This window comes from Molossus molossus, unplaced genomic scaffold, assembly GCF_014108415.1.
Source record: "Molossus molossus isolate mMolMol1 unplaced genomic scaffold, mMolMol1.p scaffold_m16_p_3, whole genome shotgun sequence".
Classification (NCBI taxonomy): Eukaryota; Metazoa; Chordata; class Mammalia; order Chiroptera; family Molossidae; genus Molossus; species Molossus molossus.
Window position 1 is genome coordinate 33,862,264 of NW_023425366.1, and position 71,784 is coordinate 33,934,047.

The 71,784-nt window shown below is 41.6% G+C and overlaps 2 protein-coding genes across 2 annotated transcripts; one reads left to right on the forward strand and one right to left on the reverse strand.

The window, feature by feature from the left end:
- Positions 1-8,127: 8,127 nt before the first annotated feature.
- On the reverse strand, positions 8,128-26,647 carry SRD5A1 (steroid 5 alpha-reductase 1). The gene is made up of 5 exons (XM_036280401.1): positions 26,367-26,647; positions 18,125-18,291; positions 14,858-14,959; positions 12,529-12,679; positions 8,128-8,246 (listed from the first exon to the last, which is right to left on the reverse strand). The coding sequence occupies exons 1-5, from the start codon at positions 26,645-26,647 to the stop codon at positions 8,180-8,182; spliced, it is 768 nt and encodes a 255-aa protein (XP_036136294.1). The 3' UTR covers positions 8,128-8,179.
- Positions 26,648-27,239: 592 nt separating this feature from the next.
- Positions 27,240-58,029, forward strand: NSUN2 (NOP2/Sun RNA methyltransferase 2). Its single transcript, XM_036280511.1, has 19 exons — positions 27,240-27,347; positions 27,455-27,612; positions 28,262-28,366; positions 31,056-31,161; positions 33,781-33,852; positions 34,640-34,724; positions 35,755-35,947; positions 37,747-37,821; positions 38,888-39,018; positions 45,951-46,024; positions 46,578-46,708; positions 47,099-47,195; positions 49,911-50,095; positions 50,420-50,512; positions 51,080-51,215; positions 51,989-52,069; positions 52,437-52,575; positions 54,348-54,387; positions 57,164-58,029. The coding sequence occupies exons 1-19, from the start codon at positions 27,240-27,242 to the stop codon at positions 57,447-57,449; spliced, it is 2,295 nt and encodes a 764-aa protein (XP_036136404.1). The 3' UTR covers positions 57,450-58,029.
- The last annotated feature ends 13,755 nt before the right edge of the window (positions 58,030-71,784 follow it).

A 71,784-nucleotide genomic window follows, 5' to 3' on the forward strand; every position in this document is an offset into this window, starting at 1 on the left:
GCCAAACCGCTCAGTTCTCCACTTATGTCTCAGGAGCCTTTCAAGCTGCCTCCTCTCCAAGCTTAGAGGGAGTAAGTCTGAGTAAGTCCATGCACAGGCCTTTTAAGAACTACCTGGGGCTCCAGCAGCCTCAGCCTCCCTCAGCTTCAGTTCCCACTGGTTTTTACAGTCTGAAGTGATGAGGACTTCTCTTCCTGGCACTGGAACCCTGAGCTGGGTGCCTGGTGTGGGACAGGGACCCCTCACTCCTCAGGGAGAACCTTCACAACCGAGGTGTCCCTCCTGATTTTTATCTGCCACACATGGGTGTGGGACCAGCCCATCTGCTCCTCCGCCCCTCCTACCAGTCTCGATGTGACTGCTTCTTTAATTTTGTAGTTGTAGGACTTCTATTCAGCTCGATTTCAGGTGGTTCTCAATAACGGGTGTGCTGTAGTTTAGTTGTAATTTTGATGTGGTTATGGGAGGAGGCTAGTACCACGTTTACCTATGCCGCCATCTTGACCAGAAGTCTTGGCATGGAAATTTAAAACAGGTTTTTTTGGGAAGCACAGCACAAATTAGTTATATATAGAGATGACAGTTTTCTCATCTTCAGTTGTCTCTGAGGCACCTTATACAAAATAATTATTGTTCTGTTAACTGAATATCACTCTGCAATTGTAAAAAAAAGTTGCTGCTGTTTCATTGACATTCTGAGTGCTTCTAAATAAATAAAATTATTTTAAAAAATAGATTTGATGAGCTAAGACCATGAGACAGAAGAGTATCTTTTTCATAAATTGGTGATTTTTGTACTATTCAGGTACAGAGTTGAATGCACTGTATCATTACTTCCCCCATCACACAGATATTTTGTAACAGTTGTTAAGTTCCATCATGAGCCAGATAGTGTCTGAAAATTTTTACTTACCACTCACCACCAGGTAGCCAGTGGTATTACAATCATGCATCGCTTAATGATGGGGATACACACTGAGAAATGTGTCATTGGGTGGATTCATTGTTGTGTGAATATCACAGAGTGCACTCACACAATCCTGGATGGAATAGCACACTATACACTGAGGCTCCGTGATACAGCCTATTGCTCCTGGGCTACCATCCTGTACCACATGGTGCTGTGCAGAACAACATGAGAATAGATGCAGCCCAAGAGAAATGATGCAATGAAGAGACTCAGTAAACACGAGATGTATGAGGCTGCTGCCGGTGTAACATGGCAGACTGTTTTTCCACAAACTTTTATTTTATAAATGGAAGGAGTACACTCTAAAACAACAATAAAAAGTATAGTGTAGCAAATATGTAAACCACTAGCATGATTGTTTACTATCAGTATCAATGATCATGTACCATACATGATTGTATGTGCTATGCTTTTATACGATTGGCATCACAGTAGGTCTGTTTACACCAGCATCACCACATACATGAGTAATTTGACTTACTATTACATCAGAATGGCTATGACGTCACTAGACAGTAGGAATTTTTCAGCTTCATTATAATCTTATGTGACCACCATGGTACATGGGGTCCTTCATTGGCCAAAACATTATTATTCGGTACATGGCTATATTATCTTTGTTTTGCAAATAAGGAAATGAAGACACAGAATTTAGGTGACTTGTCAAGGTCATGTGAGTAGGAAACAGTGGGGCCAGGATTCAGCCCAGTACTTTTAACTGCTCAGCCCATCCCACTGCTTTTCCCTAAATTGGGACTGGAGCCATCAGAGAGTAAAGGTGTCCTCTAAAGAATGTTAATTTATGCCTCTGAAACTCGGAATCGCTGGGCAGGTTGGGACACAATGGAAGATCAAGATAGTGATTTGGTGGAAAGAAAGGGATTGCATCAAGGCTGAGAAAGAGGCAGTTGAGCCCCAGGGAGAAACAAAATAAGGAAGTGTGACCAAGAAGCAGGGATGGCAGCCCTTGGACACCTGGAGATGGAATGGCTCAGTCAGTGCCATCCATGTGACAAAGGGCAGGTCATCAGAGTGGCTGGCCACAGCAGCTGCAGTTCTCAGAACAAAAGCTCCAGCAGGATGGCCAGGGTAGCATTACAAGGTGCCTTTCCTTGTGATGAATTTGGCTGAAGCCTCTGGGAGGTGTGACCTCAGAGGGCCAGCACACCTGAATCATTCCAAACAGCCCCCAAATGTCTCAAGAAAAGAGCAGGATGTGAGTTTATCCCTCAAAAATTCTCCTTTGTATTTATGTCATATCTGATGTCTTCTGGATTTCTAAACTATGGATATTTTTTTCTTTTATAATCCTCACTCGAGGATATTTTTCCATTTATCTGCAGATGGGGGGGGAGGGCATCGATGTGAGAGAGACACATTAATTGGTTGCCTCCTGCATGACCCTGACCTGGGCCAGGGATCAACCTGCAACCCAGGTATATGCCCTTGACCGGAATTGAAACTGTGACCCTTAGCTCTGCAGGCAGATGTTTTAACTGCTGAGCCAAACCGGCCAGGGCACAGACTAGCTTTTTTTTAAAATGAAAAAATAGGGTTTAAACTTTGTTAATACAGATTGCATTATTAGTTAATGTTTGCTTTTTCTGGTCAAACCAGTTGGCACAGTGCCTAGAGAAACTCTAATAGTGAGCAAACCTGTAGTTTTTAAATTGTTTGAAGTAAATGTAACATTATTTAATGGAGGGAAGTAAATAAGTTATGACTTATGAGTGTTAATGGGATAATGTTCATATTTGGGGGACTACCAATTTGTGAATTAATTTTTATGGATTTCAACATTTAACATCAGAGAGCTATGTGAAAAGTTGACTGATGAAGAACCTGGGAACTCTTGCATTATAAATTGAATCATGTCTTGACCAGCTGTAAGTCTATAGAAAAGTAGGACAACCATGCAGTAATAATTCTAGCATGCACATTCATTCTTTGCAGTGCCAAGCCTTTGAAGAATGAAATGATTTTTATTCATCCAAATTGAAAATTTTATTTTTAAATGCAGCACTTTAAGTCTGAATTATGTTTTGACTGCCAACTTGAACTGGAATCTATATTTAGTGTTGTGATAAACTGTTTCCAAATTTTCTAATACCACATTTGTAATGCAGTATGCCATGTGATAAACATTTCTGAGCTTTGACAAAAGAAAATTTTCATGTGCAGAAAATATGTCAGGAAATTTGCAATGGTGCATTTGTTAAATTCACACTGTGAATGGTCTTCAAAGAACAAACCAAACATGAAGAAAGTCAATCATTGTGTATAGTTAAAATTTCCCAAGTTTCAACAGAAATTCAGCTAAATTTTCAAACTCAGATTTAAGAGATTAAGAAAATGTTACGATGATCTTGTATATAAGTTGTAGACCAACAGTATTTGCTGTTTATGATTAAATAGTAGTAATAATGCGAGAGCGTGAATCATTTGGCCTTAATTAGCATTAGATATTTGGCAATTCAGAAAAAGGGAAGAGAGGATGAAAGAATAAAAGAAGGAAAGGAAGGAAGGTGGGAAGGAAGAGAAAAAAAGGGGGAGAGAGAAAAGAAGGGAAGGAAATGGCTAGTTTTCCAAAGTGGTCTTGTGTTTTAAGTTCTCGCCAGTGATACATGTGTGAGTGGTTCATTTGCTTCATGTCCTCACCAACACTTAGGCTTTTTCACTGGAATCATTTCATCATATGTGTAGTGATATGCTTATGGTTTTAATGTGCATTTTCCTAATGACAAACATCTTTTCATGTGCTTATTTGCCACAGGTACCTCTTTAGTGGGAGTGGCTGTTCAAATCTTTTGCTCATTTAAAAATATAACCTCCAACTTCCACTCCTAAATAATTTTCATATCTTCCTCCTTTCCCTGCCTCTCTCCAACACTTCTCCACTTTAGATCCTCATCTTCTCTGTCTCTCAGCCCCTTATCCTGCATCTTCCAAAGTGCTACCAAAGACACCTTTCAATGTCTAGATGTGCTGACATGGTTATTCTTCTGCTCAGAGTTCTGCAGTGGGCCCTGAATGACAGGATCTTTCCATCCTCCACCAGCTGCCACATGGGTGCCTTCTTTATGTGCTTCTCACCTGTACGTTTTATCCCAGTCCCTCCCATTCCCCCTTTTGTTTCATTTTTTCACCAACAGGTGACTAAATGCAGACCCAGGAAGCTTCCCTGTTCTTTCACTTCTGTGGTCTCTACCCCAGTTGTTATTTCCCAAGCAAACTTGAGGGCCCTCTGTCCTTTTCATTTTCTGTAACGTAAACACCAAATTGCATTTCCCTTGTTTGTACAGCTGTCTCCACACTAAACCACAGCTCTACTGAGGACAAGACTGTATTTGGTCTTTTATTTCTCTTGTCTGTTTCAGTGCCTCGCCACAGTGGACACTCGAGATGCATTGAGTAACCAAACCCAGCTTTCTCCCTTGGGATATGTCGACTTGGGATTTAGTGCCTATTCTCTGTTAAACCGCCCTATTCAGTGTGCAGAAACTGTCATCAGATCTCAGCAGGGTTCATGAACTCCTTGTGCAGCCTTCCATGCCCCAACAATAACGTTGACAAATAAATGTGGAAGACCCTCAGCAGGAAGAACACAGTGGTTGCCCTAGGTGTCTGCATGGAGCTCTCCATGGTCCTGCCAGCGTCCCTGCGCACAGCGCCGATCAGAGACAGGCCTACCCCATTGCCCACTTTTCTCCTGTTCTACTTAAAACGTTCTGGCTTCACTTTCCTCACAATCTACACTCCATGGCCCATCTCTGTGTCCTTTTCCTTGATTGAAATTCTACAAACACATAAAACTGTAAAGTATAACATAACCACCCAGCATAAATATATTTAAAAAATAGGTTTGATATATTTGCAGATATTAATAAGGAAATTATCATAATAAAAGTTAGAGTAAAACAATAAAACACAAACCTTTGAGAACATCTAATGAAAATAACCCACAAGATTAGGATGTCAATGTGGACATGTTCCTACAGTTTGCCATCTCTTCTATGTTGTTGGCAAACCCTCTCTCATTTTTGATCTGTATAAAGCACATTTGAAAATCTCAAAATAGAGACCTTTTATAAAAAATCAAAGACATAATCCCAATGGCTAAAGTCGAAAACAGACCAATAGTCATGTACAAAAATAAGAGAATGCTCAAAATAGTAATCTAAAAAAAAAAGGCAATCCGGTTTGGCTCAGCGGTTAGAGCATCGGCCTGCGGTCCCAAGAGACCCGGGTTCGATTCCTGCTAAGGGCATGTACCTTGGTTGCAGTTTGTCCCCGGCCCTGGTTGGGTCATGCGGGTGGCAGCCAGTCGATGTGTCCCTTTCACATCAATGTTTCTCTCTCTCCCTCCCACTCTATCTGAACTGAACAAAAAAATGAAAAAATGTCCTCGGGTGAGAATTAAAAAAAAAAAAAAAGGGCAATCCTGTTAAAAATCACACAAGAATCCTGATGATCACCTTTATTATCCAAATTGTTTTTGAATTTCTTGCTAATATAAGGAGCAAACAAAAGCAAAAGGAATAGCTTCAAATGTTGCAAAACAAGAACTTAAGATATTTGCAATGATATGACTGCAAAGCCAGAGAACCTAAGAATAACAACAAAAAAGTTGGAATTTATCAAGTAATTTCAGGAGCAAGGCTAGATATGACAAATATTTAAACCTCAATAGCTTTGCCCTGGCCGGGTTGGCCCAGCGGTTGGAGCGTCGGCCTGCGGTACAGAGAGACCCGGGTTCGGTTCCCGCTAAGGGCACGTACCTCGGTTGCAGTTTGTCCCCGGCCATGGTTGGTCGTGCGGGTGGCAGCCACTCGATGTGTCCCTTCACATCGATGTTTCTCTCTTTCTCTCTTCCTTTCTCTCCCTCCCGCTCTATCTGAACAAAAAATGGAAAAATGTCCTCGGTTGAGGATAAAAAAAATAAAAATAAAAAAATAAATAAAAAATAAACCTCAATAGCTTTGATTTACCTTAGTTATAAAAAGCATTTGGGGACACATTCTCATTCACAATACACAAAATATCAAATATCTAAAAATAATCTTAACAGAAATGCACAAGATCTATAGGAAGAATGTTGCACAGCTCCCTCAAGATAAGAATATTTGATGTTATAAAATGTTAATGTAGGTAGGAAGTTTTCAGGGCTAAAAATGTTACTGCCTGAACTTCTAGAGTGAAGAAGTGTCAATATAGTAAAGACTAACAAAAATTATGGGACTTTCGACAGCAATTTTATTAATTTCCTTAATTAGCATAATCAACACAATGACTGAAGACAATTTACTAAAGCTGTAAGGAAACCAAGGGCAGAGCAGTGACAAGATAGAACAGGATTCTTTCCATGTTAGTCATCCATCTGGTGTGTGCTGGGAAAGCAGAAACTCTGCACACACAGGCCATTCTAATCAAACAGCAGCACTTTTAGAAGTAGCACTAACAGGGAGCTTGTGTGGCTCTCAGAGACACATCCTTCTAGCTAAGTGCACCTTCCAAAATACAGGGGCCCAAATGCATCAAAACTGACTCAGCTGTTGAGTTTTCCTGAGATCCCAAGTATTTATTGCTTTATGGTTTCAAGCAATTATTTGGTCAGAAAAAGGGCCAAAGTTTATTTAATAAAATTTCCCCACAAAAACATTCAATTTTTAGTGAAAGTGAAGCACAACTGCATCAGAAAGATTTCTGTGTAGATTTTGAACCCCTAGGAGACTCTAAAAGTCCACAGAGAGCAGAGTTTCTACATGAAAACTCATGAGGGAGGAAGCCCCTGCTTGGAAGGTGAGCCAGCTTCCAGCCCACAGGCAGCAGTGAGTAAACCCACAGGACACCACTTCAGGTGTGGTCTGGAGGACTCCTGCAATCTAGCACTGTCAGTGGATCAGAAGAGAAGCCTCTTCTTTTCCACTTCTCTTGGTTTTCACCTCCTCAAATGTGGCAGAACTGTCCCAAGTGAGGAGGGGATCTCTACCATGAGTTCATTAGATTTTTGCAGAGCTGAGTCAACCACCTTCTAATTGGAAGTTTCTTTTAAATATCTGGCCATGAGCAGTGTTATTACTCCCATTTATTAGTGAACCTTTCATGGGCATCTAAAACAAGAATTTCGGCTTCAAGATATAATTTTGCAATGTTGAGGAGTATTTAAAATTTCTAATTCTAGCCCTGGCCAGTGTGGCTGTTAAATGAGCATCATCCCATGCACTGAAAGATGGCCAGTTCGATTCCCAGTTATGGCACATGCCTGGGTTGCCAGCTTGATCCCAGGTTGGGGGTGTGTGCAGGAGGCAGCCAATCGGTTTCTCTCTCCCCCTAAAAAAAATGGTCAATAAAAAATATTAAAAAAAGTTTCTACTTCTATAAAAGCATCTCAGATAAGGGCATAATGATGGCTTATGGCAAGTGACCTAAGACTGGGGGTGCAGAGACTAGTGGGAGGAGACTGCCTTGCTGCCCCTTCCTGCTAACCCTCAGGCCTCCACACAGTCCCCTTTGTGGGGGACATAGTAGCTTGCTTCTTATAAATGCCCCAGCATCCTGCCCTGCCAGTGCAGTCACCTGGTGGGTCAGGCTGAAGCAGCTGCAGGTGCCTTTTGTCCAGGCCTCAGCTGGGCCTCAGGCATCTCCTTTCTCCATCCCCAAGTTCTCTGCCTGCATAGTACCCAACAGGGAGAGCCCAAGCGTTTCCCCGAGTCCCTGACTACACTGTGGGTACCCCAGGCCTCCCCAACCCAGTAGGATGAAAGACCTAGAATATAGATCATGCCTCTATGGGGAGAAGGGACAACATTGCCTTTGACCTTGTAAGAACTGTTCTAGGGGGTTGTGCAAGGGGTAGTGGAAGGTTTTGGTCCATAGAGGCCTTCAAACATGGTGCATACATTCTTGTCTTGTGCACATTTAGCTGGACATAACCAAAAGAAGTAAGTCCAAAATCAGAGAAATGGCAGGTAGTCGTTACCGAGAGCTCCAGTGCCCTGCCTGGTATGCAGCACAATACTTCAACAAGCATTTCAGTTTGGTTAGTTTGTTGTTCGGGAGCTTACAAGTTTACTAGGAAAACAATTCCTAGGGCAAATCTTGGAAACATGAAACAGCAGGAAAATTACAGAGAAATAATTCATTTATTTAATCCCTAGAGAAACATCATAAAAAAGCATCAAGTCGATGATAATCCCATTGACAGTGGACTTAAAACAAAAATGGAATTATAGTTTTTCTGAATTTCGGATAATCTTCAAATTTCTCAAGGTACCACCTATAATAAGAAAAAAGGACATTAAAAAAGGAAATCATTTTGTCACTTAAACATGTAACAGATGCTAACAAAAGGAACAATATTTTTATTATAAAGGCATATGGTTTTTAAAAGTAGTTAATATAAACTTTGGCATTTCAGATCCATAGGCTGATTTTGTCTATATCATGAGTAATTAAATATGTGATTATAAATTGTGATTCACAAGTGACCCATATAACTCACCCATGTTTTGACAAGAAAAATAACTGACATGTGATAAAGATACTGATTAGCATTTGGAGGAGCCATCTTTCCAGACCCAGGAAGTATGCGGACTAGGGGAGAGGAGAAGAACCCAATAGGTGTATCTTAATTATTTCCTGGTGATGCTGATAGTTTTCTCCAGTCCCCAGGACAGAACCACTGCTTCAGACACAGGGTCTGTGGAAAGGGCACCCAACCAAGTGACTCAACACACCTGGGAGAATGCAACATCAGCTTGTTCATAATTGGTCCCTGCACTCAGAACAAACAGGTATTTCCTGTTTTGATATAAATTATATCAAGAAAGGTGCACTCATTTGTTTTGGGGTAACAGCTAGCAGGGAAGGGTGGAAACTAAGTGGATAGAGTAAAATTTTAAAATATTTGACAAGATGAAGAAACAGAAAAATGGAGTTTCCATAAGCACAAAAGAATGCTAAACAGACTAAAACTCATGGTGGGAAACGATAAGTTATTTGTTAACTTGGCAGGAAAACATGACAACAGCAAACAAAGTGAGTGGGCCAAGTCCTATCGATTTTAGATTTTGGAGAGGTGTAACACTGTCATCCATAAACAGAGTTACGGGAAAACACCATGTTTACTTTCAGATGCTGCTCTGTACACCTAAAAGGACAGGTAATGAGAACAGTCCCAAGGAGGGCAGTGGACTTGTGGATCAAGTACAACAATGGCTTTACCAGCTCAGTCATGTGCTGCAGACAAGAGTGCCCATTGCAGATATGGCCAAACAACAGCAGTGCAAAGTGTGTAAAAGTGCATAATACACATACTTACTTACTCATTAGTCACCAAAAATTTTTGTAGGCCTGTGCAACTGACTGAATGTGTACCCCCCAAAATTCATGTTAAAAAAAAAAAACTAACCCCCAAGGCGATGGTATTAGGTGAGGTGTTTGGTATGAAGTGATGGTATTTTGGGAGGTGATTAGGTCCTAAGGCTGGAGCCACATAAAGGGATTAATGCCCTGATAAAAGGGGCCCCGAGAGCTCCTTGCTCCTTCTCCCATATGAAGACACAGCGAGAAGGTACTGTCTGCAATCTGACCATGCTGGCAACCTGATCTCAGACTTATAGCCTCTAGACTTATGAGAAATAAATGTTTGTTATTTATAAGGCACCCAGTTTGTTTTTGTTATAGCAGCCTGAATGGACTAGACAGCCTGTTGGGGACCTAAAATATCAACATGAGCAACCTAAAACGTGGACCAAGAGCTTCCCCATGAGTCAGCAGTGCTGGACACTGTCAGGAGAGGCAGGAGGTGAGCTCCTCTCACCTAGAAACTGCCCACTGGAGAGGGACACACTCAAAAGGGAAAGAACAGAAACAGGATCAAACATCCACCTCAAAATATTGTATTTGAAGACTTATAAATATGAGTATATGCATAAATACCTTAAAAAGGGGAACAAACAGCATGATTTCTATTATTTTTCTCACTAATTTTTCTAACTCTATAATTAAAAAACTGTCACTTATGTGACACAAACCAGGGCTGGATGCCAATCTTTTGGTCTTGATTTTATTGTGCAGCTGAAGTGAAATGAGCCGAGGACTACCCACTCCATCACATTCAGGTTATGCTAACTCCGAGATAATTCTTCAAGTTATTCTGCAAAGCAGTTACTATTTTTCTGGCTCTCAAACAGCTTTGCATTCCTAAATTTCTCTTGTGGAAGTCTTCCTCTGGTGGAGATAGGTCAGTGGCAGCTGAATAAACACTGCATGTGTTCACAAGTCATGCTCTTTGTATTCGAGTCTGATGAATGGGGCTGTGAGACCAACGCAGAATTTCATAAACATATTCTTGTGTGTCCTTATTTTTTATTTATTTATTTTATTTATTTTTATTTATTTATTTATTTTTATCCTCACCCGAGGACATTTTTCGATATTTTGTTCAGATAGAGTGAGAGGGAGAGAGAGAGAAACATTGACGTGAAAGCGACACATTGAGTGGTTGCCACCCACATGACCCAACCAGGGCTGGGGACAAACTGCAACCAAGGTACGTGCCCTTAGCGGGAACCGAACCCGGGTCTCTCCGGACCGCAGGCCGACGCTCTAACCGCTGAGCCAAACCGGCCAGGGCTATTTTTATTTTTTATTAATTTTTGTTACAGATGATTCTCCTTTTTTCCCCCACTGATTTCCCCCTCCCCCTCCCCTGAGTACCCCTTCCCCAGATTGTTGTCCATGTCCACTGTTCATGCATACATGCGTATAAGTTCTGTGGTTCATGCCTCCCCAACCTCCCCACTCCTTAGGGGATTGTCAGTCTGTACCCTGCTTCCGCGTCTCTGGGACTACCCCATTCCTCAAACTGTTGTGTCCTTATTTTTTAAAACGTTACATTATCCATCAGAATGTCTTAAAGAAACACTGAATTCATTTTTAAGTGACATTAAGTAGGTAAGCATGCAATCATTCTTTATTTCAACAGAGCCCCTCCTCAAAGGCTGTCCTCTCTGGCTGGATTCCAAGGTGCAGCTCTGAGATGTGCCAAGTCCACATTTGTACTCAGCCTGTCACCACGGCTGCAGAAGTGTGTGCGGCCTAAACTCTGGTCCACTGCCTAAGTGTGGCTGCCTATGGCCGGTGGGAAGGAAGTGGTGAAAACATGCCTCCTTACAATCTCTTGAAGTTTTGCCCTCAAACTAGAATATCTGTAGGCATTCGGCACAGCTGACCCAATGTGTCCGACCCAGAGCTTAATGATCAAGACAATCATTTATGTCACACTGTTACAGACATACATTTGTTGTAACAAAATGCTGCTTTGGTGCAGGAATAGCCCCATGGACTGTTTTGTTTTTGAATCAGTTTATCTGATTGGCGAATTAGTTGGCTTTACTGATTAGGAAAAAAAAGAATAGCTTTCATTTTGTCCTCAGCTTGTAAAGCCAACATTTGTAAACACACTTCCACCAAACTGAATTAATCCATTGCTCAGCAATTAAAATTGTTTTTCACCATTAATTTAAACATCAAACAAATTACAAAACCCTTTCAACTCATGAATCTTTGTGAAAAGAATACCTGGAAAATGGAATTATATATTTTCTATTTCTGTATATTTCAGATTCAAATGCTGAGAGGGACTTTCCTGTTCCATTTTCATTTGAGGAGTGAACTCGACAACTGACCTGGCATGCTCTTGTTCAATCCTCCCTGATCCAGTTTCTTAAAATATCAGCATCATCTCATGTGTTTTTATTATTAGCAACCAGCAATATTTGCTTCTTAAAATCTAACAAAACAAATGTGTGGGAGTAGCATCTTCCCAGAGAGGTGATGGCAGCTGAGAAGGTAGTCAAGGAGGGGGGTGGTGGTGGAGCAGATACCCAGGACCATAGGACTTCAGGTTGGGCCGAGATTAGCTAGCTGTTGTCATCATTGTTGATGTATAAAATCTAGCTTTGTTTTATTCATTTTCTAGGACTTTGTAACGTATATTCAGTCTAAAGTGCTGACATAGTATTTCAGTCAAGCCTGTTTAGAGTATGAATCTTTCTGGTTATGAAGGAAGCATTTGGATGTGCTGTGAGAGGAGAGGGGTGCATGGAGCTGAGTTCATCAGGACCACCCAGGTCAGCACAGTGGACAGCGTCTGTGTGAGGGAGGATGCTGGGCCTTCCCTCCAGCTGCAGGCCTTCTGTGCTTCCATGATTGGCACAGTCAGCATTCCTCCTGGTAATCAGCGTGTTCCAGGTCAGATCCCAGATGCCCTGCTTGACATTAACTTAACTATCGAGTCTAGAGTCCAGCAGCATAAATTCAAAGAGGCTCAGAAGAGGGTGGACAAAATGATAATGCTGACGTGTATCTGATGTTCCTTATAGCTAGGTTATTCTTCAGATATTTGCATGGTTTTGTGTTTTTTAGTCAAAGCATAGTATGAACTGGGATTTGGCAATTCAAATTAATATCAACATTTCAAAAATATAACCTAAAAACCAGTATAATAAGGTCAGAAAACACATTTAAAATGTTAAAAGTATTTTAAAACTTACTGGTGATGCTGTTGTGCTCTAGAGAGTAAAACACAAAAGGTAAACAGAGCAAAAGCCCAGCCTTGAACAGACCAGCTGGCCAGGCCATAGCCACACCACTCAACTACTTCTCCAAAGTAGTTGGCTGCGCTTACATATTCAAATAGGCCTCCTAGAAGAAAGCACAGACCCAGGGATACATTGAATACAAAGTGATGCCTCAGGAAATACTGACTTAAAGAGAGAATTGGGAATACTTCCTGGGAGAACATAAATTCAACTACAGGAAATTATAACTTTTACAGAATTTTGATAAATGAAACACATCTATCTGTATCAATGTCTTTTTATTTAGCTGAATAGAAAATGCTACCTTTTTCATATACTTCAATACATATCACTTCATTAGTTAATGGATCAAACTGACAAAGCCTGAGCAAGGACAGAGAACACTGAACAATGATTAATGAACTAGCTTAATAAAATGGACCTGTATAGAACTCTGGACTAAAAACTAAAGAAAATATTAATTTTCAAGGACAGATTCATTCATTCATTTATTCATTCATTCGTTTACTCACTCATATCTTTACCAATTCGTCAGGTCTAGACGAGACCCTGATGTAGACACTTGGGGTGTTCCATGAATAAGATCCCCAACTCCCTACATCTGGAACATTAAATCTCAGTGTACTACACAAGGCAAGCACAGAGTATGGCAGAGGGTGTAGAGTTCTATGGGGAGCAGAGTAGGGCAAGAGAGCCCAGAAGTCATGCTGTGGGTAGAAGGAGGTCACGGTTACAGACAGTGGCTGGGAACAGGCCTCCCTGGGCAGGTGAAGTTTGATCCCAGACTCTCTGGAAGGTTTCTACTGCAGATGTTGGGGCAGGAGCCCTCCAGGCAGGAGAAGCAAAGGCCCTGAGGCCAGAGGGCAGAACTGCACACTCTGCATGGTGATCACCCTCAGGGCCCCAGTTTAACTAATTTGAGATTTGTACAATTTTCTGGTCATTTGTTCCTTATGCTAGTATTCTTGTATGGTTTCCAGGTAGGTAAGTGGAAGGGTTCCAAACTAAGTGCAACTGTGTGCTTTCCAGTTCCACTGAAGTTCTAGTCTTACATAATTCATTTCTGTTTTAGAAGCTCTATTGGTTTCTAATTTATATTTGCTTAATCCTTTTTATAGTGTGTGTGTGTGTGTGTGTGTATATATATATACATATATATATATACATATTTGCTCATAACTTCAATCCCTTTTCATCTTTTTTAAACATGTAAGTATTCACTATATAATCTGTTTCGATTAACTCAAAGACCTGAGGTCTCTCAAGTGTAAGTGTGCTGCTATTCTCGGTTTCGGGTTTCTTCACTGGTTCTGCAATCTTCTATTATGGCTCTTATTCCTTGGCACGTGGTCTGTGGGGCTCTCTGAGGCCTGAGCTGCCTGCAGGTCCCTTTAGGGATTTGGGTCCATGTGTGAAGGCATTACCCACCAGGACAACATGAATCCTAATTCATGGCTTGAGGTTTTTCAGACCCTACAGTGGTGCAAATTTGGGCTGCAAAGCAGCATAAGGGCAGTTAGTGGCCACACTCTCATGGGTGTGCCCTGGATGCTAGGACTCATTTAGATGTTGCACTCTGATGATGACTTCCTTCCCTGACACGACATTCATACATTTAAAATGACGTTTTAAAATTTTTATCCAGTGAAACCAAAGAATGGAGCAAAGAAGTAAAAGCCTATTTAAGAAGAACATGGAGGACAATTTGATATATTGAAATTGTGCCAGGAAGTAGCTGAAAATAATATAAAAAAGGGTATCTAGGTTTTTATTGATGTTGAGCATCTAGTGCTTTGGTTGCCTTTTAAAAATTGATTTAATTAACCCTTTATATGTTATGGGCAATAATAATAGCTCTCAGCTAACTCAAAAAAGATTTTATTATCTCCATTTCATAGACAAAAAAACTTGAGCACCCCCCAGCCCGCAAATTTCATCCAACATTTTCAATTGTTTTCAGAGGGAGGATCAATCAAGGTTATGTATTCTATAATATCTTTAAAAATGAAGTTTTAGATACCATTTGTAAACCATAAATTCTTCATCATATTCTTTCCAAAGAGATAACTAGACTTTCCTTTTTGGTTAATAACCATTCACTTGGCCAGAATTTATCATTTTAATAAAACAATAATCATAGTGACTATTATTAATAACAGTGACTCACATTAAAAACTACAGCTAATACATACTACACTTTAGTTATAGGTCTGGAAAAACTAAAACAGCAAGGCATCATGCAATGCAATTTTAGAATGAATTTTCCATCTGTAGTACATACCCCTTGGAATTTTGTATCCAGTCTCCCCTGGCTGCCTGAGATTCCTTAGAATGTGATCTGAATGAATGTTTATCAGCATGCCTATTAACCACAAAACAAAACCTGAAGGAAAAAAAAATACAAAGTGTTGTGGTTGATAAACTGCCATAATTGATAATAAAAATCAGTATAATAAACACTGTCCTTTCCTTTTTTTTTTTTATCCTCACCCGAGGATATTTTTCCATTTTTTGTACAGATAGAGTGGGAGGGAGAGAGAGGAAGAGAGAGAGAGAGAGAGAGAGAGAGAGAAACATTGATGTGAAGAGACACATCGAGTGGCTGCCACCCACACGACCAACCAGGGCCGGGGACAAACTGCAACCGAAGTACGTGCCCTTAGCGGGAACTGAACCCGGGTCTCTCCGGACCACCGCTGAGCCAAACCGGCCAGGGCAACACTGTCCTTTCTTTAGAAAGATAATTACTGCTCTCAGATGTACTCAACAGGGCTTTGTTTTTCTAATAATATTATCTATCTAGTCAAAGTTCTTGACCTGATGGCCACAACCTATGGTTTTAGAACGACTGGTATGATTAGAAATACGACTTATGGTCATAATAACTGTGTGAGGCATGTGTGCTCCCTCCATTCCACAGAGAAGAGGTGACATCTCAGGGCATGCTCCATCATGATACACACAGATCCCTGGGGAGGGGCTGGTTCCCAGGAGTTAATCTCTGGTGTTCTCTCTTCTTTCTTTATAACCTTGAACATTTTTAGGCTCATCCTTTCCTGCTCACTCATCATTCAGTTCCTAGGTCTGTTCACCTGCCTCGGCTCCCAACAAAATCTTCCACTGCCACTACACGCTCTTCCTAGACACCCCAGAGCTTCCCGAATGCTTTCCCTCCCATTCTTAAAAGTCTTTAGAGGACTGTCATCACTTATAGACTTATTAGTATCATATCAATGAATGCCAACAAGAAAAGGCAAAACGCCAAAATAATCTTTTATGAAATAACTTTATTTAAAAAAAAAAAAGGTTAACTTGATTCTGAGATACTTAAAAAATGTGAAGGGCAGATGTTGCTTTATGGTGCCATTCCAACAGGAAAAAAAATGTATGCTTAAAGTGACATTATGAATTATTCATTAGTCATCCCAATGGCTAATCACGTAGTTTTTCACAGTTAGAACAGGCACTCTAAAGCACTCTGGTGTGTGGTAAGGGTCTGTAGGCTGCTTTCTTTCTCAACAGTTTGTACCAAATTCTGTAATATGTTTTATAAGTCACTTATTGAATCCATAAATTTATAGCTGATTAGCCACCTTTTTGCATTTCAGTATGTCATTGCTAGGTGACATGGCCCTCAATTTGAGGTTCCAGAAAGTATCATGTTCTCAAAATTCCATGCTTCTTTATTCTTCTAAGAGGCAAGCTCCCTTTACTGCCTACATTGGCAGATAAACTAGTATTTGTGCTCATTTAAGCTAAATACTTAATTCCATTTCTGGGGAAATCTTAAAATCTTTATATAAAATCTTTGAGATTAAGGACTTTTACTGCTCTGGAAAACATTTTGTTAGTATATTATCATTATTTGCTTAGGTCTTCATGGTATTATATATGTAATCAATTAATTATTTATGTTTCATGTTTGTCTCCTTACAAAAACTATGAGCTCTATGAAATAAACATAATGCAAAAAGAGGAGCCTAGTTTGTTTCCCAATTGGCATTTTTTTTTCATTTTCAATTTCTTCTCTTCAATTGCAAAAAAGCCAAGGGGTCTTGTGTATAATTTATTGGTGTTTTAAATTTTACACCAGCTTCCAAGGCATCTGCAGGTGATGGGGTCTGTCTGCAGAGCTCCTTTAAATAACGTTCAAATTCACAGACCAAAATGATTCTTTTGTTTTGTAGCTATTCATCAAAATTATTCCAACAATTCATCAAAGAAATGATTCCTGTGAGAATCACAAATAAACATTAAAACCCTTACCTTTTAGATTAAACAAATAAAAAAAAAACCCTTTCCTTTTGCCCTTCCTTGCCTACTTTTGGGAACCAGTGTGGTGAGCAGGTTTAAACCCCGCTCTACTTACTCAATTTAGATCATGGACCAGCCACTTAACCCTCTGACTCTCCCTTTCTCTTGTTAAAGGGCCTAATTTCTACCCTGCTTAGCACGATGGGGAAGCATAAGGCCCATACATGTGCAGCACCTGGCCGATGGCCAGCCCTGTTCTTTCTTCTGCTTCTGATAGTTGGGGCAGAAGAAAATCAGGTTTTCTAAAAGCAAGTAAATCAAGAAGATATTTGGGAATAGTGTACAAACAATATAATTTAGTCTAGTGTTTCCTGGAGGCACTGATTTGTGGAGCTAGAAGAGGACCTTGAAAAACTTTCTCTTTCATTCTTCCTTTGATAGATGAGGAGCAGATCCCTCTTAGTGAGAATTTAGGTATGACCAGGGCACTGCCCTGGGAATAAAATTTTAATTCACAGATAAAATTATGACTGAGAAATGTAAAAGTATCTCATCAACAACAAAGTACTATTAAATGTTAGTTTTCTCCATTATCACTAATTTATATAGGAAAAAAGCCAAATGAAATGTAAGGTAACTTTATGGAGCTTAGGGCTGTGGGGCAGCTTAAAAATTTGAGGGATAATTTCATACCTCTTAGTATGTGGCCATGGGGGCACATAACACCTGAATGGACTACAAGAAACTGTGGAGGTGCACGGGTGTCTTAGATAACATGGGCAATTAGTGCCCGTCTCCTCAGTCTTTCAGCTGCTCAAGCTGCTGAAGCCTGTTGCTCTATTAAGGCTCGCCTTAAGAACAGGTATTTGTGTCCTGGTCAGTGTGGCTCAGTTTGGTTGGAGCATCGTCCCATAGAGCAAAAAGTGGTGGGTTTGATTCCTGGTCAGGGCACATACTCAAGTTGTGGGTTCAATCCCTGGTAGGAGAGCATACAGAAGGGAACCAATCGATGTTTCTCTCTCTAAACACAAACAAAAAACAAGAACAGAAATTTGCACTTTCAGTGTCAGAGTGGGCACGGGTGCTGTCTACCTGCATCATCTCCCACTGCTGGGGCAGTGGGACAGCCTGACTCTCCCCCAAGACTCTGGGTGCAGGGGGATGCTAGGTCATCAACCATCACAGACTTTCTGCCCTCTCAAGAAGTTTGGGCTTTCTAAGTGGAAGGGACTGGAACATGAACACCAAAGTGATGATGACTGGAATGGTGGAGTGCATTACGAAGGTCACTCACCTATTAGGAACCGGGGGTCAGTGACCCAGTCATCAGCGTACACCGCATACTGGCTAAAGTATCTGCTTTGCAAGTAGCCATTGTAGGTACAGAACATGAATGCAATTGCACATAAGTACAATGGTGTCGGCTTCCCTCCTCGGATCAGAAATGGGAAAATCAAGCACCTTAGGAAACAAGAAACAGAAACAAATTAAAAACAACAACGAAAAAAAATATATTCCTATAATTCTATTTTAAGTGTCTTGGGGTTTTATTCTTTCTTGTACAAAAGTCATTCTCCGTAATGCTGTTAATTCTCAGTATCTGTTAAAGGCACAATTTCAAGATAAAAAAATTAACCATGTTTCAATAATGTACACCATAGTGCACAAACTCAGGATTCTCATTATGCAGAATGTGAAACAGATATAGAGTTACCCATAGCTTGTTGTATTCTGAGCAATACAATTTGGGAGACACTAATTTATCATGCATCGCCATCACAAATGGCTCTCCTTCACTAAGCACCCATCACCTAAAAGGCCTCCCAGCTACCTCATAGCAGACACTTTACACACATTCTGCAGAGGGCAAGATTAAGACTCAGAGCGGTGCCCCAGCCAGTTTAGCTCAGAGGTTAGAGCATCGGCCCGTGGACCAGACAGGCCTGGGTTCAGTTCCCACTAAGGGCATGTACCTCAGTTGCAGTTTGTCCCTGGCCCCGGCTGGGGTCATATGGGTGGCAACCACTCGATGTGTCTCATGTCAATGTTTCTCTCTCTCTCTCCCTTCCACTCTATCGGAAGATAAGTGCAAAAAAAATGTCCTCCAGTGAGGATTAAAAAAAAAAAAGACTCGGAGTGGTTAAGTAATATGTTCAAGGTCATAGGGCTGGTGAGAGGCCAGGTTTAAGTGTCAATCTGGATAGTTCAAAGATCATGTTCTCCTGTTATACCACAATGGCTTAGGTGCATACTACTAAAAGATTAAAGAGAGAAAATATAAAAACAAGAATTATAAACTTATGAAGAAAAGAGGATGAACATGTTTCTACATTATAGATGAATCAAATGTTAAATAAACGACTCTGAGAAAACATTCTGCAAGTGTGGTACTATTTCCCTCCAGGATGTGACTCATGTAGAGCAGCTAACGTTTGATAGTTTTCCCAATTCAGGTTCAAGTTCAGGGCTGAATTCTGAACACTGGCAAGCTGTAGCTGGCACCTTGTAAAGGTGAAACCCAAGCCTCTCTTGTTTTTCCCTCACACCCCTTTCCTTCTCTGTCACTAATGTCCTGTGCTGTGTAGCAACCTAAGTCTAGATCGGGTGTCAGCAAATCCAGTCTACCATCTGTTTTTGTACAGCCTGTACGCTGAAAATGGTTTTTGTATTTTTAAATAATGGGAGGGAAAAAAATACCAAGATATTTCATGACACATAAAAATTATACAAAATTCAAGTTTCAGTGTCTCCGTCAATAAAGTGGTATTGGAACATGGCCTGGTCCCCCGTTTACATACTGTCTGGGGCTGCTCTGCAGCTACACCTGCAGATTTGAGTGGCTGTGACAGAGCCTGTATGGGAAAATTTCACCCCTCTACACAGCTGCTTGGTGCACTGCAAATCACTGTAACACAGTGTTTTGAGTGCCATGCATACCCTTGTACCACATATTTAATTTGTTTTAGTATCAGCAATATCCACCATGTCAAGGCAAGTGAATTCATGCTTTGAAGGCACAGTAGAGTGTGGGTATTACTGCAGATGGCAAAGCATTCTTTGGTATGCAATACATGACAGCTATGCCAGAAGAACATACTAGAGGTTGGCATTACCAGACTACATGCTTATCACAGTATCCCCAACTCACAGGAAAGGTCAGAAAAATGGAGAAAATTTGAAACAGAATCTCATCACAGAATTTCTTTACAAAAGATATAAAAATGAGGCTACAACCACAGGAAGTTACCAAATTAGGCAAGCAAGGAAAGCCATACACCAATGGGGAACTAATTAGCTGTAGCAGCAGCAGCAGCAGCAGCAGCCAAAGGAACACATCTAGACCACACAAACTTGTTTTAACAGGACTAGCCTTTCCGTGAGAGCAGCTTCTTGAGGAGTTGGGACACCAGGAGTAATGCCAATAGTTAGTTTAAAAAAAGGCACAAGATCAAGTGAGCGGTCTTCCTTGGCTCTTGTTGGGACCACAAATATCAATGACACTGCTCAGTTGTTTATTCAAGGAGTCATGCCAAGGTTGATGTAATTAAGAAACAAGGCTCTTAAAATAGTCTGCATGGAACAACTGGAGGTGAGAGTATCTCCAAAGAAGTTGAGAAAACATAAAATGGGGGTGGAAAGGGTGGCTTCTAGGCATGGCTTTTATCTGGGTCTTCATCTAGTTAGAGGGACAGCAACAGTTCAAGGATCAAAGTGGATGCCAGGCAGTTTCTCACAGTAAAGGGTCACTTAGGAAAGCGGGTCAAGCTCAGACAGTACAGACATACTCCGCACCTGTCATGACCCAGGGTTCAGGGTCCAGGACATCTCAGTTACAGCAGGTCTGGGTATTCAAAAGCCTTTTTCCACAGGTTTTCTCATCTGCATTTAGTCACCCTTTCATCTAGGAGCTGTGGGAAATGAGCATTATTCCTCTTTGAGAAAAGGAATTAAGTCAGAAGTTGAAAATCCCTTAAAATGCAAATCATCTTTAAGAGTCATTATGAAGTACTTGGACATAAAAGTAGTTTATTTAGATAATGTGTTACATAAATCCATTTTCTGTTGTTAACGAGTTGAAGGCTACACAATAAAGCCAGGTCCCAGAGAGCTACAAAGCAATTCCATTTTCTCACTTATCAGGCTGACTATGGAAAGGAAGTCAACTGTTCTCCATCATGTTACAGTTTCCCCATTTTATTTTTTTTCTGTTCCACATAAACAAAAGACTTACTTTTCACCAAGTTGTTTTTATTACCTGTGGAAACTTGTATTTCTTAGTGTCTGCAAGGCAACGGGGAATGTGGGATACATTTGAAGATGGGGTGAACCAAAAGCTTTCAGAAGCCTGAATCTCTGTGGGGCTTCAATGGCCAGGGTGCATTTACAAGGTTAGGCATGGCATAAAAGTGCTTCTCATAGTTCCTGACCAAAATGTTTCCAATAACTCCTAATCCTACACTGCATGCCTTTTTTGACACTTCAAAACTATTACTACTGCCCTATTTAACAGATCAGGACCTGGAGGCTCAGAGGAATATGGAGGCTTGGACGATGGAGAGAGATGCTAGGAAGTGGCAGGCTCAAACGCAAGGTCACCTGCCTCAGTGGTGCACCCACCACATCACGAGGACCCAGTGAGAAGTAGGACTGGGGCAGGGCTGGCATTATCTATTCACACCATGACTGAGACACACCAAAACACGGTCTTCAAGTGTTGTCTTTAAGTAATGGAATTATGCATAACTTCCATTTTATTTCCTGAATTACCCTGCATTTTCTAAGTTTTCTACAACAAGTATGTACTTCAACTATAGGTTTGTTTCCACACAAAGCTGACACAGTGCTGACCAGTACTTTAAGTCAATACTGACCTATTACATTCAGAACAGACTAGGTGAACAAGAGGGAGAAGTGGCATTTTCTGGGCTGAAGACCTGCAGTTGCTTACTGAAAGGGTTCAGAGAGAATTGGGCAAAATAAATAAATACCAATTAATAAATAGAGTATCTGTGAGAAAGTTTTTGAATTTTAAGAGAATAAAAGTATCCTCTTAGTACCCAAGATGAAAAATGAATCACCAAAAACAATGAAAGTCACCCTCCTAAGAAGTACTGAGTACTTTCTTAGACTATTCAAGGGAACAAGAGTAATGCCTACATGAAACGACTTTGCTGGTAAACAACCACTGTGCCCACCTGCTACAGGTAATCTGCTTCAAGGGGAAAGACTTGAGGGAAAGCATTCCTTTCAGAAGTCGAATGTAGCTAACCACTTGGAATAACCATTCTTTAAACATTTAAAGTCAGATTTCATAATCCCAGAAACAAGTTCCATGCCTGCTAAAATCACATAGTAAACTACAAGAATTATCTCTTGAAATGTTTTCCCAACAAACTGGAATAATGATACTCAAGTTTTCTGGCAGTGAGAAACAGGGCATTCATTCAGCAAATGGGTTAACTCTCAAAATAAAAGCAACTGGACATCATCTCCCAGGACAACACAATGCTGCATCCCCAAGTTTGGGAAACAAGGAAATAGCTAATTTGATGATTTGGGAGTAATTTAGGTAATGGTAGAGGCAATCATTTTAATTTTATTTAAAAATCTTTTATTGTTGTTTTTGAGTATAAAAGCTTCACATTTATAATGCAGTAACACTATGGCTGTGGTAAAATAAAATAACACATGTTGATGTTTTCAGACTAAGCACTCATCACAGTGTTCACAATGCACAAAAAGCAATGGTCAGAAAAACTAGGAAATTTAAAATGAAATATTTTTTTTTGTTTACTTTTCTGCATTTAAGGCTATATCCACATATCTTTTTCTTCCCCTCCATTGGCCCCCTTCCTCCTGGCTCCCACCCCCTCTAGCTTTCCCCAATCATTTTTAAATGTTTACAACCGAGACTGATTGTTAATTTTAACTGATTTTGACTTTGACCTCAAGAATTTAAGGTCACTGAAATGTACATCACTTCCTAGATTTGGATCAGTCCCTTTTTCGTTTTTCCTTCTGTAAAACACTCTTTTGCAATGATGACAAATTACGCTAACATAGTTTAATGAGCATACTGAGTTTTCATTATTAATATTTTTAAATACTCATCCAAGGATATTTTTCCATTGGTTTTTTTCAGATAGAGTGGGAGAGTGAGAGGGAGGGAGGGAGGGAGAGAAACATTGATGTGAGAGAGACACATTGATTGGCTGCCTCCAGAAAGACCCTGGCTAGGGCAGGGGATCAAACCTGCAATTGAGGTAAGTGTCCTTGACCAGGGGTCAAACCTGAGACTCTTTGGCCTGCAGGCTGAAGCTCTAATGGCTGAGCCAAATCGGCCAGGACATTGCCATTTCAAGGCAAGGTTGGGATCTTAATGGATATTTCACTGTCATTCTATACTTCTGCATAAGTCTTTCCTTTCTCAGATTATTTGAATCCACAAAGCACAGGCCAAGGATTCAGTGTGCCTTTCACCTGCTCCAGGTCTTTGTGCCATATGACACAATGAAAAGTGAGGCTGGACCAGGCTCTCCCCAAGGGGCCATACCATCAGTAGAATCGAGCAGGAGAAACAATGCCTGTGAATTAGATGAAGTTCACTAAGGCACCATAAAGAGGGATTGCACCAGGTCATGGATCTGCTGAGCAAAGACCTTAGGGTGGCTGTCAGGAGCAGCCTTGTGGGTTTTTGAGTCTGCAATCTGGGGGCCATTCAATATTCTCCCTCTGGTTATGGTAAAGACAGTGACACTGTGTGCTTGAGTGGGACTTCGTTGTTTGTCATGAATTAAAATGTCCTTTGCCACCCACCAGGGAACTGGTGGCACATTCTTTCCCATAGCTGTCTGTCCCCTTTTCCGCTTCCAGTCAGGACTTTCTCCTTTCCTTTCTGCTCTTCAGCCAAAAAGATCTCAAAGATTCTCTACACTCTGTTTTCCATTCCTTGACTCCTTAAGGGCATATCTTGTTTCGATATCCCCAATAACGTGCACAGTGCTGGGTACACAAATCAATCCTTGGTAAACGTTTGCTGGATAAATAAACAGTTTTCCCCTCTCCTGTAAGCAAATACCCTTCCCATGGACTGTGAGAAGCCCCTCCATCTGGTTTGTCCTTGCCACTTCCTTAAGAGACTTAAACTCACCTAGGGCAGGGCCTGGCCTCCCTCCTCAGAGCTCAGCACAGGGCCCTGGACAGACATTTGCCAAACTCTGTAAGTTGTCACCACTCGGGCCTGGTCAGTCTCTCTCAAGCACATTCCAATTCATTCTTCTTCTGCTACCAGCCAGATTCTGGCTTCATTCATACAGTCTCTTATTCAGGCCTATATGACCTGCACTGACCTGTACAAACGAGGGACTCCAATAAGTGTTTCCCAGCTCGGCTGCATGGCTTGTAACAAGTGCTAATGCAGCTGGCGCTTCTGTTCTCTTCCAAGTACTCACTGACTTAGGTCAGATGACTGCTTAATAAATTAGTTACTTGGGTAGAATGGAAAATGTTTATCTTTTCTGTTTGGAAAACTTCAATGTCCCCAAACTCTACAGGCTATGTGTACAGTAACATGTGCAACTTAAAAAATAAAAAAACAGCCCAGCAGTTTCAAAACTATACGTGACCTGGCAAATTCTCGGAGGCAGTTTCTAAAGCCATATATCTAGGCACCAGGGGTTATATAGTCCCAGCAATCTTGAGGCCAACGCCCTTGCCTAAAACTCTAGAAATGACTTTGGACCTTTGGGAGGCTGCATTCATTCTCTCACTAGAGTGAGCCTAGAAAAGATTAAACATGCCTTAAGTTCAAAAACTTAACCAGGCTTTCCAACAAAGCTCTGTAAAATGCTCTCTTCTTTTTTAATGCCATGTCTTCAAAAATTCTTTATTGGTACTGGAAGCTAGCAGCAGCATGCATGAAAGACACACAGTATGGATGTGGATCTGCCTAGCTGCATGACAATCTAAAGTGGTATTATTTATCTTGTATTCAGCATTCAGATTTGCCAACACAATGTAAGCATTTTATGGAGCTGCCTTTGTTCATTGTCAATCCCATAGGCTGGTATCATCACTGTGTCTGTTTCATAGATGAGGAACCCACTGGAGAGCAGCTTAGTAACTTATCTCCGGTACCTGGCAATACGACTCCAAAGCTTGCTTTTAGCCTCTAGAGAAACAGATACAAGTTCTGGTATATGTATGGAAAAGTGTATAGCGACATGAGAGTTCTACTGATATTTAAATTAAACCCACCAATTTGAAAATGTTCAATCACATTACCAAAAAAATCCAGCAGTCTGACAGAAACTTTGCCTAAGGAAATACTCTTGGAGTGTCAGGGGTACAGAACTCAGAGAAAGGATTGTTGAACATGAACTCTGCCTATTTAAAGTACCTGTATAAAAGCAGATGAGGACACACTGCATGAGGCAGGACTCTTGTATCCTAATAACTGTACAGAAGAGAGGCTTACAGACAGACAGATGGACAGACACCCACCCCTATTGTGTTTACTTCTTCCCACCTCTCTATGCAGTGGGTGTTGTAAGATGGAACCCAAAATCAGAGAGGTTCAGTAACCTGCCCATATTTACAGAAAAAGTGAGCCCAGCTCTCTTGATGTAGAAAATATTCTTTTTAACTGTCCAGCCTTCTGAAGTCTGAATAAAAAATGTTAAATTTTGATTTCTGGCTTCTGTTTAGTCATGTGGTTTAGCTGCGTAAAGCCAAAGCCTAAGAACTGAAGAGAGCCCCAATTTATCAGAAGAGCCTGAAGATGTCAGATATAGTCATTTAAAAATCTTCACAAAACCCAAAAGATTTAGAAGTCACCTTTAAGACTTTATCTGTGTTTAAATTCATTCTTGGAAAGCTACTCCCACAATCCTTGACCGTGCATAATGTGGAGGTGAAAATCTCAGAAGTGACCAGTTTCTGCCCATGAGTATTGTACAGGGGGAGCAGCTTTCCAGGTGATCACCTACCTAGTCAGGAAAAAACAGCCCCCTTGACAAGGACACCAAATGGAAAAGTTAGAAAGGGAGCCAGAAACACTGCTTAGGGGGGTTTACCTTTGGCCAGACACTCTGGAATTGAACAAAGCCCAGGATTATTGTATAGCTAACACTTTCTAGGCCGAAATTTTACAAAAAACCTCTCTTCTATTACCCCACACCCATCCCACCCCTGTCCAGACGAATTCTTATTTCTAAGCTAACACCCAGAGCCAGGGGACAGAAGTGGGGCCGGGAGGTGCAGGGAGAGGGCACTGGGGAGTGGGGAACCCTCAGGGAAAGAATGTCAGGAAGGGGTGCAGGGAGATGGTGCGAGCGCAGTGGTGGCGCAAGGGATGATGGGGGAGGGGCAAGGAAGGAGAAAAGGGGCTGTGGTAGAGGGAGCCTGGGGCACGCACAGGGCGAGAGCAACAAGTTGAGGCGACACAGGCGGGGGATAGGGTAGGAATCCTGGCCTGGGGACAGGGAGAGGAGCTGGGCCGGGGGCGCACGGAGGCACGCGGGGCCGCCAGCCTTTACCGTTGCACGTAGTGGACGAGAAACATGGCCAGGAGGATGCGGTTGGGCCAGAGGCGGAGGCGCTCGGCAACCATCCCGGTGCACACGAAGAGCGGCACGACCAACGAGGGCAGCTCCTGCACCACCCAGGCGGTGGGCGCAGCCAGTTGCCAGGCCGAGCGCTGGGACACATAGCGCCCATAGGGCGAGCCCACCCGCGAGACCAGCACGAAGGCCAGGATGCCTAGGGCGCACTCCAGGTAAGCAAGCGCGTCCAGCAGGAACCGCTCCGCCAGCTCCATCTTGAAGGACGGCAGGCACGTCCCATTGCCGGGCGGCCGTGGCGGGGCACATATAGGGCAGCGGTGAGGGGGCGGTGAACGGTTGGGAGGCGCGGTTACCTGAAGCCCGCGTGGGCCGCCGACGCCCAAGCTGCGATCCGCTGCTGTGTGGTTCTGAAGCGGTGGGTGCGCCGCTTGCGGGAGCTGGACCAGTCACCGGCGCGCGCGCCGTGCGCCGGGGGCGGAGCGGGAGGCGGGCCTGTAGGCCGTCGGCTCCACCTACGCGGCGGATCGCCGCTCTGCGCACACGCGACCTCGGGTTGTCCACGGAGCTGCCTGAGGCCACTTGGGGAACCCGGGCACTTGACGCAGAGACGCCTTTAGGGCTGCTTTCTTTTGCCACTTACGCACTCAGGCTATCAGCGGATCCCTTCGCTCGTTGTTTTCTGGGAGTACGTGTCGCAGTGCTTTTCACGTACTTATTGAACTTTCCCGCAGGCCCGGGAGAGGCGGAGGCGCGGGCCTGCGGGGGCCTCGTGCTGCAGCCCGGAAGTGCGCGCAGCCCAAGGTGGCAGGTCTGTGGGTGCGGGTGGCGTGCGCGACCGCGTGGGCCATGGGGCGGCGGGCGCGGAGCCGGCGGCTCCAGCAGCAGCAGCAGCAACGCCGGCGGCCAGAGGACGCGGAGGTCGGCGCCGAGGGCAGCGGGAAGCGTAATGACGCGGTAGGAGCCGGGGCAAGGGCAGTCCGGCGCCCCACGTGGGCCTCCCAGACCTCAAGACCAGGGGGCGGCTTTTTGAGCCCTGAGTAGATTTCTTTTTTGTTCCTCAGGGCTGGGAAGGCGGGTACCCCGAGATCGTCAAGGAGAACAAGCTCTTCGAGCACTACTACCAGGAGCTCAAAATTGTACCAGAGGGCGAATGGGACCAGTTCATGGAAGCGCTCAGGGAGCCCCTCCCGGCCACTTTAAGAATTACTGGCTACAAAAGGTAAGGGACTGTGCGTTTATTTTTCTCGAGAGTTGGCGTTGGGATGCCTAAGGTTAACATTTTAAAACGAGAGTGTTTCCCCTGGGAAGTGTCACAGCGCTAGAGAACCGCTGCGTGTCAGCGGTGTAGACCCTCGAGTCTGGAAGCATCGAGGAGGGAGCACGGGGTCCAGTGGAATAGGTCAAGGAGGCATTAGGAGATGGGAGGCTAGAATAAGAAACGAAAATGCTGCCCGAGAAAGAGTGGGCCCCTGGGGATTCGTTCGCTGAGGATGCCTACCCCTTGGAACACGTGAGCATTTCTGACATTACCGAGTTTGGGTAAAGCTTCTGGTTCTCTCTCTTTTGATATGTTTGTAGTTATATCTTTCCAAGATAAATTGCAAGTAAACACTGAACTGTAGGAATATTTAAGAGGGAAGGAATGTAGTAGTATTGCATTTAATTTACCATCTATTAGTGATTAAACAGTATTGTTTAAGTTTTGAAGGAATAGAGTAAAAAGGCAGTGGTCAAAGAATAGTTTCTCTTCATGCACAGGTAGTTTTTAGTTTCAAATCACTTGTAATCTTAAATTTATGAAAAGATAAACTGTATTAAATTAGCCTGTCAGGTTGGTTTGAAACTTGCTTATTTTTTTTTTTAAATAGCCACGCAAAAGAGATTCTGCATTGCTTAAAGAGCAAGTATTTCAAGGAATTGGAGGACCTGGAAGTGGATGGTCAGAAAGTTGAAGTTCCACAACCCCTGAGTTGGTAGGTACAACAAGGCTCTGAGATTTTAATCTTTGTCACTTGAATATACCTCTTGGTAACGCATTTGCTATTAGCATGAAAGAACCTGTACATAATTCTGAGACATCCTCATGTTTTTTACTCAGTGCTTCTAATCATTACTTTACACTGGAATAATAATTAGGAAAGTTTGTGAAAACCCTGTTTTCTGGACATTTTTTTTTTCTTACTTTTGATTCAGAACTGTAAGGAATTATCCTAAAATGTTCTTATAAAAGTCTTATTTAGACAGTTGTTTGTAGAGAACACACCTTGTCATTCTTTTTGTTCATTTTACTGTGTGGATTGAAGATTATTTATCATGGATGTTGTATATATTTACAGAGATTTTCCCCCCCTTAAGAATTTTTGCAGTATAAAGCTGAGAGTGGTACTTTTAATTTATCCTCAAAAGACATGACGAGTTTACAGATAGGACTTTCAAGACTTGAGCTAAATTTGAATTACATAACTGAAAATTAAATATAGGTCTTTGAGATTATTTGATGTTAAAATTTACTAGGATTTTAATAAATATTTGTTGGCTCAAAAAGGTTGTTTCTAAATGTGTATATTAGAAATATATTTTTTATTTAACATCCAATTTTTCTGTATTATTTGAATGTTTTTAAATATAGTTCTTCATTTGATTAATAGCTTTCACAATCTTAGTTACTTAGAGTAGAATTTTAGTCTCATTATAATAAATTTACATTTTATTTATTAGAAATAAACATATTAAGGCACATACAGAACTATTTGCCCAAGTTATATTCCAGACTGCTTATCTGTATTTGATAAGTAATGGCATGCAGAATTCAAATTAATGATTTTGGTTATTTGGTAATATGGTAACACATTGTTTTCCATTGATCGCATAGGATTTCATTGTTGCCAGAAATTATATCAAAGTAGACGTTTAACTGTTCAACCTTATAAAGTTTGCAAGGGAATGCAGATTTTGCAGAGTACTACAGCTAACGCCAAATTTGAGTGTATCCCTAGCATTTCACCTCTAATAAGGCCAAATGGAGTATGTAAAACTAAAGTCTTTTTTCAATTGTATGGTAGATATGACTGTGGTTGTTTGTTTTCTAAATTTTTTCTTTATTGATTTTTAGGGAGAGAGGAAGGGAGAGGTAGAGAGAAATAGAAACATCGATGAGAGAGAACATCGATTGGCTGTCTCCTGCATGCCCCCCACTGGGGATCGGGACCACAACCTGGGCATGTGTCCTGACTGGGAATCGAACTGGCAGCCTCTTGGTGCATGGATTGACGCTCAACTACTGAGCCAAACCAGCCCGAGTATGATTGTGTTTTGATACTACATTTTTGAAACAGGTTGAGTATTGAACAAGGAAACAGTCATAAGAGATTGAACCAAAACATGGGGGACATTTGGAGGGTGGATGTGGGCAGATTCAGCTTAACTTTTAACTTTGTTATTTGGTAGAGAGAACTTTTCAGATGGATCTTGTGTAGTGCCTATAGAGCAGTGTCTTAAAATCTTAACACTTGAGCCTGGCCAGTGTGGGGGTTGAACATCGACCCATGCACCAAGAGGTCACCAGTTTGAGTCCCAGTCAGAACATATGCCCAGGTTGTAGGCCCATTCCCCAGTGGGGGCATGCAGGAGGCCGCCAGTCGATATTCTCTCTCATCGATGTTTCTGTCTCTCTCTCCCTTTCCCTTCTTCTCTGTAAAAGAAATAAAGAAAAAAAAAAATCTTAACGCCTGAGGTTGTTTCTGTCAAATAATCACTCACAAATTCAAAGACGTCAAAAGTATTGTTTTTCATACTTTCTGGTTTCATTTTCATGGCTGTTACTTGAGCTTCAGTTTGACACATGGGAACACTGTGACCTTGCATTGTTAAATTGAGCTCATTATTACGTCTAAGACTTGATAAAAGTGCTAAAGCTGAAGTAAGATTTTATCACAGAATACCGTGTTATGCTTAGGATGGCATTGGGTTAATTGAACATGGCTCTGTGTGTCATCAGTGTACTGGATTGTGCAATTGGAGATCAGTGGTCTGGTGCAAGCCAAGTTAAAAAATACAACTGATCAGCAGTATCATCATTTATAGAAAGTTCAAATATACATATTTATAGCGATGCTCATTGTAAGATCTGAGTAAATAAGCTAGGAGCACAAATTAATGCATTGATTTCCAAGGTTTTTTACATGTAAAACATTTCAGTACGTTATTGGACAGGCTTGTTTTAGAAATAGCAAAAAATGTAGTAAATAAAATTGTAGTCAAATGTTTGTCAAAACATTTTGATACCTGCTCTACCACATTATTTTGATTTCTGTGTGATCTGCACTTTTAAGAAATTTGTTATTTATTGGGAAGAGCAGAGGAGTTTCCACTTTTTCATCAAATCTGAAACGTTCATCATTATTGTTTTACTGTGATACCACATGGGTGCATCTCTTGTGACCCCCTAGGCTGTCCTGTTTCTGCCTGGACCATGATACAGTTAGAACCAAGCTCCTGTGTCCCAGGAGCAGTGTTGGCTGGTTTAGGTATTAGAAAGGATCATGGATGAGCAAGCAGAACAAAATTTGGTGTCTTGTTTGCTATATTACCTGGATAAGCAAGAAGTTATGAGAGCACTTTAATATATATAATCCATAAATATTTTACTTTCTTTTTGGTCAGGTATCCTGAAGAACTTGCCTGGCACACAAATTTAAGCCGAAAAATCTTGAGAAAGTCTCCGCAATTGGAAAAGTTTCACCAGTTTCTGGTTAGCGAAACTGAATCTGTGAGTAGAGTTCTTTAGACTTGTTGGTTTCCTTAAAGTTTTAAATGCACATTAGTGTTCTAGTTCTGTTTTAACCATGGAAATGATCAAGTAGATAAAGCATGCAGGAAAGACCTTCTGACTGTATGTTCCACCTATAATCTGATTCTATAACTGTTGTTTGGTTGCACTAACCATGAACTTCAATAGGGATTTCATCATAGTTGTCAGCTGGATTGTGTCTTGCTACTCCTGGGTTTGGGTGGCTGCAGAACTGGGGTACACACAGCACTCTGCTCTATAGCATGTCATTCAGGAGACAACCACTTGGTCTATTCTCTCCTTAGGTTCATGTTCCAGGTGCTTATTCTGAGGAAGTAATGTGTTTTTATGGCTATGTTACTTATTTTACTAAAAGTGAGACTTTAAACTTAACTTTTTAAATCACTTCTGTTTTTTCTTATTTCTATCTATACTATACCTTTGCCATAACAAATGTATGTTCATACAAAAAGAACAAAAACAAAAAACACCTAAGTAGGACAACTTTGGTTCGCCTAAAATGTCACCATTTTCACTCTTGGTTTCTTGGTCATTCCAGATTCCTGATTACAGTGAACATTTATCATCATGGTTACTGAACTTTTCACCCTTTAACACCAAACTTTTTCCAAGAAAGTAGCTATTTTCTCACACAATACATGATTAAATAAATGCCCATAAAGTTTGGATATTATAAGCTTTGCCATTCCCCCCTACCCCCTTTTTGGGGGAATTCTTTAGTTGCACATTTTCAATAAGAAGTTCCCCCTTCCTATTTTCTAATCTTCTAGCCAAAGAAACTTGTGTGTCAACAGATGATGTTACTTCTTTTTCTCTCTTTTGTATTCTCTTAACAGAGTTAATGCGATTCCCGTGTTTTTTCCCTGTAGTCACAACCAATTTAGAAACACTTCACTTCACCTCACCCAGTTCTAACTTCTACTTGACCCACAGCTGTTTCTTACCATTGTGGGTTTCTGCTCATTTAGGTAACCGGGTTAACTTGGCTCCTGTTTGCCTGGCTTTCCAGCCCACCCCATCCTCTAATAGTTAGATACACAGAACTGAGTGTTGCCTCATTCCTGATTCTGTACTTGGGCCAGTACTAGGAAGGATTCTTTGACTTGGCTTCGATTGAGGTGCAAGGTCAGATAAAGATGAGAAAACTGTTAGATAGCATGTTATGACAGAGCAGAGGGTTTGTGGGGACTTGGGGAGTGGAGTGATACACGGTTGGGTAGGTTGTAAAGAACCATTATTTTGGTAGCTTTGAAAGGTGGAGGAGATGGGCGTTTAGTTAGTGTCAATAGCATATATCATAGGGAAACAGTCCAGTTTTTGAGCAGAATTCAGCAGGATGACATACTCTTAGTTATTTAAAGCTGGTTGTAAAATCTCATCAGGCTGTTGTTTATGGATCAAGACTAATTGCCAGGATTTCTGTAGTCAAGGGTCCATGATTCCCATCCCCACTCCAGTGCTTGAAGTTGGTGTGCCTAGTGAGTCAGTCAAGATTCAGTCTTCACAGACTCATTGCTAGCCCAAAACTCGTAAGGTGAAAATTAGCAGATGTGAGTGTACAAGCCTGGATCTCAATGCTGACAGGCAAATGCATATGTTTAAGATGAGTGATGGCTCCCCGGCCCTGGTTGGGTTGTGTGGTAGGCAACCAGTCGATGTGGCTCTATCACATTGATGTTTCTCTCTCTCTCTCCCCTTTCCACTCTATCTGATGATAAATAGAAAAAAATCTTTGGGTGAGGAATTAAAAAAGAAAAGAGTGATGGCTGTGCAAAAGACCCTTGTTATAATGGAGCAGAAGCATCCTGGTAGCTGATATTTTATAGCCCCCTTTCCCCTATTTTAAGCATTCATTCTAAAGGTTGTTATGATAGAGTTGTGATCGAGGCAAGTGCTGGACTTCATCAAGAAAATTATATTTGAATCAGGACAGTCGTACATCTTAACAGATGCCCTGGCCCACTAGTGATGATCTTGAAGATAGATGATTTAGTGAGGAATCTTAGATAATTTATCTTGGGAAAGGAAAGAGAGAAACAGTGATTGATGTTTTCATTTTCCTGAGAGGCAGTTCTCAGGAATATAAAGCAGACGTGCTGTTACTCAAAACGGGGACTGAGATGTAGAAGTTACAATTTTAGCTAAGAGAGGAAAAACTTGCTAACATTGACTTTGTCCTGTGCTCCCTTCAATTGCTCCTGTTGCTGAAGGTATTTCAGTGGCATTGTCTGCCTTTGAGACATGCTCATCCAGCTTCCAGATATTCTGAAGATGGGGAGTGGGTACTATGTAAGCTTAAAATCCCCCTAATTTTATGAAATTTTAAAATGGAGTATTTTCCTAATGGTAAGTTTTGGTATTAATATTCATCCTTACTTGGCCTTTAGGTAGCAGCCATTTATGTACTAGTATGAAAATCTGTCCTTATTTAATGTTTGTGTAATACTAACTCTTGTTCCATGTATGATTGATTATACGGTCTTTTTCTGTTGCATTTGAAATTTTGAATTTCCAGTATTGAAATTTTCTGCCTTTTTTAATGTCGTTGCTGACTTTTTAAACTTTTTATTTTCCAAGGGAAATATCAGTCGTCAAGAAGCTGTTAGTATGATCCCACCACTGTTGCTTAATGCTCACCCTCACCATAAGGTATTGTGTATTATATAGAAAATTGCAGGCAGGCTGCTGTCTGTGTTTGTGCTGCTCTTTTGTGTTGAGACCTTTTTTTCTTAATATAATGAATTTTTTTTTTCACTTTAGATAAAGTAGAAAGTAATATATTTCTTTTAGGTTCTCTTTTGCATTTTGTCCTATTTAATTTTTACAAATTACTTAACTATTGATTCCTTTTAAAAGCTTGTTTATTTACTATAAAGATTATCTTCAGCGGTCTTGAATGACTAAATCTTATTGAGAGGTTGTTATATGCTGAGCATTGTTCTGCACTCTTTTTATGAATTAATTAATTTTATTATCCATGCATCCCTGTGAGGGTAGATGCTACCATTGTCCCCATTTTTCCAGATGAGGAAAAGCAGACAAGGAAAAGTTGAAGTAACTGGCCCAAGGTCACAGGACTAGTCGTTGGCTGAGCTGGGATTTGAGCCCAGGTAGCTCTGTTCTTAGCAGTGTGTTATAGTGCTTCTTGCATTTAGTATCTTTATTCATCCCTAAATGTAATGCTTTTACTGGTTTGTGGTGTTTTCTGTTCCCGTCCCCTGTGGAGAGAGTATCTTTATCACTGTGATTTGGGGGCATTCTATATCAGGAGATCCCTATCAGTTAAATATATCACGTTGTAGATTCATTCTATAAAGAAATATGTTTAGGTCTTGGAATAGAAATCAAAATAGTAGAATGACTCGAATTATTTTAAATCATATGTAGAATGTTTAATTTCTTAAAAGTCTCAAACATTTTTTTGCTTTTTTAATAGATCTTAGATATGTGTGCAGCTCCCGGATCAAAGACAACACAGTTAATTGAAATGCTGCATGCCGACATGAATGTCCCTTTTCCAGGTATGTGCTGGACAGGTGGTTTGGAGGTACAAATGCTACTTTGGTGGGTTGTAGACAGGAAAAAGTTACAACATTGCCTTAAGCCTCCCTGAAAGTTGAACTGGACATTTTGCACATCACTGTCATTAGTTCTCAAATCAGCACGTACTGTGTAGGAAGGGGGCCTTCAGTGTAGAATTATGTTAAGAGCTGTTGTCTGACCCCCGAGCTTCCAATTCCACCACCGTTTACAAGGCGAGTCAGGTGATGTTACTTAGACATCATGTATAAAATGAGCCATCAGTTCTGAACTTGGGGGTGTGATACAAGATTACAAAGTGCTCAGAAAATGGCAGCTGTTATAATATCACTCATGCTGCTTTATAGGGATTTTATAAAGATGTGAAAATACTGTTCATAGTGTTTGTTACTCTTTTTATATTTTTATGTACCTTTATCTCCTACTTCCTTTAAGAAAGAGAGCAGTATTGACTATAAGATGTTATTAGGCATATTTGCCCTTTTGCTGGGGATAAGAGAGAAACAAGTGAGAGGAAGTGGCACCCAGGGAACTTTCCCCCAGGTTCTCAGCTATAGTACAGCTCAGAACCTCCCTGGGAACAGCCTAAACATTCAGGAGCATGAGACCCCACCAAAAAAATCTGATCCACAGAGTCTAGGGTAGGGCCCCAGCACAATCACCATATTTTAAACACTTGTCAGGTGAGTCTGTTTCTATATTTTCTCTTCCCTCACCCTCCTTTTTAATTAATAGTTACTAATAGAAAAGACATTTTTGGCACAAAGTGAATAATCGTCGAGCAAATGAATCTGAAGTCAGGACATTTTAAGTGACCATGAAATCCATGCTAAGGCACTGGGTTTATTTTTTTGGACCACTTACGTAGTCCTAGCCAGTCTTTCACTCAGTCTTTCACTCAGGACTTAAGTTTGGTGGATCCTTGCTTCTCACCTGCCAGCCTATAGGTTATGTATTTCAGGAATTTACATGTGCTGCATGTCACCCAACACTACAATTTTATGTTCCCAGAGGGATTTGTCATTGCTAATGATGTGGACAACAAGCGCTGCTATCTGCTTGTTCATCAGGCCAAAAGGTTGAGCAGTCCCTGCATTATGGTGGTCAACCACGATGCATCCTGCATACCAAGACTCATGATAGACGTGAATGGAAGGAAAGAGGTTCTCTTCTACGATCGCATTCTATGTGACGTCCCTTGCAGGTATATATATTATCAGGAAGCCAGAAAGTCCCAAATTTACTAAGGAAATAAGTCACATATACACTAAAATGAAGCTGCACATGAACACACAGTTGTACATATGATTCTTGTGGTAGCTGGTATAAGAAACATTGTGACCTAAATTAGAAGACAAGGCAAAATTTTAGTAATACAGGAGACTGAGCATGTTACACACAGGTAAAAGAAAGAGGTGGTTTTGATAGTCTAAAACAGATGGAAAGAAAATACCTGAGAGGAAAAAAGCATCGTAAACACATGCATTTCAGAGTGTGGTCACTTGGAGTGATTTGTTCATCCAAATGTTTATGTTTGTACTTTAGTGAGTATGTAAAACAGTCGTCAAATAAAAACATCTGTTTTTTATTTTGAGTCTTATTTGTTTAGCACAGTGAAATTAGGAGTTCAAACTTTTAAGAAACTCATTTTACTGTATTTGTTTACGTACTTTTCTTCACATCTTACAAGTAAATTTTAGATTTTTAGAGTTTACCTTTAAGATAATTTTATAGCATAACTGCATAACTGAGTTGTCCTGAAAAGAAAGAAATCAAACTAATGATGACCATTAAGTTCTCAGAGAGAGTGACATAAGCAATGATAACAAGGGTTTAAATAGCTTCTGAACACGTGATTTATTGAGACTAGAGTACAAAAACTGCCACAAAACTTTGTTAGCACTAAACAATGTTTACGATGCATCAGTATTAAATTCATCTTATTTTTGTTTAAACAAGTGGCAGATTTACTGCTGGTAGTAGCAGATATGGTTGATTTTTAAATACCTGGAAAAATTCCCCTTTAAAGTAAAATTTAAAATTGGTCATGAGAAATGCATTTTTTTCTAGGTTTCAATTTTTTAATTTGCCTTTGGATCGGCTGTTTTCCTACCCCTGTTCTTTGGATCAGAAGTCTAACTCATTTCTTATATCAATAAATGAGAATGAAGCGACCTTATGAACACTAAGTTGTGAGCTGAAAAAAATTCCTAAAATTATGGCAGATTTTTAAGCCACCATCATACAAGTGAGGGATGTCATTTTAAAGCCATTATATCTTATAGGCCATTTCCATCCTGCAGACTCAGTACCTCAACGACATGTGACTAGACTACCAAGAAAAATTAAACTGCAGAGAAAGCAGCAGGTGCAGGAATTACCTCAGAAAACCTGGGTAGATAAAATCAGACGGGGACAGAAAGATTAATGAATTAAGTCTGTATTATAAAATTTATGTGGCAATAATTTCTGTTTAGTAAAAGTAGAGAATCCAAAATGTCTGACTGATACATAGAAAAATCTTGGTAAAGAAATTAAATTGGCTTAATTAAATTTGCTGTGGCAAGTCCTTTATGAGTGTAAGTTTATCATTGTTCATGTAATTCTGATTAAAATTTTACTGTTGATTAATCAAATTTCTAAGTAGCAGGATCAAAATATCTTATATGCATTCCTGATTCTGTCTGTCCTAGGACTGAAAATTAATTAGTTTTGCTAGTATTTCTCTTGAAGCAGATTACTGTCTCTAAGTTTTAAAAGGTTTCATTTTCAAATCTTTTATTTCCTTATTGAATTAAAATTGAAGTATAATTAAAGAGTTTAATGTACTAGATTGTCTGCAAAACAGAAATGGAAAGTTGATTGTAGTTTATAAGAATTTAGATTGTTTTCTAATTGGTATTTATAATAATAATACCTGTTTTGTAAGTTAGCTTGAATTTAACATACTTGTTAAACAAATCATCTGTCTGTAGAGTTTTAAGTTCTTAAATATCTTTCTAGTGGAGATGGCACTATGAGAAAAAACATTGATGTTTGGAAAAAGTGGACCACTTTAAATAGCTTGCAGCTACATGGGTAAGTAAAACTTTGTAATAGGCAGGATTGTTGGACAAATCGATTGGCTGAGATTAATTGTTGAATCACTTAACTGGGTACCCAGATCTGATTTACTCCAAGTAAGCATCTGAGTGTTAATGATGGCCACCTTCATGGGAGTTTGCTTATGTATCAGAAGTAGTTGCTTTTAAAATCTTAAAGAGTAGTAAACTGAAGATTGTACACATTTCAGGTATACATTTGTTAAAAATGCATTTTATAAGAATTTTCTGTAACATTTCAAATTTTTTATTTTAATGAAATGACTACCTTACTGTCTTACCAGTATTTTTCCTGTCTATTTTCTGTTCTTTTGTGTTATTTTGTTTAATGTTTTGATCTCAGAAATGTTTTTTTGATTATCTTGAAAAAACTTGGAGAATTCGTAAAAGGAAAAAGAATTTTATACCTTAAAAATAACTTCTCTCATGTTTAGTGTATTATAATTTTCTGTGCCTATGGATTTTAAGTACCTGTTTTGATTGTACAGTCTGTAGAAGTTTGTGTTTTTTATTTAACATTAAAATGATACATTCTTAAATGTAGAACAGTGGATGGTCTGTGTTAATGAATATTAACAACTTCAGCATAAGCTTTTGTTTCTCTGTTAAATACCATTGTGAAATAAGCATTAGAATTGAAATTTACTAAAGGGTACAGATTCATAGAAAAAGCAAATATTTATATGAGCATGGAGGCTTTTTAATATTAGAATTTGTCTAATATGTTGAATTCAGTTGTTAATCACTTTATGCTTCGCTTGTTCATGTGCTCAGAAAGGTACACAGAATAGCCAAACCAGTGTTTATATCAGTGGGTGCTTTGTTTATTTACACGAAACATCTTTTCTAGGTTTATTCTAACTTTACTTAGAACCTTAAAGGTTTTTTTATGGGGATTATTTATTTTACTTAGAGTATTTTGTGTTTTATTGTAAGTCTGTCATAAAAACTTATAATAAATACGTGACATTATGGGTGCTTATAAAGAATGTGCTGTCTGGCTGTGTTCAGTCTCAGAGTAACTTAGTATATCTAATGCTTAGCTTACAGCTGCGGATTGCTACCCGGGGTGCTGAACAGCTAGTGGAAGGTGGTAGGATGGTGTATTCTACGTGTTCACTGAACCCCATTGAAGATGAAGCAGTCATAGCATCTTTATTGGAAAAAAGTGAAGGTAAGCATGCTGGATGAGCCTGTTAATAAAAGTATGTACTTTTCAAAACTTTATTGCTATAAGTGCAATGATTTTCAAGCAGTGTGCTGCAAGAATTTTTAAAACATGCAACACCTGATTATATCAGCTTTTTTCCCTTAGGTTGTCAAATAAAAATGAATACAGCCAACACAATAGCCATCCAGTGTGAATGAATCAAAATTATACCTACTTTTTTGTCAGATTGGCAAAAAATAACATTTTTTCATGTGCTGCAGAATTTTAGTAATTAGTCTTGTGTGTGCCATGAAATGAAAAAGGTTGAAAATTGCTGATGTATTCCTGGGCATTTGCTTATATTATTAGCCTGTAGACCCTAAAATGAGATATTTGTAATAGGAAATAAGCTTATATAATGGATCTGTTGTTTTTCATGAATTATGAGAGCTTTGCCTATTTTGTTTATCCAAGTGTGAACAATTATGTCAGAGCCTACCAGTATAATTGTGGTAAAGCTCACATAACTTAATATTTGCCATTTTAATTATATTTAAATATGCAGTTCAGTAGTGTTATGTAGCCAATCTCCAGAGTTCTTCCTCTTGCAAAACTGAAATTTTGAACCCATTAAAGAACTCACCATTATCCCCTCCCCACCATTGTATTTTTTTCTGAGTTTGACCAGTTTAGGTATCTCATATGAATGGAATCACAGTATTTGTCTTTTTGTGATTTGCTTACTTGATTTAGCATAATGTCCTCAAGGTTTGTCTATGTTGTGGCATGTCAGTTTCCTTCCCTTGTCAGGCTGAGTGATATTCCATTGTTTGTTTACCACATTGTTGTGTTTGTTTACCACATTGTTGTGTTTATCCAGTCGTCTGTGCATGGACACTTGGGTTGCTTCCTCATGATAATGCTGCTGTGACCACGGTGTACAATAACTTGGAGACCTGCTTTCAGTTTTTTGGGGTGTATTTCCAAAAGTGGAATTGCTGGGTTACATGATAATTCTGTTTCAGGACCCACCATACTGTTTTCCATAGAGGCTGCACCATTTTACAATTCTACCAGCCAGTGCACAAGAGTTTCAGTTGTTCATATCCTCACCAGCACTTGTTATTTTCTGTTTTTGATAGTATCCATTCTATGAGTGTGAGGTCTTACAGCTCTATAAACAGAGCTGTAAGAACATTCAGAAATGTTCTGAAAGAGCAATTTTCATAGCATTTTGATGTAAAATATTATTTCTTTTTATATTTTTAATGAAGTGATAATCTTTACCATCATATTCTCCCTAAAGCGAATAATGAGACATTTCAAATTTTGATAATAGAATGCTACCAAATTTGCTACATGCATTTTTTATGAAGTAAGTTGAAGACTCATGTGCATTCCTGAGGTGGTATCCACACCTTCTGGGCTTCCATTTATATTCTCAGTGGCTAGCTGATCTGTGCTGTGTAGTCAGCCCTTCTGTTGTCCTTAGGCCTGCATTTATTTTTTATCTTTATTGATTTTTTTTTTTTTAAGAGAGGAAGGGAGAGGGAGAGAGAAAGAAACATTGATGAGAGAAAACATCGATTGGCTGGCTCCTGCATGCCCCCCACTGGGGATTGGGCCCACAACCTGGGCATGTGCCCTGATCGGGAATCGAACGAACCAGTGGCCTTTTGGTGCTTGGGTCAATGCTCAACCATTGAGCCACACCGGCTGGACCCTTAGGCCTGAATTTAATGTGTTTATTTTATTTTATTTTTTGTTGTACTTACATTGGTCTACAGAAAGATGTGATATCTGAGTGTGGTTTTTTTTACGTGGTCAAAATCTGCACAGTTTTGGTGGTATTTTATCTCAGACGGCATGTGAAGAGGACTGTGGGTGATGTGATTTTATAGTAAAGTAACTGGGCATCCTACTCAGTGAATATTTCCCTCCTGGGCAGGTGGGTTTCCAATCTGGATTTTGCTTTCACAACCACCATTATCCATGTTGTTTCAGACCACATTGTAGACACTTCATCTCAATCCTTGGTCACAGACATCTTGTGTGAAGACATGGCTTCATGGGAGCATAGATCTTTGCTGAGCTTTCTTTGTACTTGACAGTTACTGGGGTTTGTGACTGGACAGGGTGTGCCCCACCTGAAAGTATCCAGAGACTTAGCTGGAGGAAGGGCAGCTGATAAACATTCAGTCTACTAACACTGGGCCAACGTTGGCAGATTCTGACCCAAATACTGGCAGGAAGGCATGCTGAGCCTTGGACAGTGTTTGACTGAGAAAATCATTTTCTGGAAACCTGCTATTATTTAGTGTATACTTTTATTTATTTTTGTTATAGGTGTTTCTCCTTTTCCCCCCATTGAAACCCTTCTGCTGATTCCCCCCCCACACATACTGGCATTGTTGTCTGTTGTCTGTATCCATTGGTTATGCATATATACATTTAAACTGTTTGGTTTATCTCTTCCCTCCCCTTTGCCCCCTTCTTCTGAGGTTTGTCAGTCTATATCCTACTTCTGTGTCTCTGGGTCTGTTTTGTTCATTATGTTCCACAAATAGGTGAGATCATGTGATATTTGTCTTTCTCTGATTGACTTATTTTGCTTAGCATAATACTCTCCAGGTCCCTGCATGTCCTCTCAGAGGATAAGAAATCTTTCTTTCTTACAGCTGCATAGTGTTCCATTGTGTATATGTACCATAGCTTTTTTTTTTTAATTCCTCACCTGAGGATATTTTTCTGTTTATCTTTAGATAGAGTGGGAGGGAGGGAGAGAGAGAGAAACATTGATGTGAGAGGGACACACCGACTGGTTGCCTCTAGCATGATCCTGACCAGGGCCGGGAATGAACTGCAACTGAGGTATGTGCCCTTGACCAGAATATTTTAAGTATTTTGGCATCTATGTTCATTAGGGATATTGGCCTGTAGTTTTCTTTCTTTGTAGTGTCTTTATCCAGTTTTGGAATTAAGATTATGCTGGCCTCATAAAATGAGTTTGTAAGTCTTGTTCTTGAATTTTTTGGAATAGTTTGAGGAGAATGGGTGTCAGTTCCATGAATGTTTAGTAAAACTACCCTGTGAAGGCTTCTGGGCCTGGGCTTTTGTTTGCTATGAGTTTCTTGATTGCATCTTCAGTTTACTTTAGTTGTTATTAATCTGTTCAAATTTTCTATCTCTTCCTTGTTCAATTTTGGGAGCCTGTGTGACTCTAGAAATTTGTCCGTTTCGTCTAGATTGTCCAATTTGTTGGCATATAATTGTTCATAGTATTTTTTAACGATCCTTTGTATTTCTGTGATGTCAATTGTTACTGCTCCTCTTTTGTTTCTGATTTTGTTTATTTGGGTCCTCTCTTTTTCTTTTTTGGTGAGTCTGGCTAAAGGTCCATCAATCTTGTTTATCTTTTCAAAGAACCAGCTCTTTGTTTCATTGATCTTTTGAATTGTTTTTTAGTTTCTATTGCATTTATTTCTACTCTGTCCTTTACTATTTCTTTCCTTTTACTTGCTCTGGGTTTTTCTTTTTGTTTACTTTCTAATTGTTTATGTTGTAGGGTTAGAAAGTCAATTAGAAATTTTTCTTGTTTTTTGAGGTAGGCCTGTAGTGCTATGAACTTCCCTCACAGGACTGCTTTCGCTGCATCCCATAGACTTTGTGTTGTTGTGTGTTCATTTTCATTGGTTTCCAGGAAGTTTTTAATTTCTTCTTTGATCTCCTTAGTAACCCATTCATTGTTTAATAACATGCTATATTAGCCTCCTCGTGTTTTAATGTTTTTGCTGTAATTGATTTCTAGTTTTATGCCATTGTGATCTAAGAAGATGCTTGATATGATTTCAGTCTTCTTGAACTTGTAGAGACTTAAGTTTGTGTCCTAACATGTGGTCTATCCTTGAGAATGTTCCATGTGCACTTGATAAGAATGTGAATTCTGTGGTATTGGGGTGTAATTCTCTGTAGATATCTATTAAATCCATCTGATCTAGTGTATCATTTAGTCTCTGTATCCTTGTTAATTTTTTGTCTTGAGGATGTATCCATGAAGTCAGCGGGGTGTTGAAGTCCCCTACTATGATTGTATTGCTGTTGATTCATCCTTTGAAGTCCTCCAGAAGTTTTTTAATGAATTTTGTTGCTTCCTATGTTGGGTGCATATATGTTTACCAAGGTTATATCCTTCTGTTGGAAAGATCCTTTCAATATTATGTAGTGACCTTCTTTGTCTCTAATTATGGCCTTCATTTTGAAGTCTAGTTTATTAGATATGAGTATTGCTACCCCAGCTTTTTTTCTCTTTCTGTTTGGAAATTTTTTTTCCATCCCTTCACTTTCAACTTATGTGAGTCTTTTGTTGTGAGGTGGGTCTCTTGTAAACAACATATATATGAGTCATGCTTTCTTATCCATTCAGCTACTCTTTTGATTGGAGCATTAATCCATTTACATTTAAGGTCATTATAAATATGTACTTATTTATTGCCATTTTTGTTCATTATGGTTGTGTTTTTCGTCTTATTTCTTCTGCTTATTACAGTAGTCCATTTAACATTTCTTGCAGTGCTGATTTGGTGCTAATATAGTCCCTTAACCAGTTTTTGTCTGGGAAGCTCTTTATTTAACCTTCTATTTTGAATGATAGCCTTGCTGGATAGAGTAGTCTTGGATTCAGATCCTTATTTTTCATGACCTTGATTACTTAATGCCATTCCCTTCTGGCCTGTAGTGTTTCTGTTGAGAAGTCAGCTGATAGCCGTATGGGGGTTCCTTTGTAGGTAACCTGTTGATTATCTCTTGCTGCCTTTAGGATTCTCTTTTTGTCTTTGATTTTTGGCATTTTAATTATGTGTTTTGGTGTGGGCTTGTTTGGGTCCTTCTTACTTGGGGCTCTATGCTTCTTGAACTTGTATATGTCTTTTTCTTTCACCAAGTTAGGGAAGTTTTCTGTCACTGTTTCTTCACATATATTCTCTAACCCTTGCTCCTTTTCTTCCTCTGGAACTCCTATGATGCAGATGTTGTTAGTTTTCAGTTGTCCTACAGTTCTTTTAAGCTGGGTTTGGATGAGTGTGGGAGGGCCCATGTTAAACACCACTGTCAAGACTTACTTTTCTGGGTAGATTTGCAGGCCAAGGAAAGATTAATTTATTCTCTAGCTTTTGCCTGCAGGCTATTGATCTCAGTTACTTGATGAGCCTGGAGTCTAGCCCTCAATTGAATGAAAAAATCCCTCAGGTATAAGAGGATTTCCAGCAGGTGGTGCACTTGCTTGCTGTCACACTCAACCTCTTTGTGAGCCTCAATTTTCATTTCTGTGGCCTGGTCTGGTGGTGTTGAATTCCTGAGGGAGGGGCTATTGCTTCTCCCCTGGGCTCTGGGAAGAGGTTCTTTAGCAAGATGGTTACTATCCTATGAGGGAATGATTCAGCACAAAACTCCTGGTGTCCTCTCCTCTAGTTCTCTTCTGAGCCAGGAGATCCTGACTCTCTCCACACAGTTCTAATGCAGTCTTCCCTCCCTCTGCCTGAGCCCGAGGTGAGTGGTTGTGGTTGATTTGGTTCTTTTTAAAATCCCTGCTTTCACTGCAGGAACTGCTCACAGCAAAAACAGCCCTGTGCTGCTGTCCTGGGCTTCCAGTCTGTCCTTTCACACCTCTGCAATTCCTGCTAGGCTCGATTTGTCTTCTTTCTGTCTCTGGTTATATGGGTTTTCTCCACCTGCTTTTCAGTTGGTTTTCCCCAGTGATTTGTCTATTTTAGTTGTAATTCCAGTTTGGTCCTGGGAGATGGTCTTTGTAGCTTACACTCACTCTACCGCCATTTTGGAATCTCCCAATGTCTTCAAAAGATGTTTTACCTGGTTCTTCTAGTCACTTTAAAATAGCCAGTGGTCTGTGCTGGAGCTGCTTCAGCAGTTTGGGCAGTGGTACTGAATTCAGTGGCTTGAAAATTTGGCTTTGCCTCATACTGGGATTTTTGTTTTGTTTTGACTTATTTGCAATTTTCCCATGGTTGCTGGACAGTGGAGTCACGGGAACCCACAGTGTCATTTAGTGTTTACTTTTAAAAGTTAGATTGTTCAGATATACTAGTGGAAGTCAGTACAATGTTTTTGTCACAGGTGTCTCACTGCTAGATGCCCGTTGGGGATTTTCTTGGCTTTGTTTTTGTAATTGTCTATGAGTTTTGGGGCTTTGTTGGTGTTTCCTCTTCCATGAGGATGTTAAATCTGTGTCCGTGATCTGGGAGTGGTAGTTTATGTGATGAAAGGCTTTTTGGCTCCATCCTACAGCTCCTGGTAATATTGCTACTGTAAACATGGTGTTTTTAAAATTAGACTGTTGTCTTGATAGGCAGTTTTAGGGAACTTACTTGGACCTAAAACTGAATGTTTAAAAATGTACACAGTTTACTTGAAAATGTTGCTCTTATGTTCTGGGATGTCTGTTGGCCACAAAGGCATGAACAAGACCCAGATCATCTGACTGGCATGTGTCTAAAAACCAGAAGAGGACCCCTAGCTGAGTTCTAGCCTGGTGATGCCTTTAAGGTGATTTGGGTTATGAAGTCAGACTTGGATGCAACTAACTCTTCCCTAGTTCGAGCTTTATTGAACTCCAGTTGACATACCATAGTATTCATTGATTTTTAACTGTACAGTTCAGTGATCTTTAGTAAATTTACTCAATTGTTGCATAGCCTTTACCACAGTCTGATTTTGGACCATTTCCATCACCCCAAACAGAACCCTCTTGCCCATTTTTGTTCACTCCCTGATTCCCACCCCACCCAGGAACCACAAATGTGCTTTCAGTCCGTAGGGTTTTGCCCTCCCCAGGCATTTCCTATATATAGAAACATTCAGTATGTGACCTTTTGCATCTCATTTCTTTCACTGGGCATAATGTGGAAGAAAGTTTTGATTTGATTTGATTTTTTGATACATAGGTGCTTTGGAGCTTGCTGATGTGTCTTCTGAATTGCCAGGACTGAAATGGATGCCTGGACTCACACAGTGGAAGGTAATCTTTCTGTGAGGACTCTGGCTCAAGAGATCAGGTACAACTTACCTGGCTTGTCATAGTTGGGCAAGTTCTAAAGTATCCATATTTGGGTAACTTCAATAAATATTCTATTTGGCTATGCAGTTTAGAATCAATGTTAAAATTATACATAATAAAGAGTGTGATTATACAAATATTTTTCTCTGGCAATAGAAAAGTTTTCCTGCCTTGACTCAGCTTTGTTTATTCTCATCTCTGTAAGTATAGTTTTGCGTTATTTTTATTTATTTTCATTGGCTTGGATTCTAGCATTGTTTTCTAATATGAAAGAAATCATTTTTCACTTTTAAACCAAAAACAGTCTGAGGCTCGTTTTTTTCTTAAAGTCCCACATGGAAAGTGTTTTTTAAAATAATTCTTATTTTTATCTTTTCAAATAGTCTTCCTAAGCTTTGGAGAGAGTAAATGAGAATCACCATCTATCATGTTTGAGAGCATGAACTCTGGCCCCTCGTAATTTTTCTTACTAGGTAGTACATGTGATTTAGAATCTTCCCTTCTCATTTTGCAGGTAATGACGAAAGATGGACAGTGGTTTGCAGAGTGGGATGAGGTTCCTCACAGCAGACATACCCAGATTCGGCCGACTATGTTCCCGCCAAAGGACTCAGAGAAGTTACAGGCGATGCATCTAGAACGGTGGTGAGTTTATGGAGCTCTCAGAGTTTGGGGACGGTGGGGAGGTTGGGCCCTGCGGCATTTCTGCGAGGCCTGGGTTGTACCCATGGCTGGCCTCAGGTATGCAAACTTGTCAACACATGAGAACTTTTCCATATCTGTTAGCTGCTCGCATTGAGCCTTTGTGAATAAAGAAGGTGGTTAGAACCTAGTACTAATGCATTGGATACTGTATTAACTTTCTGCACATTACACTTTGACCATTGCTTGAATGAGGGCTGTGTGAATATTTACAAAAAGACCTGATTTCTCCATCACAGGTTGTCTTTGTAGTATTTATCTTGATATTTGATACTAAAAGAATGTATTTTGGATCAGTTAAAAAGTTGAGAATTGTGTTGTGTTTTTTTTTAGTCTTAGAATATTGCCACATCATCAAAATACTGGAGGTTTCTTTGTGGCAGTATTAGTGAAAAAGTCTTCAATGCCATGGAATAAACGTCCACCAAAGGTAAATGTCTTCCAAAATGCCACAGTGTACCATGTGATCTCTTTGTGTATTAAAGGCAGAAGCTGACAGGTCAGTGGAACATTTTTTGGGGGCAGTGGAGGGTCACTGAGCCTGATGGTGTGTATAGGGATTCATTTAAATTTTGAGTTTTCCAGACAAAACATACATTCTTATACGTATAGGTAAGCGGAAAAGGCAGACTTTTGGGAATGCATTTCTTGTACATCTTAAATCTAATTCTTTTTTTTTTTTTAATTAATTTTTGGAGAGAGAGAGAAAAATGTCTGTTGGCTGCCTCCTGCACTTTCACCCCCATCTGGGGATCGAGCCTGCAACCAGGGCATGTGCCCTTACCAGGAATTAAAGCAGCAAACCATTCTGTGCACAGGATGACTCCCAACCAACTGAGCCACATTGGCCAGGGCTTAAATCTAATTCTTAATAAAAATTGAAAAGACATAAATACTGCTCTGTGGCTCCAAATCAGAACATTTCCCACCCCACCCCTAAACTGGCTCTGAACTCTAATTCCCTGTGGGTTGGTTCAGTTTAGCCTATTTCAGGTTGATGGAACTCTCAAGCCCATCTTCCCCTTGGTGGTGAATGATAATTACATAGTTTGTCCAGGCCTAGCTGAAAAGGAATGGATAGGCCCTGACCTGTTGTAATGAATCTAATTGCTTCCTGGGTTGTTGTAAGGGCCGCCATGAAGCAGAGTGGCTGAGAAAGAGGGCTGCCTTTCGAGACCTGGCACAAAGTTGTGCTTTAATATGTGCTGTTCTCCTTATCAACTTGGCATTATTTTGTTAGTTTATATTTCAGCCTTCCAAATCATAGAACGTGGCCTGGAATCATAGTCTGAAGGTCTATATTTCTTTCAGATCCATGCTTAAAAATTAGGATAAATAATGCTTAGAATTTGGAAAAATAGCAAGTAAATGATTTTCTGGGACATGGCTAATGCAGATTAACATATGAGTTTGCAGCCTCAAACTGGCCCAGGATTGGAACCGGCATTTCTGGGCAGTCACCATGGTGGTGATGTTAGGCTAGAGAGCCTTTCCCTTAGAGAGCAAGTCTCTTTGTGGTGGTCTTGACTCTGATCTGTCCCTAAATCCCTGGTCAGGAGGAGAGCTGGGGCCACTCAGAGCACTGCTAACAGAAATGGAGCCCCGGCCACATGTGTAATTTCAGCTTTCTTGCAGCCACGTGTAAAAAAGAAAAGTGAAATTAATAATTTTTTATTTACCCCAGTATATTTAAAATGTTATTTCTGTGTAGTCAAAATAAGTTATTAATGAGGTATTTTATATGTTTTTATGCTAAGTTTTTAAAAGTAGTATGTATGTTATGCTCTGTGATACACCTTTACACTGATCACCTTTGCAGGTGTCAGAAAGCACATCACTGCACAGGACAGGTTGAGTCTTACACATGTGTACGTTAGGTTCACTGGATTTGCGGCTGTGTTGATATTTTGTTACATAACCACCTGTATAAATGGGTTTTGAACTTTTCTTTACGTCTGCCGCCTCTGGTGTGGCATCGTACTTTTTAGAATAACTTGGTGTCATTTAAATATTACTTCTTTACTTTCCTATCATTAAATCAGTTATTTATTTCATTGAGTAAATTTATATTTTGGTTGCCTGTGTTGCTGGGGCTGTTCTGAGATTCTTTGCCTTCAGGATGTTGGAATCTAGTTGAAGTGATGACGTGTAGACACTAATCTGGAGTTTGAGTCAGGGAAAGCCACACTGGCACAGTGCTGCTGGTGTTTTGAGGAAGGCAAGGTTAGGTCATTGAGCTGGAACAGAGAATAGCTTCCTGGAGAAAGGGGCATTGAGATGGGCTCTGAAACAGGGCAGCATTTCAGAAAGTGGAGATAGGGATAGAAAGGACGTTTGCCATTGATGTCCTTCTCAAGAAGTTTCAGGTAGGGTTTTGTTTTTTGTTTTTTGTCTACATTTAAGTAAACTGTATTCTCTGGGAAGCAGTGTTGTATAATGTTAATAGCCTTAGAATCTCACTGGCTTATCCACTTTATAGCTTTGTGAACCGGGGAACATGCCTAACTTTTCTGTGCTCAGGTGTCTAATTTGTAAACTCATTTTCTAGGGGCTAGGAATTACCACGTTTACCAATCTTGGAACTTACTAGAAGGAACGTGTAGTTTTAAATACTTTTTCATAAAAGATTTATATAAAAATTTATTATAAGTAAAACATTTTGCTTCTCAAAACCACATACCATTGCCCCAGTTCAGAAGTTCATTATCCAACAGGTATTTCCTTGGTCCCTGGAGAAACATTCTTCTGATTTCCACAGAAGTTTCTCCAGGTGTCCTGGAACAGTATCCTTTCCTACACTGTGGTACTGGTCTTTTTGGCCCTGCCTACAATTCAGGGATGACGTTGACTCATTTGTGACTCTCAGTGTGCCTTACACAGAGTGGAGGCTAGTACCATTTTTAATGAAGAGAATATGGCATTGTCCGCCAGCTGTCTATGCTTTTTATGAGATTATGGTAGAATTGATTTGAATCTCAAAGAAATAATGTTCATGAGTTTTGTTTATAATAGCAAGATGTTATATTTCCTATAAAATGTTATAGGAAAATAGTTAAGATTGATTTTTTGAGCTCAGTGTTATTAATTTTTTGTAGCAGTGCAAAGTAGATTTGAGTGTAAACAGACTTACTATTCCCTCTGACAGCTGCAAGGGGAGTCTGCGAAGCCAAGAGACTCTGTGCAGTCCAACCCTGCAGGTCCCATGGTAGAGAAAGCTGAGGGTCCGGCTGAGCTGGAAAGGAAACTGGTCACTGGAATTGGCGACGCAGAAATAATAGAAAGGACTGAGGATTTAGAGAATAATGGAAATAAGAAAGATGGCGTGTGTGGGTAAGAAGCATGATCATGTCTTGAGCCTAACATTCTAGTCTCTTCCCAGCTGTATAGATTGACTGGGATCCCGCAGCCTTTCCAGCAGGTGTGAGAACACATGGCTGGCAGAGTACTTAGTTCATTGTTAATGAACTGGAGGTGTGAGTGCTGCTGTCAGTTGTCTGGAGGGAGAGATTTAAGGCTCGAAGAGGCTGTGTGTAAAACTCCATGGTGCACAGAGCTGGGGGTGAGGGTTGAGTGGGTGGGGAATAGTGTGCTGTTGGTAGTTAGCAGGATTCTTCAGATTCCAGACTGACTGATTTCATCCCAAATCCTTGTTAGTCCTCCTCCATCGAAGAAAATGAAGTTATTTGGATTTAAAGAAGATCCATTTGTGTTTATTCCTGAAGACGACCCATTATTTCCACCTATCCAGTAAGGATTAATTCAACCTTTTTTAATTCTTTAAAGAAATTTACTATAGAGTTGTAAATGCATAAATGGTAACATTTAGCCATAGTTTTTTTTTTTTTTTTTTTAAAGCTCTGTATAGCTTTATTTTTGCTCTTTAATTGCATGTTAGAGCTGGATCAAACTTTAGAGTGTGTTTACGGAACCCTTCAATTTAAAGTGAGCAGTAATCAGAGAAAATAGGCTGCCCAAAGATAAAGACAGTGGAGAGATGGAAGAACTCTGGACTCAGATCCCAGATGTAAATTACTCAGTGGAGTTACCAAATCAATGGCCAAGGCTGCCTTAACTCAGTTCCGATTTAAGAAAGGAACAGTGGGTCCAGGTGGGACCTTAATTAGGAATGTCCAGGCTGAACAGAGAGGAAAGATGCTTGGGATAACAGTTTCAGGTTGTCTCTTCCTTATTAAACTTGTGTATGTATTTACCAGAGTGACCACTTTGTTGTCTTGTTGGGGAGAATAGGGGGCTTAAAGACATTCAGTTAAATTCTTAACTACACTCTTGTAAACAGTTCTGTCTTATTTGTAGGAAATTTTATGCTCTGGATCCTTCATTCCCAAGAATGAATTTGTTAACACGAACTACAGAAGGGAAGAAAAGGCAACTCTACATGGTTTCCAAGGAGCTGAGAAATGTGCTGCTGAACAACAGTGAGAGGATGAAGGTATAGGTCCCAGATGGGGGCTGATGCATAATTGAGGGCACCTGCTCAGGTTTCCTTTGGAGGCGCAGCTCCTGGCTTTGGCTCTCCCATGTCCAGTGCAGGTCAAGGTCCCTGAGCCTGCCATATGCTGTCAGAGCCCTTAGCAGGCCCAGGCTGCGTGACCTGCTTTCCTTCTGTCCCATTGTCCTTCTCACTATATCGTAGGAGGAAGGTGTCGTTTTGGAGGGTCTGGCTGCTGCTGCTGTGGTTTGGTAGTGTCATTTTCATTTTCTGTAGTTTAGTACTTTTAGGCCCCTGTTTTCATTTGCTTTACTGTTTTCCTAATTTGTTTTCCCTTTGCCCCTGTACTTTAAGGCATTATATCTCCAAGTGTTGCCTGGTGGTCCATGAGGTCAAAGTGGTTTCATAACAGTACTAGGACATTATCTCCTGTGTTGGGTGTCCACAGGGGTTTCCAGAGTGACAGTATCCTTGCTCCTGACAGCCCATGGAATGTGCTGACACTGTATTTTCAAAATTTCCTGGTCTTACTGTCTCTTGTGGTTATTAGTCAGTATAAGCCACATAAACCATAGCCATTTGAAAAGAGAATCAGTTGGACCTTGAGAACCCCTGTTAACCCCTATTTTGGTCAGATGTCTTTTCAGAGATTTTCCATTTCCCTTTTCCTTCTTTCTTTTAGGTACTTGCCACTCTGCTTCCTCAAGGTTGAAGGGATTATTTTAATTGATTATCCTGACTTTGTGTGTTTCATCATATTTTTTAACTTACAGGTTATTAACACTGGGATAAAAGTCTGGTGTCGAAATAATAGTGGAGAAGAGTTTGATTGTGCTTTCCGGTTAGCACAGGAGGTAATGTGGGGAACAGACTTGGATAGCACTAGCCATGAATAAATGGGAAGCTTGGGAAAAATTCGGAGCTTCTGGGCCAGCCCAACAGGTGTGGATGGCTCAGAGCTTGGCTGGCACCTACCAGCCATTAGATTCTCATTGTTGTTGAGCTCTCCAAGGATGGGTTTCCTGTGATGGAGGAGTGTTTGCTTATAGATTATTAGAATTCCAGGCAGGGGGCTCTGCACCTACCCAGGGGCTATAGTGAGGCAAGTGCTTGGAAAGGCCCTGAGGGCTCAAATGCCCTGAGGGCATTGAGCGCTAACTTCAGACTGGGTAGGGGGTGATTGTTTTCATTCATAATGATAACCTCTCTCTGTTTCCACAGGGAATCTATACATTGTACCCATTTATTAATTCAAGAATTATCACTGTATCATTGGAAGATGTTAAAATTCTATTAACCCAGGAAAATCCATTTCTTAGAAAACTCAGCAGTGAGACGTACAGCCAAGCCAAGGACCTGGGTAAGCAGTTTGCCTTGCATAGAGGCATCCCTAGTCCTTATAAAGACAATACAGCTATGGGTGTTCCCTCTTCTTGGATCTTTCTCGGTTTTATATTCAGTACATTGTGGCTTTTTTTTACTCTCTCAATTTCCAGAGGGCATTGTGGAAACATAATTGACACCTCAGTGTATTTGAGGGTCAAGGGCACCTCGGGAGTTGCTCTGCTTCCCCATATGCTGATGGAGACCCTGAATCTCCAAGCTGCCACTGGTGGTCTGCAGGTGTCAGGGCCTGGCCAGCCCTCCAGCCAGAGCTCTACCTCACCTGCCTGCTACCAAGCAGATAGCCAGAAAGGGGACCTGTGTAGAAGCAAAGAAAGTGTGGGAAAGGAAAGAAAGCATGGGGCGTGGGTTTGTCTATGTCATGAGTTTCAGGACACTGACTAGCAAAGGGTATTGGGTCGGTTTGGCATTTTAATCGATCCTGTTAAAGCAGAATATGCTGTCTTTCCAGCAGTTGGCATGGCTTTGCTAGCCAGCCAAAATAGATTCTCACTAAAACAGATTCTTGGTCACACTTTTGATTTTATATTTCATAAACTTCCACTTCAGATCACTTTAGTGATGTTTGCACCTAAGAATAGAAATACTTCCACTGAGAATTGTTTGGTTTTTTTTTTTCTTTTCACTTTTATTAGTTTTTTCATTGGGTAACACTGGTTAATAAAATTATATATGTTTCAGGTCTTTACATACATCATCTGTATATTATATTGTGTGTTCATCACCCCTAGGTCAAGTCTCCTTCCATCACCATTTATCCCCTCCTTTACCCTCTCCTACCTCCCCACCCCCCTCTTCCTCTGGTAATCACCATACTGTTGTCTATGAGTTTTTTTGTTTGTTTGTTTTTGCTTAATACCTTCACCTTCACTCTTACTAATTTTTATGTTATTGTTCACTATTTCTGGCTCTGTTCGATGAAAACTGAACAAATCAATTAGTGTGGTTGTATATTGTATGTCTTAGGTCTAAAGCTGGGGTCTAAAGAACATAGTGCATGCTGTGCTGAGTCGTCTCCTCTTATCTCCTCAGGCAGAACCTCAATTTAGAGTAGAGATTTCAAAAGATAAAGGAACTGTTTGTACTTTTTCAAAAAAAACCTCACATGTAGATGATTGCAGTATAGATTTCACATTTAAATTTTTTTTTTTTTAATTTTAGAGAGAGGGCAAGGGAGAGAAAGAAAAAGATAGAAACATTGATGAGCGAGAACATCAATTGGCTGCCTCCTGCATGCCTCCCACTGGGGATTCAGCCTAATCCTGGGCATGTGCCCGGACTGGAAATCAAACCGGTGACCTCTTGGTGCATGGGTCAATGCTCAACCACTGAGCCACACTGGCCAGGCAATTTTTGACATTTTCAATGTATTGTTTCATGCTGTTTCTGGGAGTTGGAGCGCTTATTTAACCTTGAACTTAGAGAATTAACCAGTAGTTAGTTCCCACCTCCCTGCATCTGAGAGAGAATTGCTTAATTGCTTCACCTAAATCCCTGATGATCTAACACGGGTCTCTTCCATATTGTCCTGAGCCATATTTTCCTGACTGTCCTACTTAGGGTGGCTGGGAGCTTCATATTTTTAGGGAAAAAAGCCCTTATTTTATTAAGATCCCTGAGACCAAGAGTATAGATTTCCATAATTCTGGTCACATGAACATGCTCAACAGAGGTGTCTACTGACTGGGAAGTTTGGTCAGTGCTAATACTTGTCTGTTTCTCTTCCAGCCAAGGGGAGTGTTGTCTTGAAGTATGAGCCAGACCCTACGTAAGTGAGGACGCTCCTGCCGTCAGGCATTGCATTCTTGTTGGGGGACTGTGGGTGCTCTTAGAAAACTTTTATAAATGTTCCCTGAAAACAGTATTGGGAAAATTTAGAACTGAAGTACTATTGCATATATATCATCATGAAGATATTTTTTTTTATAGAACATGTTTGGCTCAGGCCAAACATTTTTATTTAGAGAATAAAATACATACTACGTGTTCTCTGTGCTTTAGAAATCTAATTCTAATTTCTGTCTTAAGCAGAATAAATGTAAAAATTGAATAGTTAAGAGAAGTTAAGTTCTGCCTTCTTCCATTGGTTCAGTGCCTGGAAGACCTGTTAAGCTTCAGGCAGTGCTGTTCTAGGGTGGGGCTTGGGGTCCCCTGAGGCTCACACTGACTTCCACCACGGGACTGGCTCTGCTTTCCTGTAACCACCGGTGCCTGCCGGAATGCTTGGAGGAGTTGGTCCTAGATTGTTAGCACTTTCCAGAAGTGGACAGAGAGCTCAGGTGGCTGCCCAGAGCACCTCAGCTAGTGAGTGGCAGAATCAGCATTTGCTCCTGGAGTCTGGTCTCACATATAACAGCCTCCGTTTTGTGAAATAAAAAAACTATTTCTGAGAGGAGGAAATAAAACAGCACAGGCTAGAGAGGGATTTTGAGGATAGCTTAGGTGGAGCCATGGCAGATGCTCTGGGAAGGTAGCATTCTACCTGAATCTGAATGATAAGAAGGAAACTGAGAAGTACAGACCCTGAGACAGGAAGGAGCTGGAAGGCAGTCTGGAGCTTGGAGGAGGGCGCCCTGCTGTGATTTCACATGGTCTCTGGGTGCTGTCAAGAGTGGCCTGTGTGCATGTTTGCTTGCATGTACGATTAGGAGGCGAGGGTGTGGGGCAAGAGGGGGATGGCAGGGAGGCAGGTTCAGGTGACCAAGGGTTGGACAAGGGCAGAGTGGTGCACGCAGGTCCCTTGGGCATGTGTTGGAGAAGAGCAGAGGAAATGAATTGTGGGTGGGGAAGGGACAGCAGCACTCAGTGATGGCTTCTGGGTGTTGAGTTTTGCAGTTGTCATCTAAAAATGGAAACGAGAAGCACTGACAGGAATTTGAAATGCTGGAGTAGACATCAAATCCACCTGGGTAGGCAGTTGGATAGAGGTTTTGGGAATGAGGGGAAAGGAAGTTCTAGATGCAGGCCTTCGGGATTCATGAGTGGATAGATCCTGTTTAAAGCCATGGGGCTCGGTGGGATAACTGAGGAAGATGATGTAGGTGGAGGAGGGTCTGCAGGACCTTGCCCTGGGGTGTACCAGCCTTAGAGAAGCAGTAAGAGTGGGAGTTGCAGGAAAGTGGGGGACAAAGCAGGAAAGATTACAGAAGCCAAGGGGAAACGGGCTCTGGGAACCCAGCTGGGAGAAAAGATGGTGTCCTGGGTGAAGAATCAGAAAGCCCTTTTGGCATTGGCCAGGTGACAGGGATCAGTGTGGCACAGTACCTGGGACTGAGCAGTGGAGAGCTCATTTTGAGATGTTTGCCATGAAGCACAATGCACAGGGCTTCTAGGGTGAGTGGGTGGGTCAAGAGACAGTCTGAAGCAGGAGGTGATGCAGCAGGCTTCCTGCTGATGGGAAACCAAGAACACAAGGCCCACCAGTGTCTCGGGAATGTGGGGTTTTACAAAACCATTCAAACAGACCTAGACATGGTGTTTTAAAATCATGGTACTATGTGGTTCAGGTAGAAAACCTTAAGATATTTTATGCTAATTTCTGGTAGTTGAAGTGGGTGAAAAGACAGCTTTAGGAATTATTAGAATGAAAAAAAGAAAGAAAATGAAAGTTTGGGAATTTCTTGTATTTTTCTCTCATTTTTTAAATAAATTTATTGTCCATGTTTTACCCTGGGGAAAATGAAAAGGCAGTGATGCGTTTCCCTTTTTAGTGGTTTATTTCTCTTGGTTCAGGCCCTTCTTTTTTTCTGTTTGTCTTTTAAAGATACAATTGAACCCTTCTTCTATGTTTGTTCCTTTCTCAGCCTGTGTCACTGATGCCTGGCATCAAGTAGAGTTTGGGCATACATTTAATGATATGGGATCTTTAGGAGCCTAAAAAGTAGACCAGAGTCACATTTGAAAGAAATTAAATGATAATACAAAGAGTAAATAATGTTCATAGTACTTGATAAATGGTGCATAAGTAACACGGATAGTGACTACCTTCTAAGTTAAGGAAAGAGTGATGCCACTTGGCAAGCAGGTGGGCATGTCTGTAGGGGGTCCAGCAGGAAGAGGGAGACAGGAATGCTTTGGACCCAGATAACCCTGAACGCTGGAAATGGGCAGTGTTCCCCAGGGAGTCGTACTGTTATGTGAGTATGTAACCAAGGAGAGTTAGGGTCACTCAGACCAAATTGTTTGAAGCATTGAGTCTAAAAAGAATGGACAGTCCTGGGTCACAGCCCTGGTGCTCCAATTTGCTGGCATTGTTACTTTGGGTCAAGTCATCCAGGCTCAGGGAGCCTCGGTTTGTTACTCTGTAAAAATGAGCAGCAGTTGTGAGGGCCATGGAGCAGTGGAACCAAAATGTCTGATGGTGGGTGGGATGAGGCATCACATGTTTTCAAACTTGAGAAGAGTAAGTATGTAGAACTTCTAACATTGAAAATGTGAAATCTGCAGATTTTGGGGATCATCCCACTGGGAGCATTTAGAAGGAATATCTTTTTAGAGACATGATGGGGATTTTTAATACTTACATGAAGCCACTTTGTTTGTAGGAAACCAGATACCCTGCAGTGTCCCATTGTGTTGTGTGGATGGCGGGGGAAGGCCTCAATTCGAACTTTTGTGCCCAAGAATGAAAGGCTGCATTATCTCAGGATGATGGGGCTGGAGGTGTTGGCAGAAAAGAGGAAAGAGGGGACTGCTATGACAGATGAGAGTGCAGCCAGCTCTGGACCACCAGAGGACGAGGTGGGTACCGACCAGAGCGCAGAACAGGCTGCCAGTCCAGACGCTGCCAGCATGGGCAGTGACTCGGCTGGGGCCGCCCTGCCCCGGTGAGGAGACCTAGGGAGACAACCAAATCCAGAACTTCTGACCTGCAACGCACATATTTTTAAAGACCGGAAACTGTTAGAATGATAGAAGCATCTATGAATGATCTCAGTACTGCTTACACATGGAGCTTATGAAAAGTATTTTTTAGCTTGTTAAAAGTTGCTCATTTTACTTTGTTCTTTGGCAAAGCTGGGTCCAGTGTACCTGTTGCAGGTAGTAGACTTTTCACAGTTCCAGTTTTAACTTCCATCAAGAAATATAACTGCCCTTGCAGAAACTTTCAGGTCCCTTTTATTATACCTATATTGCTCTTAAAGTCCAGTATTTCTTTTAATTATTTATAGAAAGAGTCTATATCTCCTTATGAGTCATTGGAAAACTGTACTTTAATAATTTTATTAAGTTGCACAATAGCAGTGCAACATTAATATGCAGTGGGGTAAATATCTGAGGTCTCAGATGACTTCTGTGCCTTTGTAATAAAGGTTAAATAAACCTTGTCAGTAAAAGCTGTGTCGTGAATTGTGCTACTCATTATGAGGGTTTTATGTACATTTATTGAATGGAGTGCTTTGCACTTTTAATTTTTAAATGGTATTTAGGATCCTTGGAACATATAAATAAAGTTATTAATGATAGCCCGGCCAGTGTGGCACAGTTGGTTGAGTATCCTCCCATGTACCAGGAGGTCACCGGTTCGATTCCGAGTCAGGGCACTTGCCCAGGTTTCGGGTTTGAACCCCAGCAGGGTGTGTGCAAGAGACAAACTGATTGATGTTTCTCTCTCATCAGTGTTTCTATCTCTCCCCTCTGAAATCAATAAAAACATTTTAAAAATACTATTATTAACGATAAACATATATGTGTGTATGACTTGTTTTATCCTTCATGAGGCAGAAGGAACAAAATTATTTTTGGGTAAATGGAAATGTTAGAACCAAAACATTCTTATCTTCGCTAGTAGAAGGAATTTTAATGTGAAGGCTGCTCTTGAGTAAAGCATGTACTGTAGTTTTGTGTGAAAACCCTTGAAGGTCTTCCCTGTGGTTCACCTTTTATCCTCTAGAGGGCAGTATTAGCGCCACGCCTACAGTGATGCAGATCTGGGTAGATCAGGGTTTACTTACTAGCAATTTGAGAAAAGTTGCAAATGGGCTCCCTTGGTCACTGTTGTTAGAGAACCTGTAGATGATGTTAATCAGGCACTGGCTGCATGACCCTTTCAGCTGCTCACTTAAGTTCTTGCTGTGTGCCAGAAGGGTTCTGGGGGCTGGGACACAGCTGATTAAGTCTGGCAATGTCAGACTTCCAAAAAAGAAGGTATATGGTGGACCTTCATGTCTCTTTTAACTAGCTTTCACACTTAATAACAATCTTGTTTTATTAATACCTTCTTATTTCCCCACTCCACCTACCTATTTGTACTGTTTTATAGTAAATTGCATGCAATAATATTGCAATAGATACCCTTTTTAAAATATAAACCTTGATAACTTTACACCAAAAACAGTAACAATTCCTTAATAAAGAGCTTATGTGAAATATCTATACACTGAAAATTATAAGACGTGGATAAAAGACATTGAAGACAAAAAATGGAAAGATGTTTCTTGTTCATGGGTTGGAAGAATTAATATTATTAAAATGTCCATGCTACCCAATGTGATCTACAGATTCAATGCAATACCTATAAAAATTCCAATGGTAATTTTTACAAGTGGAAAAACAATCTTAAAATTTGTTTAAATCCCCAGATTCCTTCCTGATGGCCAAAGTAATCTTGAAAAAGTGTAAAGCTAGAGGTATCATAGTTCCAGATTTCGAACTCTATTTTCTTAGAAGGCTGTAGTAATCAAAATAGCATGCTGCTGGCACCAAACAGACGCGTAGATCAATAGTACAGAATAGAGAGCCCAGGAGTACACCCACGCCTATATGGCCAATTTTTGACAAAGGAGCCACTGGAAAAAGGAGAGTCTTTTCAATAGTGTTTGGAACACTGGAGACAGCCACATGCAAAAGAATGAAACAGTCTCTTGCACCATGCACAAAAAGCTCAAAATGGACTGGACTTTAGTGTGTAAGACCTGATATTAAAACTAGAAGGAAATGTAGTGGGTAAGGTCTTGAAATGAGTCCCCCAAGAAAGCAAAAATAAATGGGGCTACATCAAGTTAAAAAGCTACTTAGCAAAGGAAACCAACAAAATAAAAAGGCAACCTACGAGATGGGAGAAAATATTTGTAAAACCATATATCTGAAAAGGGGCTAATATACAGGGAATGCACGCAGTACAGGGCATAGCCAAAAAACCCAATTAAAATGTGTGCGAAAGACCTGAATAGGCATTTTTTCCAAAGGACATACAGATGGCCCACCGATAACATGAAAAGATGCTCATCATTACTAATCAGGGAACTGCAAATCAAAACCACAGTGAGCGATCACCTCACACCTGTCAGAATGGCTATCACCAATAAATGAGACAAGTGTTAGGATGTGGAGAAAAGGGAACCCTCCTGCACTGTTGGTATTGTAAGAGTGCAGCATGGGAGGACCTTGAGGGTGCTATGCTAAGTGAAATAACAAGACAGAAAGATGCATACTGCATGGTATCACTTGTAGAATCTAAAAAAAAAAAATGTCGAGCTCAGGAGTTAATAGTTCTCTTCAAGTTTACTCTCCAGATCTTTAAAATAAGGTCTCTGGCCCTACTTTTGGAGATTCTGTTTTGTATGGCTGAGGTGGAGTCTGCATCCCACATGGTTCTGATGTGTGTCCAGATTATGGGACCTTTGGTTTACATAACAGCTCGTCTGTAGCGACAAATTATAACCCCTGGTGTTTCTTCTCCAGTAAAGATGGCTAGTGTTTGGTTGAGGTGCTTTAAAACATCGTTTTGTGTAGTTATACTCTCACTGCTGGTATGGTTAGGTTGTCAAGACCAAATGCTACATGGCAGAGCCAAGAGTCAAATCCCGGTATGTCCACCCTGCATCCTAATTATCATGGGTTCATTTGGACAACAAGACAGTCTTGTGTATTTACACAGATCTCGTCCCAATTTGATATATAAGCAAACCAAGGCCTAGATAATAGACATCTATTGGGGCAATACCTGGCATTGCAAATGATACTAAATGATTTACTTTATATTGACTCATATCAGTCAGGGTCTGATGAGGAGAAACCACACAATAATTTGAACAGGGATAGTTTAATAGAATTACTAATTCAAGTGAGGTTGGGGTAAAAAGGGATCGATTGGCTAGTGAAAAGTAGACAATGCTGAAGAATGTAGGCATGACAGACAGAAAAAAAGCTATTACCCCTGGGGCTGAGATAGAGAACCTTGGGAAGAACAGGCCACCCCCACCCTGGGAAGTATTGGGGTGGGTGTGACCACAACTCTGAGTGGCAGAGATGTTGTGGTTGTGCATGGGCTGCACATCCTGGAGACCCACCTTCTAGGGTGCTGGGAGAATCTTTGTGGAGAGGCATCTCCACAGGGACACTTCCACCAGAGCATCAAGGGAGTACTGGGCTGGCTGCTGGGAGCTAATAGCCACAGCACTGCAGGAACCCAGCACCAGGAAGCTGCATGCAGTGGAGTAGCCTGGGGCGTGGGCACCAGAACCAAGAAGAAAACCCATGTGTTCCTGCAACGACTGATGCCCTCTAACGACAAAACAACATGGTGCCAGCTGGCAAAATAAAGCTCAAAGGCCCAGATCCATTTTGGCAGAGAGGGTCATGACGAATGAATGTGGAGCCATGGGACACTAAATTGATAACTGACACTTGACTCATTTAATCCAAAAACCTAATGGAGCGGGTTCATTACTACCCCTACTTAGAAGAAAACGAAGCATTGTTAAGTAACCAGCCGTCACAGAGTAAGTGACAAGGCCAGGATTCCAATCTCAAAAAATTGAACAGGAGTAGAGCCTAGAGTTCAGTGGGTGGGGGTGGGGGTGGGGGTAGGGGTGGGGGGGTCTCTGTCCCAGGATGCTTCCCTTCCGATGAACAGTTGCATTGTAACAGCCGCTTTTTTTTTATCCTCACCGGAGGACATTTTTCCATTTTTTGTTCAGGGAGAGTGGGAGGGGGAGAGAGAGAGAGAGAGAGAGACACAATGTGAAAGGAACACATTGAGTGGCCGCCACCCGCGCGACCCAACCAGGACCAGGGACAAACTGCAACTGAGGCATGCGCCCTTAGCGGGAACCGAACCCAGGTCTCTCTGGACCGCAGGCTGATGCTTTAACCGCTGAGCCAAACCGGCCAGGGCAACAGCCACTTTTTAGTGATCTCATTTTCATGATTTTAGCAGCTTTTCAAAATTTCCGGAAATGAGTGAACCTCCAGAGGGAAGCAACACGATTTTGAAAGCCGCAAGGGCAAATGGACAGACAGGAGGTGATAACAACCAGGAGAGCAAAACCCCAGGCCAGTGGCGAGAAGCTCTCCATTGTGCTCCACAGAATTCTTAAAAGGCTCAGACCTGGCTGAATCAGGATTGGTTGAGGTGGTTTGAGAAGCAGCTAAATCCTAGGTCTCCCTCATCTGAGCTGCTAGATTGGGGGCACTGAGCACAGGGGAGGGCCTGGGTGCCACATGAGTAAACTTGTCTAAGGTGGGTCAGGACTGTCCAACACCCTGCCCTCTTCTTGGCTCCCAGAATGTTTGGGGTCACCGGACCTCAGTCTCCAGAGTTTACAGAAAGAGGCTTCTCTGGGGGAAACTGTCCAGCTCTAGTGGAAAGATACAAACAAAGCTAGTGGGTTTGCTCAGAGCTGGCGGTCGCTGGTTTCTCCTGCCTCCCAGGGACAGCACTGAAGGGAGGGCACTCCCTCTGGATCCTGGTGGGGCATCGTTTAGAAAGCATACTTGCTTGACTCCATGAATAGGAATTTTACATTTGGAAGATGACACTAAACATGTTTTTAAAAACATTAATTGCAGAAAAGCTAATCAGAATCTAGTTGGTAGGTGGAGGTATGTAAAAACCCTCTTCCTGGCCTGGGTCACCCAGCCCCCACCCACACAGGGAGAGGAAGGACCAGCTTCTCTAGGAGTTGAGTGTAGGGGAGAGATGCGAAGTTTCCTGGAAAGGATTAAAAAAAAATTTTTTTTTTTCCTTTATTGATTTATTGATTTTAGAGAGGAAGGGAGAGGGGGAGAGAGACAGAAACATTGGTAAGAGAACATCAATTGGCTGCCTCCTGCATGCCCCCCACTGGGAATTTGGCCCGCAACCTGGGCATGTGACCTGAGCTGGAATTGAACCAGCGACCTCTTGGTGCATGGGTCGATGCTCAACCACTGAGCCACACTGGCCGGGCCATGGAAAGGATTTTACAAGGTCTGGAGAACACCTGGAGGTTGAGGACAGGAAGGCCGCCTGGGGTTTTGCAAGCAGACCAGGTGGATCTCAGATGGCCCTGAGCCCGCTGACCACCTCTCACTTGTCCTCTGGAAAGGGTGAATGGGGTGTGTGCACCCAGGGCAAACCCCCAAGTTTGTTGTGCTTGCTGGGGGTTGCTACCCATAACTGGCATGCATAGTCACTGCCTTTCCCCTCTAACCGGCGCGCCTGTGCAGTTGTAACCAGTGTGGCTTTGAACCTGTCTCTAGGGACAAATGATGCACCAACCCCAGTAGCTTCAGAAGCACGCGCACCCAAGCAGGTGAATGTGCTTCAGACCCAGCTCTCTGGGCCTCTCTGCCTGGATCCTGTTGCCAGGGTCCCCTCAGCTGCAGGCTTGGCTTTGCCTGGCTGGCCATTCAGCAGAGTCCTGACAGAGTGGGCTGGATTGGAGGGACCTGTGTGCCCACATGCCTTGGGATGCTGCTTGAAGAGAGAGGGAGGTGCCAGGTGAGCCAGGAACTGGTAAGGTCCCTCTGCGTGGGGCTGGGGAAGGAAGGGTGTAGGGGGATGCATCAAGCTGCTGCTTCAGTGATGACTAGGTTGAGCCCCTGGTGCCTGGGAAGGTGAGATATTCAGGGGTTGTGGGGACTGTGAACCCCTAGTTTAGGAGTCCACACAGGTACGTGTTCTTGAATGGGGCTAACTCCAACCATAGGCCACATTGCACCCTGATGTATGGTGAATAACAGAGATCAGAGGGGGTTGATATGCCCTGTGAACAAATCCTCCGATTCCCCACATACTGTCCCCACCTGCCTCTCCCTTTCCAGCCTGCCTTCCCGTTTCATCTTTGCCTGGTGGCGACAGAGCCAGGGAGAATCACTAAAGATGTCTCTCTCCAAGGCCTGCTCTCCCTGACCTGATTCACAACAGGGGCTCCCCAGAGGGGTGGTGGCTTTGCCCTCCCTTAACTAAGCTGGGGTGCTATGCTCATTCTCTGAGTCCTGGGCCCTCAGGACGTACAGTGTGTGCAGAAGGTCATGTGGATCTATTTGAGATCATGGATCAGATGGTTAGAGAGCATAGCTCTTTGATTTAAAGGCATTAGGAAGTGAACGGTCCCCATGGGATGGGTAATGCATGACTCCATTCTATAGATAAGGAAAGAAAAGCATGTCAACAAAGTGGCCACCTTCCAACCCCATTCCGGGGGCTTCTCTAAGACCAAAGTTAGGTGACAGGTGGGCCGGATTCCACTGAACTGCCAACCAGCAATCAGCATCCAAAAGAGCTTCAAAGGCCACTGTCCCTTCATTCTCACCCCACTTCCTGCACCCACCACTGGTCAGGCCGGCAGGTGCCTGCCACTGTGTTTTCCCCCGGGGGTGGCACACTGCAGCCCCTCCTTTCTTAGCTCCTAATCCTGTCATTCTCCCAGAAAAAGCAACAGCCAGGATGAGCTTTCTCAAAACCTTGTTTTTTAAAAATTCCCCTGGAAAAGAATTGGCAGGAAAAGCATTTGTTCTCTCTGCTCCCTGCAATTGTATCTGTATCTCGAAATTCCTGCCAACTCCCACAATCTAAGGCATTGTATTATTTTAAAGTCAATTGAGTTTCAACGAGAAGCTGTATGTGAAGATTATAAAGTGGAAGCCACCCTTCAGCTCCCCTCCTGGGCTCCTCAGAGACAGCAGGCATGGGGAGTGATGTGGGGCTGGGCAGAATTCAGAGGACAGGGTGGCTTTCCTGTGGCCTGTGCTCACATAGCCGCATGACCAGCTGGCTGTGTGACATCAGGTGATAACAGTCACTTAAGGGTTTCTGTTCTCTCACTGCTAAAACAATAGGCTCTATAAATTGATCTTTGATCTTTCTTCCACCTCAGAAGATCAGTAGTTCTGTGGGTGGATATTAAACAATGTAACTACAGTATAGTTACATTGAATACAGTATGTGTGCGTGTATATGTGTGTGTGCATGTGTGTATGTGTGCGTGTGTGTGTGTGTGGATGGGGACTTAAAGTCAGTGAATTTTTACAGTCTTGGAGTGGAGAAGGCTTTTTAAAATATGACCCCAAATCCAGACACATAAAAGAAAATATTTATAAATGCAGCTACATAAAAATCTCCTGAGTGGGGAAAAAAAACACCCCAATAAAATAGTCAAGACATTAGACAATTGAATGGCTTGCCAAATCAAAGGGCCCGGTTCTCTGACAAATACATTGCCTCTAAATCTAAAGTAAAAGATCAACAAGCAGAGAAACAGGAAAAACATGCAAAATACTAATAGTCAATGAATGAGAGGTATGCTCAATCTCATCAGAGAATGCAAATTTAAGCAGTGAGATACAATTCTTTTTCTCGGCAGCATGGTATTGGCAGACCCCTTGCATATTGCTGATGGGGGTCCACATGGATTACCCTCTCAGGGTTCCAGCTTGACAATCCCCGTCGAGTTTAAAGTGCCCCTATTCTTTCACTTGGGAATTATACTTCCAGGAACTTATCTAAAAAAATATTTTGGTGAGTGTGAAAGGATGTGTACAAGGCTATTCACCTCAGCATGTCAAGAGCGAAGGATTGGAAACCGCTGGCTAACAGGGAAGTGATGAACCAGATTATCATTTGTCCACGATGGAATAGCACTATGCAGTTGCTAAAGAACAAGGCAGCTCTGTCTTTACTGATGTGGATCTTCATATATATCGTTAAGTGCAAAGAAGCAAGGTGAAGAATGGCCCTGATAGCCTGCCAGCATCTCTGGAAGGAGAGATACCCATGGAACTTGTCACAGTTCTTGACTCCAGGATGGAGACTGGGCATCTGGGAGGACAGGAATTGGAGGGGAATATGTTGCATACCTTTAAATTTTGTTCTGTTACATGTATTACTTGCTAAGAATGAATAGAATACTTACCAATAATAATGTTGCTATAGGCTGAATGTCTTTATCCTCCCGGAATTCATATGTTGAAACCTTAATCCCCAATGTGATGGTATTTGAAGATGAAGGCTTTTGGAGGTAATTAGGTTAGGAGGGTGGAGCCCCCATGATAGATTAGTGTCCTTATAGACGAGATAGAGAGAGCTTGCTTCCTCTCTGCTCTCTGTCATGTGAGAACACAGTGAGAAGGTGGCTGTCTGCAAGTGAGGAAGAGAGCCCTCACCAGAACCCAACTGCGTGGGCACCGTCATCTCAGACTTGCAGCCTCTAGAATTGTTGTTTAAGCGGCCCTGTCTACAATATTTTGTTATAGCAAGCTGAACTGACTGAGACAAAAGCTCTCATATGGCAAACCATTTCATGTGACCAAAATGACATGTGCAAGGGAAGGCACCATGGAGGAGGTGGACATAGATTTTGCCCCCATGTTGGAACAGATCACTTCTTTAGCTGAGTCTCAGATGAAGGAGTTGGCTTGGGGTTAAGAAAATATGTCTTCAGACTCTGGAATAATCTCCTAGATAGTTTGATGCCCAGGTGGGAACGGAGACTCGTTCTGGTTTCCCGTGCCTCTCTCACCGAGTGCCTGCTCCTGAGTCCCGTGGTGGGTGAAATTGCTGTGCACTGTTGAACTGGTTCCCTTGCCTCTGGAGAGGTTGAATGTATATGGCAAGTGCTCACCATGCTGTCCTGTGCCTTTCAACCTCCTGGTTGCCTGTGCCTGGCCTGGGATGAGCTACCTGGACAACCACCGGCAGCAGGCTCATCTGTGGCCCTGCCAATGGAGACTGCAGACTGGTAACTGACAGCCCGAAGTGACAAAATAAAATATAGATGGATGCTATTGAAGAACCACAGGACCCCGAGCCACAGTCCTACCCTCACTGGCTGACCTGCTGCACCACCTGCTTCCACCCAAGTCCACGATACCCACTAACTGCACTTGGGTGATGGACACCATTGCTGTGCAAGGTCCTGCCTTGTGCCAGGACTGGCACGGACTGTGGCCAAGGGAGATATTTTTTCTTTTGTGCAAGATAACGTCGTTTTTGCTGGATCTTGCTTTTCTTCTGAGGATGAATACATGCCGACATTCCAGCATCTTCCCAGACACGTGAGACTTCCCACGAGGACTGGTCTCTCTGGAAGTAAGTGTGGTGGTTTGAGAAGTGCTTGCAGACATTTGAAATGCTGTAAACTGAGTCCCCTCAGTGCCCCACCTCCCATCACAGTGTCCGAGTGACAGCAGGAGACTTGGAGGGCCTTGTAATCTTGGCCTTTCTTCCCCCAGCCTCTCCATTGCCAAGTGCCTTCAGAACCATTGCCGTGGGGTATCACCCACAGCAGAGAACCCTCAAAGTGACCTTGACCACAGCTGAAGCTTTGTCACCCAGGTGACCAGGAGAGACAGGCACACACACCACAGGCATATGCTGTAGTGAGCTCCTAGATGTGCTTTGAAAGGCAGGCAGCATTTTCCCAAAGGAACAATGGGAATTATAGGTGGTACCAAATTATTGGGAGTCACCTATCGTACCAAGGACTTGGCATCAAACAAATCATAAACCAAAAAGATCATGAAAACAAAAATATGACAACTGTAAACTTCTGTAATCAGGGGAGAGCGTTTCCGAGCTTGCTTAGCCCTCCCTCCTCATTTACAGGTGAGGAAATGCATTCTGGATAGAGAAGGGCATTCATTCAAAGTCACAGAGCCGGACGGTTGGGCAGGAGCCCGAGGCACACAGGGGTCTCCAGACTCATAGCCATTTCCTTGTGGTACCTGGCTTCCCAGTGAAAGGTAGATGTGCTCACAGCCGGGGGGGCCCATCTAACACAAACCAGCCTCCCTCCCTCCCTTCCTCTCTTCCTTTATCCCTTTCACGGTGCACCCAGCATGGTGACACGTGCTCTGCCCTGTGGAGTTAGCACACAGCAGAGCATGTTAGTATGCCTCTCACATGGCTCACCCTGATTTCCTGACCCACTGTCTTCTGATGGGTGCTCTGTGGAGAAATAGGCATTCATCATCCTCATCCAGACCTTCACAGACTTGGGCACTTTTGCTGTTTGTTGTTGCTCCAAGGCTAACGCCTTTTCCCTTCAGCATCTTGACCCCCTCCAATATATTTACATCCTCCAGAAATGGGGATCCCCTCCTGGAAGTGTTTTCCACAAGGACCTGATTAGATATAGCAGGAGAAGAAAAAAGTGAATGCTTGTGTTGGTAACATTTCAGTTCTATCAATATCCATTGATTTTTCAGGAACTTCTCTGTGCCACAGAGCATGCCAGGTGCTGGGGGTGCAAAGGCAGATCCTGACCCTCCTCTCCGTGAGCACTCCTGGAGGGGAGGCCCACAGCAGAAGGGGCGACCTCTGTGTAATGAACCAATGGGTCTCGGTGGCACTGAGGTGGGGGAGGGCTCCCAGCCCAACATGGATTTCATATTTGTCATGTAGCGATACACGTGGATTAGAGTCCAGCATTGCTAAGGGTCTTGTACTCCAGCAATCCTCTACCCCCCTTTCAGCTCAGCTTTTTCAAAAAGATGTTGATATGTTATTATCCAAACAACAGTTTTCTTTTGTCTCAATACATAAACTTAATTTAATTTTAACTTTTTATCATAAAATATTTCAAACATACAGAAGTGGGGAGAACAGCACAATGAGCCCTCATCTCATATCACCCAACTCTATAAGTAACAAAGGCCCTGCCCCCAATACACACACACACACACACACACACACACACATTTTAAAGCAAGTTCAAGTCATCTATCATTTCATTCATAAATTTCTAGAAGAGATGCACTTGCTCTTAACACCATGATCCTGTTATCTCACTTAAAATGTGCAAGACGCAGAGTTGAATATTGTTGTGCTTCAGTTAAAAAAAAAAAAAAAAAAGCCAGGATTTTAGCAGCTTTAAGGACACATCATGTTGCTACTGAGCGTTCCCAGAGGACCCTCGGCTCTACGAGGCCCTGTCAATCTCGTGCACAACTGGCTGTGTCCCTGCCGCCTGCACTTGGGAAGCTCTGTAAACCCTCATGGAATGACTATGGGAATAACTGTGAATGTGCTGAAACAAGCCATTTCCTCCCCATTTGCAGGGAACCAATTTCTTTTCAGGCTGCATTCCCATCTCCTGCAGGGCTCCACTTCTTGCTCTAATAAGCTAAATATCCCTGCAACAAAATCAGCTTGAATCCCAATTTTTATCTTACTAGAAGTTGTTCCCAAATGATTATCCCCAGCCTAGTGGTTCTCCACTCCCACCACACATTTGAATCACCTGAGCAGCTTTGAGAACACCCTGGGCCCCAGTCTAGAGAATCTGACTGGTCTGGGTGGGTCGGTGGGGCCTAGGTGCTAGGGGTCTTCAGGGTCCCAATGGTTCTAAGGAGCAGCCTGGGTGAACACCACTGTCCACCCGTCCTCCAAGCACTGACAGTGTCCAGAGCACAGACAAGGTGATCAGAAGAAAATGGACCTGCTCCAGATTCTTAAGATCATTTGTTTGACCCAGTTTCTTCCTTTCAAGCCTAGGCAACATCTGGAGCCACACTATTAAGCCAGCAAGCACAGCTGATTGAAAGCCACAAGGGGCTCCCTTTCCCAGGGCGATGCAGTGGTTGGCACTGGCCTTGCAGGGCACTGGTGTCTTGCAAATTATGCTCCTAACGTCTTCAGAGCAGGCTGGCCCCTTTGGAAGGGTAAAGACTCATTTTTATTCCTTTGCCCTTCCAGTGAAACCTCTTTCCCAGGAAGCTCTGCCAGCCACGTGGAGAACTCAGTGGGCAGCCCCTGGTTATTGCAGGTTAAATCAATTTAGTGGGACTTGCTAACAAACACAGGAAGGTGTGGTAAGCAGAATTTTAAAGTGACTTCCAAAGTTCCATCCCTTAGTAGGCATGCCCTTTATCATTCCATCCAGGACGGCCGGCGGAACCTGTGACTATGATGGGATGTCAAGCCCATGAGGAGGGTACACCCATCCTGGTTCATGTGAACGAGTCCAGCCTCTGTGTCTCCTCTGGCTGTGAAGTCCAGGCTAGTGGTGACAGATATGTGATGGCAAAGGTGGAGTGTTGGCCACTTCCCTTCTCATCCTCGTGCTCAGGAGAGGCTGTGGGCCCTTGTTCTTCCACATCCAGCTCCTCTGACTGCCGAGGAGCCCATCCTTCCAGCTGCCACCTCTCCACTGAACTTCAGCCTCTCCCCTCTGGCTCTCCCGGACGGCCAACATTGGTCCCCACTGTTGTGCCCTCCTAGAGTGTCTCTGTTCTTCCCACTGGGAAATGCTAAGGTTTAACTGCACATCTTCAACAATTAGTAACACAATGTTTTATAGTGAACAATTGTCAAGCGTGTTTGAAATTTCATTTCTTTGCTAGAAATTCCATTCTCAAAGGGCTTTCTATTTATTATGTCCCTGTTTACAAACAACAGACTAAGTCTTGGGGAGGTTTAGCAGCTTGCCTAAAGGAACCACACTGGATTCAAAAGATCATGTAGTCATGACTACTGTCTGAGGGCCTCTATGGGAAACTACAGACTTGGGCAGGTTGGACTGGGGAGACTGAGGCAGGAGCAGGTCCTCAGAGAGAGAGAGAGAGAGAGAGAGAGAGAGAGAGAGAGAGAGAGAGACAGGAGCTCAGAGAAGTGCTGCATCTGAATTTCCTAGACAGTTTGATTTAATTCAGTTCTTAATATCTGTGCATGTCCAGAGAAAAACCCCTGTTCCTCACATAGAGCTAAAATGAGCAGATTTGTTTTTTTTGTGACAAAAATACCTTAAATAAAATAAGCTACTATTTAAGCCTTTGATTTTTATATATATATATAAAAAATTCCTATACATTTCAAATAGGCTAGGGGAAAAAACCCATAAAAACAAACTAAAACAATTCCTGCTTTGAACACAAAGCAATGAGCAGGGTTATTTGTTGCTTACACATGCAATTTAGTTTTATACCTAAATATGTTATGAAATGTGATGATCAGCGCCTACTGTTTTCTCGTCTGCGTGAGCTCTAGATCACTAACATCTTTGTTGGACTTTCTTGTGGTGGCTGCATAGATTTCATTGAATAAATGAGCCCCAGTTCATTTGACCGCACATGGCTGAGTGTCTGTGTTGTTTGTGCTGTGATCAGCACTATTGTTACCACACAGGAATAAGTCAGCAGTTGGCAAATACTTACTGGTTGATAAATTGACAGACTGGCCCATTAATAAGATGAAGACCTGTGAGACTGCTTCATGGAAAAGAAAATTCAGATTCTTATGTGCCAGTTTTTTTACTCCTGGCTGAAGATTAGACTCACTCAGGGGGCTTTTAATAAATACAATGGCAGGGCCCAACCCTGGAGATTCAAATTTAATTGGCCTGGGTGTGCCAGTCGTGAGCATTTTTTGAAAAAGCTCTCCAGGTGATTCTAATTTTCATCCAGGGTTGAAAAACATGGAACCAAGAGACTCCAAAACAGGTGCTTGTTCATATTTTAATAATTAATAAAATGCCCTTCTTTTTTTTTTTTAACTCTTTCCCATCTTGTTGGCTGAGATGGCCAGGTTAACTTTAGTCGGTCACCAGTGGAGACATAAAAGTAATTTATTTGAGAGGCTTGTTCTTTGCTCTTTTTGTGAGGAATGATCTTGAAATGCAGACTAAACCAGGATAGTACAAAAGAACCAAACTGCAGGCCCATGTTACTTATGAAGACAAAATATTAGCAAGCTGAATGCCAGAGGATGGAAAAATTGCTAATAACTAACACCTAAGAACTGCCTAGGAATGTAAGGAAGATTTAATATTATAAAATCTGAAAACTGTCATTGTTTTGAAAGAGAAAATTATCTCAGTAGATATAACAAAAGCATCTGATAAAATCAACTATTCATGTTGAAAAATAAAAATTTCCTTATTAAAATAAGAGTAATAGTAAATGTTCTTAACCCAATAAAGGGTACTTGAAAATAACAAAACAAGTTATTCTAATGATGAGACAT

Bases quoted from the DNA above. Each gene is read 5' to 3' on its own strand.
- SRD5A1 (XM_036280401.1), bottom strand. From the start codon at position 26,647: ATGGAGCTGGCGGAGCGGTTCCTGCTGGACGCGCTTGCTTACCTGGAG. The intron at 14,960-18,124 runs GTGAGTGACCTT...TTTTTCCTTCAG, and splicing joins TGACCCCCGGTTCCTAATAG to GTTTTGTTTTGTGGTTAATA. The intron at 12,680-14,857 runs GTATGTACTACA...GCTTTCTTCTAG, and splicing joins TGGATACAAAATTCCAAGGG to GAGGCCTATTTGAATATGTA.
- NSUN2 (XM_036280511.1), top strand. From the start codon at position 27,240: ATGGGGCGGCGGGCGCGGAGCCGGCGGCTCCAGCAGCAGCAGCAGCAA. The intron at 33,853-34,639 runs GTATTGTGTATT...CTTTTTTAATAG, and splicing joins ATGCTCACCCTCACCATAAG to ATCTTAGATATGTGTGCAGC. The intron at 52,576-54,347 runs GTAAGCAGTTTG...TTTCTCTTCCAG, and splicing joins CAGCCAAGCCAAGGACCTGG to CCAAGGGGAGTGTTGTCTTG.